We start from the raw sequence: 72,089 nt of genomic DNA, 5'->3' as shown, positions 1-72,089 counted from the left end.
CAGGAACTCACCACGATGGAGTGCAGGTCTGCACACATCTCCGTATTCTGCTGGGCCAGGAACCACATGGTGTCCACCATCCTCACCAATCAGCGCGATGGCATGCTCCTCAAAGTGAGTGAGGGGCCTAATATAGGCCCAGTCTGGGACCTCTCCCTGCTGTTGTGAGCCAGCTTCTCCTGCATGAAAACAGATGGAGAGAGTGTGAGCAGGAAACATGGCACTGTGTCGAATGTTTGTGTGGTGAGCGGAACCATGGACAGGATGAAAACGTGAGCTCGAGAGGGTATGAGCCTGATGGAGATGTGAAGGTCAGTGTGAGAGTTACTGGTGTTGTCTTTTGAGGTGTGAGATCCCTATGGATGTGTGATGGGTTTGTGAGTGTGTGAGTTGAGAGTGATGAGAGAGTGACTTACCCTGGTGGAACCGATGAGACCATTCATCCTGTTGCAGCACTGGGTGGCTGTCCTCTTTTACAGGTCATTGGCGCTGACCACTGCTGCCACCACCTCCCATGCTGGATTGGTGAACTTGCTTGCTTGTCTTCACCTGGAGTTGAGATAGAGGACATCACGGCGGCTCCACTGCATCCAAAAGGCACTTGAGGGACGCATCATTAAACTGAGGGGCTGCAGTCTTCTTGCTTTTTGGGGCCATGTCTTCCGTGCAGCAGTCCTGGGCTGGAAGCACTGAGAGGAGTGCACGGCTACACTTTAAATATGGCACCCAGCGTAATGAAGCAGTGAGGTGATTGCGTAGTGGGCAAATGAGAGATAAAGCATGGTGGGCATTACCATTCTGGCTTGGTAGGTGATGGCAGTGGTGATCAGTGCCAATGTGGCACAGAAGAGGTTGGCCATCCAATGCAGATAGAGGATGAATGATCTCATCCGTGCCAGGGTAAGGTAACCATCTCATCACTCTAAACTCTCACACTCAAGGCCATCACACATTCACTGGCATCTCACTCACTGCCAGCTCAAGGGTCACCATCACTCACTCTCTCACACACATCCTCACATCTCCAGCTGGCCTCATCTCCTCTGGAGACTGCCTCCTCAGCCCTCACCATCTTGAAGCCACTTGCACAGATCAACTTGAGCCCTCACACACATCCTGGGATACCCTCCTTCCCCAGCACAGCTCTCGTCCTGCAGCCTCTGCACCTGCTTGAGGCCACTTCTACCCACTTCCCTAAGCAAGCCCTAGCCCTGCAGCCATTGTGAAGCCACCCCCACCTTATGGCTGGTCTTGGAGTTAGCGACCATCCTCAGAGCCCCCCCTAAAAGCAATGTGGTGCTGTCTGCGAAGCCTGGCGCTGATGACTGCGAGTGCTGCTGGAAGCAAAGTAGGCAAACAAACCTCTAAGTCCCAAGCAAATTGCAGCCCGCCAGGTATACGTCACTTCTGTATAGTTGTGAAACACGTCGGCGTGTTTTCCCACCGACATGGGCGGACGATCAAGCGTGGGGGATGATTCCGGCGGGGGGCTGACCTTATAATGATATGCAGAAGTATAACAATGAGGTTCCTGACTTCCGACAGCATAAAACGCGGTCCGCCATTGATGGGTGGAGCGGACGATTGCAAACTGGTTTCACAACGGTGTAAATTTGCTTTTTGGCCTTCTCAAAATATTGTCCACTCACGTTGCCGAACACGCCTAACGCCAACAGGCACGGAAGATTCCGTCCACTGATCCTGGGTTCCTCACAGGGTCCATGAGCCATCTCCTCAGTGAATAGTCCTTCTCAGCCAGAATCCATCCATCGACTTGCACTGTCAGGGAGAACAGTCATGGTATCTAGGAGTGTGTGAGGATGTAGTTACCATGCATAGACCAGCAATATTCTTTGGTAGTAGTCACATAGAATTTGAACATTTAAGGAGTGGTACTCCTGGTTAATGATTGCACCTGGCTGGCCTGCAAGTGCCACATTTGTTCAGCCTATGAGCCTCTGGGCCCTGGCAAATTCTGCTAAGGCACCAAACCCTCTGGCTGTATCGGCCTGACTGACCTCATTGGTCACAAAATTAGTGAAGTCCCCCACTCTCCTAAGTAGTGCATCTGTTACCATCCTGTGCCAGTGGTATGCCATAGCCTGTGAGATACTGCACAGATCCCCAGCAGCTGCCTGGAAGGAGCTTGAGATGGGGCCATTGTCACCTTCAGAGCAACAAGCATCGATTGGCCTTCAATACAATTGGAAATTATCTCCACTGCTATCACCTCACACAACGATGGCACTGTCCAGCAGGGTAGATGCAGCCTGCGAAGGGACTGACACTCTGACTGCTACAGGTAGTTCAGCCACTGCTTCTATACTCTTCTCACAGGGTAAGGTCTTGGCTCACACTTGTTAACAGTTTGTTCTGCCATCTAGAACAGCTCTAGGTGCCTCACCACCTAGTCTGCAGATCACAACTGCCCTGGCCAGCCACACTCCTCTCCCTTCTTCCCCTGTTATCATCCTCACTGGAGGAAAACCTCCTCCAGAGTGGACAATACCCACAGGGACAGTTATGTTTTCTTTATGGAATGTGGGTGTCAGTGGCAAGACCAGCATTTGTTGCCCATCCCTAAATGCCCTGGAACTGAGCAGTTTGCTAGGCCATTTCAGAGGGCAGTTAAAAGTCAAACACATTGCTGTGGGCCTGGAGCCAAATGTAGGCCAGACCAGCAGATTCCCTTCCCTAAAGGGGTATTGGTGAACTAGATGGGTTTTACCCAACAATGGGCAATGGTTTCATGGTCACCATTACTGAGACTAGCTTTTACTTTGAGATTTATTAATTGAATTTAAATTCCACCAGCTACCATGGTGGGATTTGAACCCTTACCCCAGAGCATTAGCCTGGGCCTCGGGATTATGCAGCCAATGACAATACCATTACACCACCATCTCCCTCAGTGATCGCTACCTTAACAGTTGAACCCTTTCCTTACAAGGCTCGCCTGTGGCTGCAAGATCCCCCACTGCGACTCCACCACCCCATCACCAAAGAATCAAAGAAACCCTCCTTCCTATAATTTCACTTACAATGACAGGCAAATCTTCACACTCCACAACTTTTACTGCAGTCTCAGCTGCTGCTTCCATCTTCTCTCCATTGGCCAATCACCCTGGACCTTTTTAACCCTCATGTATCACCTTTACAATGCCAAGATTTACGCCATCCATTTGACACATGGAGAGAAGGTAAAATTGCATGAGCCAAATAAAATGTGGGTCTATTTCCTCAATTAATGCTCATTAATTGGTTATTTTTAGAATGCAGTTGGATTACCAACTTCGGGGCTCACTCGCCTTCCGTGTTATAGCTGACTGGCATCGTGACGTCGGGTTGCCAATTCAACATTATGACACTGTGTTTTATGGATGGGCAGGAGGAACAGCCACCAGATCTGGAAATGTTAAATCCAGCCGCATGACACTTTACACTCTGGCAAATCAAATTGGGCCTTGAGGATGAGTTCATGAAGCATATTCAGAACAGTACACTGTGGAAGTAACCAGGGAACAGGCTATTTAGAACCTGTGATGTGTAATGAGACAGGATTAATTAATGATCTCATAGTAAAAGGATCCTCTAGAGAAGAGTTATCAGAACATGATGGAATTTCACACTCAGTTTCAGGGTGAGAAACTTGGGTCTGAAACTAATATCTTACATAAAGGCAATTACAAAGGTATGAAGCCAGAGTTGGCAAATGAGGACTGGGAAAATAGATTAAAAAGTAAGATGCTAGATAAGCAGTAGCGGACATTGAAAATATATTTCATACTACTCAACAAGGATATATTCCATTGAGAAAGAAAGCCTCTAGGAGAAGGATGAACCATCAGTGGCAAACTCAGGAAGTTAAGGCTGGTATCAAATTGAAAAATATCTTACAATGTTGCACAGATAGGCCAGAATATTGGGGAAAAAGATTAGAAACCACCCAGAATTCAAAAAATTAACATAGAGAAAATTAGAGTAAACTAGCAAGAGATATAAAAACACTAAGAGCTTCTTCAAGTAGGTAAAAAGGAAGAGAGTAGCTAAAGTAAATGTATGCTCACTAAAGGATGAGACTAGGGAAATAATAATGGGAAAAAGGACTTTGAACAAATATTTTGCGGCTGGATTTTTGCCATAGAGAGGAGAAACTCGAGTTACATCTGCTGAGTCTGGAGATTTCCATGGAGATGACATCCGCACACACAATTTTTGCACTGGGAGCCGGGGGAGGCGTGATCATGTTGGGCATGCCACCATCAGAGACTGGACTGGTTAGAATGCCCACCTTAGTTCTCTGAGACTTTGGCCGATTTGTATCAAAGTCTGTGAGACCCTCTAGCCCTCACACCTCAGCCCCCACCCCACCCATCTCATATCCCCATGCCACCTCCATGCATCTTCATACCCCAATTCTACTTCCATGCCTCCCCATAACCCCTATGCCATTACCTTGCCACCTCATATCCTATGTCACCTCCATAGCCACTCACCTGGTATCCACAATGGGTAGACCTCACTGGACATATGGAGATGAAAAGAATGAACTTCTAACTCACACACACTTGATACAGAAAAAAAACTCTCATTCATGAAACCTATTCAAAAATTTGAAATCACCTCAATTGGCCAATGTGTTGCAAAAACAAACACACTTCTATTCACTAACCATATCAAAGACAGCTAATCCTTTAATAGATTCTTAAAACTCTCAATCAATATATGAACTCAGCCCCCACGCTGAGATAACTGGTTTTGGAGATTTTGAAACTCAGCTAAACATTCACAATGGGCTCAGGTGTCATAACAGTCATTGCAAAATGTCAGAAATGAAGGCTATTGAAACTGCAGGAAGAGATATGGTTTCCACTATGCTACATCAGATTGCCTGTTAATCAATGCACTCTAGCACCAGATGTCTGTGTTTATTTACTCTAACTGGCAACTGCAGCCTGGATTGTTTTCATTTGTAAAGGGCTGGGGATTTAAGTAACTTTTGATCATGACATTTATACAGATGTTATCTTCCCTTCAAGAACATTTACTCTATAAAGTCCAACTCCCATATTGCATGATAAGACTCTTGGAACAGAAAGATGGAGTCTGTTTGAACTCAGCACTAATTTCAAATGGTCCTGCTTGTGTTCATGTTTCCACCAGTGTGATTCTCTACCAACTCCCTTCCCTCTACTGGTAAAAGTGAGATCTGCTGGAAATGGTAAACCCCGCCATTTTTAAAGGCCTCCAGAGTCAGCCCAGTTTCACAAAAATCCAGCCCTCTGTGTCTGTCTTCACAGTAGAAAGCACTAAAAGCATCCCAATCACTAGCACTAGAGAAAAGGTGAGCAAACTTGTGGGAGTAAAGACTGACAAGTTCCCTGGACCTGATGGCCTTAGGGAAAGTGGCTGCAGCAATAGTGGAGGCATTGGTTGTAACCTTCCAAAATTCCCAAGATTCTGGAGAAGTCCCAGAGGATTAGAAAGCCATAAACATAACACCGCTATTCAAGAAAGTGAGGAGATAGAATGCAGGAAACTCTGGGCCAATTAGCCTCACATCTGTCTTTGGGAAATATTGGAATGCATTGTTAAGGAAATATTAGCAGGACATTTAGAAAATCATAACACAATCAAACAGAGTCAGCATGGTTTTATGAAGGGGAACAATTTCAACATTTCCAGTTGGCACAAAACTTAGGAGAATAGTGATAGGCTTCAAAAGGACGTTGACAAACTGGTGGGATTGAAATTTAACACAGAGATTTTTGTGGAAGGAACAAGGAGAGGAGATGGCGGGTATTTTATGGAGTCCACAAAAAATGGGAAACGTGGCATGCAGGGTGACTTAATTAGGCAGGATGTGAAATTTTGATTTCCCAATGGCGGGCTGAGATGCAAAGATAAAGCCAGCAGTGTGTTTGCAATGTATCGAGCATTACACTGGCCTGTGGCAGGTTCATACTTGTAATACATTTGCATGCCATGAATATTCAATAACAGGAAACCATTTTTAACTAGAGTCCTACCCTCAGGATAAAGTCAGCTAGCTGCACACGAGGATCTCATGGCACCCGCTTCATGATTGTTAAAGGTAGCGTGCAGTTGTATGAAAGGTCATAGTTTTCCTTGTTTAACTCTACTGCACAAGGGAGGGGAGCAGGAGAATGACAGCTTGCATTGAGGTTCAGGACTAGCAGGGGTGAGTCAGTGGTGAGGGGTTTGTGGAGTTGGATCAGGGACATAGAGGAGTGGAAGAGGGAACCGGGGAGGACAGAAGGTGTTGTCGGGAGTTGGAAGTGGGAAGGGCCTGGCGTCTTCTATGTGGTGAGGGAGGGGTGGTGGGAACTGTCAGTCAAGGTAAGAAAATGAGGGGCCTGAAGGGTGGTGTCAGTACTGTCCAAATGTATGTTCATATCAGTGTGCTGGCTTGCAGAATGATCTCAGACAATGTGCTATACAATGCAGAGAAAGGAGGGTAACTGAGCCTACAAGTTCGGCTATGTCCCACAGAGTGGCGAGTACAAAACTGGACATTAACATGAACATTCAATAAAAAGTGAAGCAAAAGACACAACATTGTTTCTTCCACAATAAAGGAAATGTCTCTAACTCCCCTGTGACCATTACTGCGTGCCAATCATGAGGCATGCCAGTACATTTAGCTCTATGACTGAGCTACTCTCAACAAATAACAATGATGCACACATGAATAAAGTGAAAGCAATGTAATGTGAAATAGTTACAAGTGAAATTCAAATTTGAAAAAAATCACCTTGCTCTCAAGTCTTATGTTAATGGTATTGGAGTTGTCAGCAAAGCTGTGACCCTGAGGCAGAATCTCCCTGTTTGACCTGGAGGCTCCTTTATAGTCCGCCCATACCTGCTGCACTGGCAGCTGATGGCAAGTTTCACCAGTGAAAAACCTCTCCTGCCATTAAATTGCATGTATTTTCCATGCGCACTACCGGCACTTAGAATTTTAATTGTAATTGCTTGGGAAGCAGCAAAAAGAGAGAGCACAGAAGCAATTACAATTACATACGGAATGGCATGCTGTTGACAAAATCTCACCCAATATGAACTAACTAGTAGAATCAAAAAGCAAAAAGACCTGGGGTTAAAGGGCACAAAGGATTGAAGATGGCAGAGCAGGTAGAGAAAATGCTTCAAAAATATGTATGGGATCCTGGGCTTCATAAGTAGTGTCATACAACAGTACAAAATCAAGGAAGTTAAGATGAACATCTATAAATCACTGGTTCAGCCTCAACTGGAGTATTGAGTCCAATTCTGGACACCATATTTTAGAAAGGATGTGAAGGCTTTAGCAAGGTTGCAGAAAAGATTTGCAAGAACAAGGGTTGAAGGACTTTTAGTTACATGGATAGATGGGAGGAGCTGGTGTTGTTTCCTTAGAGAAGAGAAGATTGAGAGAAGATTTGATAGAGGTGTTCAAAATTATGAGGGGTCTAGATGGAGCAGGTAAAGAAAAATTGTTTCTTTTGGTGGAAGCAGCAAGACCAGAGGACATAGATATAAAGTAATTAGCAAAAGAACCAAAGACGACATGAGGAAAAACATTTTTTTATGTAGCAAGTGGTTATGATCTGGAATGCACTGCCTGAAAGGGTGGTGAAATTCAAGTGTGGCTTTCAAAAGGGAAATAGGTGAGCAATTGAAAGGAGAAAAAAATGCAGGGCTATGCAGAAAGGACAGGGGAGTGGGACTAGGTGAATTGCTCTTAGAGATACCCTGGAATTGGCTTGATAAGCTAAATGACCTCCTTCTCTGATGTAACTGGTGTATGTTTCTACGATAAATTTCTGAACTGCAGAAATAGCTTTCCCAATGGAGATCCTTCTATGATATTCTGAAAAAGGTTATTAAAGATGAGGTTATTAAAGAGGTTAGTTTGGAGTGATGTATCAACAACAACAACAAGTATTTATATAGTGCTTTTAACAAAGTAAAATCTCCCAAGGTGCTCTACAGGAGCAAGAACAAAGAACAAAGAACAAAGAAAAGTATAGCACAGGAACAGGCCCTTCGGCCCTCCAAGCCTGCGCCAATCATATTGCCCGTCAACTAAAACATTTTGCACTTCCAGGGTCCGTATCCCTCTATTCCCATCCTATTCGTGTATTTGTCAAGCTGCCTCTTAAACACCACTATCATACCTGCTTCCACCACCTCCTCTGGCAGCGAATTCCAGACACTCACTACCCTCTGTGTAAAAAACTTGCCCTGCACACCTCTTCTATAGTTTTCTCCTCTCAACTTAAATCTATGTCCCCTAGTAATTAACTCTTACACCCTGGGAAAAAGATTCTGCCTATCTACTCTGTCCATACCACTCATAATTTTGTAAACTTCTATCAAGTCGCCTTTCAATCTCCGTCGCTCTAGTGAGAACAATCCGAGTTTCTCCAATTATAAATTTATTATATTATAAATTAAAAAGCATTATAAACAATAATGGCACCAAGCCGCATAAGGAGATATGAGGGCAGATGACCAAAGACATAAGTTTAGGGAGTGAATTCCAGATCTTAGGTTGCAGGCAGCTAAAGTCATGGCCACCAATGGTGGACCAATTAAAATTGGGGATGATTGTTATAGCCACATGAGGAAGGTTGTAAATGACACCCCTGTCCAACCACTCTAAGTCTGACTATAACAGAGCTTTTTATGAAATTAGTGAGGAATGAAGGTATTTCCTCACCGTCTGTGCTTAACTATTTATGTGCTGATTGCAAAGAAACTAGTCTGACAGGCTTCATTGAGTTAAAAACAAAAAAGAGGTTCATTTTATTGAGCATAAAACCCACCCAGAAAAAGATATAAAAATATTTAAAAAGGTAAACCCATGTCCAATCATCACAACACGCACACACATACACATACACACACAGGCATGCAGAATTACAAGATGCACAATAGGAAGTTGTTTTCTTAGCCAAATTAAAATTCAATGCTAAAAGTAAAAAAACGGAGAGTTCACTGTTTTTGAGTCCTATGTAGGTATCTATGGCTGAAGCAGAAATTTTTCACAGTGATCTTGAAAATTCAGTGGCGTTGAAGCTTGTGTAGACTGCAATTTCTGGGGACAGCCTCTTTTTAAAACATAATCCGCCTTTTTTAAAGAGTCGATGATTTTTGCACCTGAGATTCCTTTCGATGAAAAATTCTCTATCTCTCTGCTGGATTTGAAACTAGAATAGAGATAGGGTCTTAACTTGGGAGAGAAGAGAAGGGAGCTCATTACTGCTTCATTGGCAGATTTTCCAGACTCCTATTTTATCAGCATGCATGCTGTATTAAAAGAGATTTCAAAAATGGTTATTCCAGTCACATGACCTCTCTCCCTATAATGATTTCAGAAGGTATTTGCTTCTGATGTCTGATAGACAGTGGCTTTTGTTTCATGGCTGATGTGATCAGATTCTGTAATGCCCCAGCCATTAACTGCTGAATATCCATTATCCATCTTGATGAGACAGGGTGAATGCCTTTTCAAGTAGCTATTGTCCTAGTAGACATTGTCTCCACTTGAGAGGTAACCTTCTAGAAGTGTAATTGTGAAGTCCAGTACAATTTCAATAAATGTTTTGAAGTAGTTCTTAAGATTAGCTGATGAGGGTGTCTATACATATCTTAATTGTATTCCACATCTGAACCTTCCAGAAAACTGGTCAACTTATAATATCAGACATCAGATGATTTGTGGCAGCCATCTTAAGTCAGTGTCTGCTTATGTTTTAAAAAGTCCTTTTTAAACTGTTCAGTTGAGCTACTGATTAAATTACAGATTGATATCACTCATACACAAGTCACATCATCGTGACAATGATCTAGAGTCCAGAATTAGAGGAGCGCAGATATCTCAGAGTGTGTTAGGGCTGGAGAAGATTACAGAGATAGAGAGGGGTGAGACCTTTAAAAACAAGCATGAAAGCTTCAAAATTGAGGTGTTGATTAACTGGGAGCTAGTGTAGGTTAGTGAGTACAGGGCTGATGGGTGAACAGGACTTGTTGTGAGTTACCATAATGGAAGCAAAGTTTTGAATGACCTCAGTTAACAGAAAGTGGAAGATACAAGAAGAAGTGTGATGGAAAAGCCAGGAAGCATTTTTTGACATTGTTTTCCGTGCCTGAAGAATTTTGGTGGAGCTACATAAGAACATCATAAATAGGGGCAGGAATAACGATACAGCCCATTAAGCCTGCTCCACCATTCAATAGATCATGGCTGATCTTTGGCTTCAACTTCACATTCCCACCCACTTCCCATATACCTTGGTTTCCTGAGAGACCAAAAATCTATTTATCTCAGCATCCATAAGCCTCTGGGAGCCAGAATTCCAAAGATTCACAACCCTTTGGGTGAAAAGATTTCTCCTCACCTCAGTCCTAAATGATCATCCCCTTATCCTGAGGCTCTGCCCCCCGTGTCCTAGATTCCGCAGCCAGGGGTAACAACCTCTCCATGTCTACCTTATCAATCCCATTCAGATCCTCTAAACACCAGAGAACAGAGATCAAATTTACTCAGCCTTTCATTCCAGGAACCAATCTAGCAAATCTTTGCTGAACTGCCTCCAATGCAAATATATCCCTCCTTAAATATAGAGATCAAAATTGCACACAGTATTCCAGAATGGTCTCACTAAAGCCCTGTACAATTGTAGCAAAATGTTTTTATTCTTGCACTCCAATCCCCTTGCAATAAAGCCTAACATGCAATTTGTCTTCCTAATTGCCAACTGCTTGGCAACTTTATGTGTTCTTTTCATGAGTACACCCAAGTCTCTCTGAACATGCACAAATTTCACGCCTTTTAAAAAATACTGTGCTTTTTCATTCTTACAAACAAAATGAATAGTCTCCTGCTTCCCCACATTATACTCCATCTGCTACATGGGTGGAATCTTCTGCCCTCTCTCGTGGCATGTTTGGAGGTGGGGAGGGCTTTTAATTGGATGGGAGGGTAGCGGGTGAGCACCCTGCTGCCTTACCACCCCCACCCCAATTAAGCCTAGGCCCGGAAGGCCTATGGTCAGCCTTCCTGCCCCACCACCAATTGGAAAATTACTGACTGCTTAAGGGCCTCATCCCACTACCAGTAGTATTAACCCAGCTACGGATGGCGTGTCACCTCGCAGGGAGCATGACAAGTAAACTTGTTTGGGCTGCTTCTCAGCTCCTGCAGGGGGTGAGGTCCCTCCTCCAAAGACACTCAGTGCCTGATCGCGGGATCCTGCATCGGGAAGGGGGTAGGACTTGTCTTTGCTGCCGAGCCCCTCTACACCCGCCTATAACCCCCTACCCCATGACCCCAAACCCCGGTCTGGGGATTGTACAACTTGCCCAGTTGGCCAATTGCTCTGCTGCCCCCTAAAACATGCATTAATTTGCAGTCTACGCCCAAGGGGTGAAAAGTTCTGGAGCATTTGGTGGCACTTTCAGGCTTTTGTGTTGCTTGACTGGGCAGAAAAGCTTCAGAAGTCTGACTCCAAGCCTGTCTCAGCTGTGGAATAATGCTCACTATAGTTACCCCTTAGCCAGAGTGTCAGTTTGTTACGTCAGCAGAATTAGCATGCAATTTAGCATGATGAATACAGCACAGGCTGCCTATGTGTGCAAATGAACACTCAGGTACCTCTTGATGTATCCGGATAGTAATTTGAATAAAGAATTGTTCTCTAGTCCTGGAGAATTTTTAGGAATTTTTTTGAAACATTTGTAAAGTGCCACATGAGTTAAAGTTAATTATTTTGGTGTGGACAGCAGCCTGTGTCAAACAATTGAAATATTTTGGAGGTTGTAATTCAAATTTTAAAATATTAATAATGATCTATAATAAATAAAAAATATGACGTATGTAGCATCACAAATAATGTTTGACTACTCAAATGTATCTGAATAAATGATAATACTCTGTGAGACTGAAGATTGAACTACCCATAAAACTGAAACCACGTGATTATTGTTCAATATAATTACCAGGATTTCCTAATTGGCCAGTGAGAAAATATAGTAAGTGGGGTGCTATGAAGCTGTACAGACCACAAAGGTAACAGGGTGAACTCCTGAAATGATCTGAGTTAGCCGATCTCAGCCAATGATATGGGTTCTTCAGTCGCCCTCAAGACACCTACATTAGCTAAGTACAGGAGAAATAATTTTAGGCACAAGTCCTATTCCACTTCTGTACAAAGATAAATAGATCTAAATATTGGTAAACCATCTCAAGCAGCTTTCAGAAAAGGCCTGAGAGCAATAATTACAAATACCTCAGTAGTTATTTTATAGTGATACTCACGATGCTATATATTAGCCACATCTGTTTTTTCATAAAAATGATAATCATTAGAGCATCTCTAGAGGATAGCATTGCGATCAATCATGTCAAATTTCAGAAAGAAAGTTACAGCAGAAGCACTACAAAGTTAACACTGCTTTTGGAGTTTAAGATCAGAGTCAAAATGATGGTTCTTAATGACTCTAATTAGCAGTTATGATGGAGAACTGATTACAGATGTGCTCTAATTTGAGAAACCACAGTAAAATACTCTGTGGATGAGATCTCAGTTGAGACTCTTCCTGAACTATCTCAATATCTCAATGCATGTTACAAGAACCTGAAGCTAGTTGCGCCTACGTAATATTACACAGAAACTCGCCAGCATTTGAATCAAAGAGCCCAGCCAAGAAAATTCAGACAGGAAAAAATAAAGTTATTTTATTACTAATTATGCAGCAATTTACCATTAAAGATATCCCCTTGAGTCACACAGGAGCTAACAGTGAAAAGAAACATGCAGATGACAAAAGTAATGACTATTTTTTGCCACAGTGATAGGCAATTTGGCATTTTGAGTTTCGTATGCAAGTACACCAGCCCTGACAAATAAAGATGAAAATTGCTTTGTTAATCTTGTTTGAAATGTTAAAACAATCCAATGGGCGGAACAATCCCAGATTTGCACTAAGTACGGTAGTGGGCAGGAAAAATGACGTTTACCCACTGGCCACAATGGCGGCTTCCCACACCGTATTGTCTCAATCGCACCACATTAATTATGCATTCCCAGGAAACCACGCCGTCACCTCGCCGCTTCCTCACACCGTGCACAATATTTAAAGTGCAGCTGCGTGCACACCTCTCAGTGCTTCCAGCCCAGGACTGCTGCAAAGAAGACATGGCCCCTAAAGGCAAGAAGACTGCAGCCTCCCACTTTACTGATGTATCCCTCAAATGCCTTTTGGATGCCATGGAGGCCCGCTGTGATGTCCTCTACCCCTGCGCTGGCCGCAGGAGGGGCAGCTACATTACCACTCTGGCTTGGTAGGCGATGGCAGTGGTGATCAGTGCCAATGCTGCACAGAAGAGGTTGGCCATCCAGTGCAGATAGAGGATGAATGATCTCATCTGTGCTGCCAGAGTATGGCAACCATCTCATCACTCTAAACTCACACACTCAAGCCCATCACACAATCACTGGCATCTCACTCACTGCCAGCTCAAGGGACATCACCACCCATTCTCACACACATACCCTCACATGTCCATCTGGCCTCATCTCCTCTGGAGACTGTCTCCTCAGCCCTCACCATCATGAGGACACTTGGACAGATCAATTTGTGCCCCTACACAAACCCTGGGACACATCCCTTCCCCAGTACAGCCCTCGCCCTGCAGCCTCTTCCTTGCCTGAAGCCACTTCTCCCCCTTCCCCAGTACAGCCCTAACCCTGCAGCCGTACAAAGCTGTACGACGCTGTGAAAACAATTTTTTGCCTTCTCACCATATTGTTCGCTCATGCTGCCGAACATGCCCAACACCACCAGCAGGCACGGAAAATTCCACCCAATGTTTTATTAAAAATACCAGATTGATTGAAACCCATGAGATGAAAGGAGCTGTGGCAGTGTGGTTACAGAATTGGCTTAGAGAAAGGCAGCAGAAATTAGTGGTGAAGAGTTTTTTCTCAGACTGGAGGGAAGTAAAGAATGGTGTCGCTTGGAATCTGTACGACAACCATTGCTTTTTTGGCATATATAAATGACATGTCGTTGGGGTATATAACACATAAGGTGACACAAAACTCGGAAATATCAGGCTGGATTTTATGCGGGGGGTGGAGGGTGAAAATGGACTGCTCGCGCCCCCCTGCCCCACCAACCCACTCCAGCCCCCCAGAAAGGAAACTTGGCCGGCAGCCGGCACACCTGAGAGAAGCCCTCCACACAGCATGACGTGCTGCTGGTAGGCTAAACAAGGAGAGTGCGGGACTTCGGCCCCTCAGTGAGAGGAAGTCCCGCCCTCGAGAGTTGCCGGCCAATCTGATTGGCTGCTCCCAATACAGCACCACCATAACCCAGCAGTGGGCATTGTCCAGATTGCAACAGGCCCAGGAAGAAAAGATAGATGCTCAAGCCAGGTAAGTTGGGCCAATTTGCAGGGAAGGGATCGGGCAGCGGAGGGAGGGTGCAAGAACTATGGGGGGGGGCTGGTTTTAGAGGGTAGTTGAGATGGAACATAGTGGGGGGGGTGATATCTTGGGGGGTCCCCCAATGCACGCAGGGCACCCCACAGAATGATGTGGCCCCCCCTTCCTTTCTACCTTTCTTCAACTTGGGCTCGAAAAATGGACTGCTCATTCCTGCCCCCCCTGCCCACGCCAACCGTATTATGGCTTGGGCAGCGGAATATCCCAGTCAACTGGCTTGGTAACAAGCTCAATTGACAGTTCATTATTTATTTTAAAATGGTGGGTGGGCTGCCGATTTCGTATTACCGTATTATGAGGGGCAGCCCGGAGTGGGCATGAAGTTGGCGGGCTGGGCACCCCTTGTATTTTATGTGCCCCCCCCTCCAGCTGAAAACATTCCCAGCTGGAAGGTTGGCACCCCCTCCTGTGTCTCTATGGGCAGAATTTTACATCACGTTACATCCTGTGGGCACATGCCCGACCTGATCGGGCATAAAATACCATATGTTAACGTCAGGTGAGTGTCTCAACGTCATCACGCACTCGCACGATATTTCACAGGTGCCGGAGCCATGCCCACCATAAATTAAAAGGCCACTTAAGGCCATTAACAATCCAATTGAGTGGGATTTTTCATTGCCCGTGTGATTTTGCACTCATCACGTGGGCTGAATGGGCTGGCACCCAGCCGACATTCTCAAGAACCTCATCCACGGGTGGGATAAAAGGGCTGAGCAGCACTGCCTGTGTGAGTAGTGTTTGGTACATAGTTTGCTGTTGGTGACTTTCTGGTACTTGGCAGCTTCATCTCTGTCCGGGGCTTTATTCTTAGCATTTCCAGGCTCCATTTCAGGGCCCCATGCTGTCTCCAAGGCCTCCAGAGGATTCAGACCATGTGGACCCTCCCAGGTATCAGACAGCCTTCCGCCACTCTGGTAATGGGGATTGTGATCTGTGTTGATGGCACCTCCTCTGAGGTGGAAGGGGCGGCCAGAAGGGAGGGGAGGCCAGGTGTCCCAATGCAGCTTCCAGGGGAGCAACCGTTGAGAGGAGAAATGCAGGCACAAGGGGCGCAAGGTCAGAAGGAAGTCTAAGGCAGAAGGGGCTGCAGAAGATGCCTCTATCCTGCTGCCAGGGTTTACAGGCGGTGATGCAGCAACCTCAATATGTCTGAGGTGCAATGCCGAAGGAGGCTCTGTCTCTCCAGGGAGACCATGACCTCCTTTTGTCAGAAGATTGGGCCCGAGATCAGCTCCAACTGTGTGGGTGGACACCCCATGCCAGTGGCTCTGAAGGTCACAGTGGCCCTCAAAGTCTATGCCCCCGGCTCTTTCCAGGGGTCAGTGGGGGATCTGTGTGGAGTCTCCCTATCAGCTGTCCACAGTTGCATCAAGCTGGTGACAGATGCTCTGTTCAGGCAGGTACTGACCTTTATTTTTTACTGTATGGACGAGGCCAACCAGGTTGAGCAAGCCAGAGGCTTCGAGGCGATTGCTGGCTTCCTCCGCGTCCAGGATGCAATCGACTGCACACATGTAGCCATCAAGGCACCAGCGGGTCAGCCGGGCACCTTCGTCAACAGGAAGGCCTTCCACTCCATGAACATGCAGATAGTGTGTGATCACAAGATGCTGATTTTACAAGTCTGTGCCAGGTACCCAGGCAGCTCCCGTGATGCCTACATCCTCAGACACTCCCAGGTGCCGGGGCTCTTCAGTGCTCCAGCCCGGCTGGATGGATGGCTGCTGGGTGACAAGGGCTATCCATTGAAAAGGTGGCTTACGATGCCTCTCCGCCATTCAAGAAAAGAGGCAGAGGAGCATTACAGAGATGCCTGGACCACTCAGCACTACAATACCCCCCAGAGTGGGTGTCACTGATAGTGGTTACATGCTGCGCTCTCCACAATCTGGCACTGGCAAAGGGGACCCATTAGAGGAAGAGGATCTTGAGGCAGCTCCACAGGCCACAGATGATGAATCCAGCAGTGAGTCAGAAGAGGATCCTGGTGAGGAGAACACTGAAGGCATGGGGGCAGACCTCTGTATCCTTCAGGGAGGCAGGGACACCAGGGACACCTTGATCCAACGCTCCTTCAGCTAGGCTGCCAAAGATCAGCTTCAACCACATGCCAGGGCTGCTGCCTCCATTCCAGATGTCTGAAATGACCCTTTCATTTGAACACAAAGAACACTCAGTGTCTGTGAACAAAGAACAAAGAAAAGTATAGCACAGGAACAGGCCCTTTGGCCCTCCAAGCCTGCGCCGATCATATTGCCCGTCAACTAAAACATTTTGCACTTCCGGGGTTCGTATCCCTCTATTCCCATCCTATTCATGTATTTGTCAAGCTGCCTCTTAAACACCACTATAGTACCTGCTTCCACCACGTCCTCTGGCAGCGAATTCCAGACACTCACTACCCTCTGCATAAAAAAACTTGCCCCGCACATCTCCTCTATAGTTTTCTCCTCTCACCTTAAATCTATGTCCCCTAGTAATTGACTCTTACACCCTGGGAAAAAGCTTCTGACTATCTACTCTGTCTATGCCACTCATAATTTTGTAAACTTCTATCAAGTCGCCCCTCAATCTCCGTCGCTCTAGTGAGAACAATCCGAGTTTCTCCAACCTTTCCTCATAGCTAATAACCTCCAGACCAGGCAGCATCCTGGTAAACCTCCTCTGCACCCTCTCCAACGCCTCCATATCCTTCTGGTAATGTGGCGACCAGAATTGCACGCAATATTCCAAGTGTGGCCTAACCAAGGTTCTATACAGCTGCAGCATGACTTCCCAACTTTTATACTCAATACCCCTGCCAATGAAGGCAAGCATGCCATATGCCTTCCTGACTACCTTATCCACCTGCGTTGCCACTTTCAGTGACCTGTGGACCTGTACACCCAGATCCCTCTGCCCTTCAATGCAATAAAATTCAGAGCCACTTATGTCCAGCATTACATACTGGTGTACCCAGCACCAATAAAATAAATAGGTGAAGCATACTCAGGCCATGATGCCAAAAACAAAATTTACCTCATTTCGACAATTATAAACTATTTACATAAACTTCTCTGGTCTTTATTCCCAGTATAGATAAAGTAAACACAAATGAACATAAAATCACCCGTGACCTGTCCCTCTTGTGCTCATGGTGACTTTAACTTACGTTTGCAAGTGCTACATCTTGGTGCTCCCCTCTCGCTGGTACCAGCACTGGAGACAGCCTACTGACTCTGCTGTTTTGTTGGCCTTGATGACCTTGGCAGTCGTCCTCTGGCCAATGGAGCCTGTTCTGGCCACACATGGGAGGGAGCGGCCAGTGCCACGGCTGGCATCTCCCATGTGCCGCAGCTTCATCAGATGTGACGGTCACTGGCGGAGGTGTGGAGTAGCTGCTGCCATCATCCAGAGCGTACTGAGAGGAGCCCGCAATGATGACAAGCAGCGCATGCGCCAACGTGAGGTCTCTCTGGACCTCCCTGCTCACCATTGGTGGATAGTCACCTAACTGGAATATCACCTGAGGTCATTGCCTGTGTGAGGGGTTGCAGATCCGAGCGCAACCCCAGGAACCAATGATTCTTGACTCGAGGAGCCTCTCCATGAGAGTCGCCACTCTCTCAATGGAGGAGGCAGTGCGCTCGGCCATGAGAGTCAACGCAGTGCTCATGCTCCACATGGACACCTCCATAACGGAGACCAGGGCATGCAGACCCTCATGGATTTTTGCCAGGTCCTCCCGCACATCTCACTGGAAATCCAGCATCTGCCGCCTAATGGACAACTCCAGAGGCTCATCTTCAGCCTTCATCCTGGTCCCCAGCAGTCCTCCAACTGCCAGCGCCCTGGGCATTCTCTGCCTCCACCTCACCTCAAGCAAGTGTGAAGCGCCTTCACCAATGTGCACTGAGATACTAGCTGCTGATCTAATGCCCACCGAGATGCTGATATCTGTGATGGTGCTTGCTTCAGAGAGTGGGTGTGGCACAGGTGCAACAGAAGCTCGGTGCTCCTCAGGCATCAGGGATGACCCTTCACTGTCATCACACTGTCACTGTATAGGCCAGGCACCCTGGGGAGACATTGGAGATCTGCATCATCGTGCCATCGTCTTTTAATGATCAATGGGAGTTTTCCTTCTTGCCATCTTTCCAGGGGCCGCCTGGACCATTTTTAAACCAGCTGCCAGGTTGCCATTGGACCCAGCAGCCGACAGTCTCCCGCCCCTGTTCACCCCTTCCCAGCCATTGCGGAGCCGCATTTCATGATGGTCGGGCCTTAATTGGCCTGCCAGCATGAAATCACAGTCAGGGGGCCAATCGCGGGCAGTGGGCCGTTTCCTGGCCACTACCAGGCCTGCCCATCGCGCCCGCCCGCCAACCTCAAAATCTTGCCCTGTATTAATTTTATAACGTGGCAACCAGAACTGCACACAGTAGTCTAAGTGTGAAACAAAAACAAAAATAGCTGGAAAAACTCAGCAGGTCTGACAGCATCTGTGGAGGGGAATACAGTTGACGTTTCGAGTCCGTATGACCCTTCATCAGAACTAAGGAAATATAGAAATGAGCTGAAATATAAGCTGGATGAGGGGGGTGGGGCAGGTAGAGCTGGATAGAGGGCCAGTGATAGGTGGAGGCAAAGAAGAGATTGGCAAAGATGTCATAGACAAAAGGACAAAGGGGAGTTGATGGTGGTGATATTAGCTAAGGAATGTGCTAATGGTGACATTAAGGGTAGAAAGCAGGACGAGCAAGTGACAGATGGCCCTAGTGGGGATGCAGAAGGGGGAAGGGATCAAAATACGTTAAAAGGTGGAGATAAAACAATGGATGGAAATAAATTTAAAAATAATGGAAATAGGTGGGAAAAGAAAAATATATTTAACAAATGATAAATTATTGGAAAAAGGGGGATTGGAAAGAGGATGAGGTTGGAGGAGAGAGTTCATGATCTGAAGTTGCTGAACTCAATGTTAAGTCCAGAAGGCTGTAAAGTGCCTAGTCGGAAGATGAGGTGCTGTTCCTCCAGTTTGCATTGAGCTTCACTGGAACATTGCAGCAGGCCAAGAACGGACATGTGGGCATGAGAGCAGGGTGGAGTGTTGAAATGGCAAGCGACAGGGAGGTCTGGGTCATGCTTGCGGACAGACCGAAGGTGTTCCTCAAAACGGTCACCCAGTCTGCGTTTGGTCTCTCCATGTAGAGGAAACCGCACTGGGAGCAGCGAATGCAATAGGCTAAATTGAGGGAAGTGCAAGTGAAATGCTGCTTCACTTGAAAGGAGTGTTTGGGCCCTTGGACGGTGAGGAGGGAGAAAGTAAAGGGGCTGGTGTTGCACCTTCTGCGGTTGCATGGGAAGGTGTCGTGGGATGGGATTGAGGTGTAAGGGGTGATGGAGGAGTGGACCAGGATATCCGGAGGGAACAATCCCTGCGGAATGCCGCTGGGGAGGGTGAAGGGAAGAGGTGTTTGGCTGTGGCATCATACTGGAGTTGGCGGAAATGACGGAGAATGGTCCTTTGAATGAGGAGGCTGGTGGGGTGATAAGTGAGGACAAGGGGGACCCTATCATGGTTCTGGGAGGGAGAGGAAGGCGTGAAGGCGGATGCACGGGAGATGGGCCGGACACGGTTGAGGGCCCTGTCAACCACCGTGGGTGGAAAACCTCGGTTAAGGTAGAAGGAAGACATGTCAGAGGAACTGTTTTGGAAAGTGGCAGCATCAGAACAGATGCAACGGAGGCAAAGGAACTGAGAGAATGGGATGGAGTCCTTACAGGAAGCGGGATGTGAGGAGCTGTAGTCGAGGTAGCTGTGGGAGTCGGTAGGCTTGTAATGAATATTGGTGGACAGTCTATCACCAGAAATTGAGATAGAGTGGTCAAGGAAGGGAAGGGAGGTGTCAGTGATGGACCATGTGAAAATGATGGAGGGGTGGAGATTGGAAGCAAAATTGATAAATTTTTCCAGGTCCAGACGAGAGCATGAAGCGGCACCGAAGCAATCATCGATGTACCGGAGAAAGAGTTGTGGGAGGGGGCTGGAGTAGGACTGGAACAAGGAATGTTCCACATACCCCATAAAGAGACAGGCATAACTGGGGCCCATGCGGGTACCCATAGCCACACCTTTTATTTCGAGGAAGTGAGAGGAGTTTAAGGAGAAATTGTTCAGTGAGAGAACAAGTTCAGCCAGACGGAGGAGAGTAGTGGTGGATGGGGATTGTTTGGGCCTCTGTTCGAGGAAGAAGTGGAGAGCCCTCAGTCTAAGTGTGATCTAACCAAGGTTCGATACAGGCTTAGGATAATTTACATACTTTTCAATTCTCTCCCTCTAGGAGTAAAACCAGTGCTAGGTTTGCTAGGTATTATTTACTAAGAAAGATAGCAGGCATGATGTGTTTCAGTTACAAATTCAGATCTGTTGTAAATATATTCTTACATGCAATGATTTCCAGTTACTCACATAAGCAGCTTGAATATTCTACTTTCATGTTGACTCATTCAGCCTTATAGCCATTTGCATGATAGCATAGCATGAGGGCGTAACAATGATTCACCTCCTAACTTGGATCAGCTCGTATATAGTGGCTGGGATCTGGAATGCAGTGCCTGAAGGCAGGTTCAATCAAGGCATGGAAGGAGGAATTGGATTATTGCCTGAAAAGGAAGAATGTGCAGGGCTAGGGGGAGAAGACTGGGAAGTGACCAATGGTAAATTGCTCCTTCATAAAGCCAGCACAGACACAAAGGGCCGAATGGCCGCCTTCTCTGCTGTAACCATTCTGTGATTCTGTATCTAGGGGCTGAATCTTCTGCTCTGTCTGGTGGTGAGCTTGGAGGCTGGAAGTGTATGTAATTAGGTGGGATGGTGGCATACCAGAACTTTCTCACCTCTGCCAGAATGGCCCATGGCCAACCTTTCCACCCCACCACCTATTGAGGCCCTTAAGTGGCTGATTAGCGACCACTTAAGGGCCTCATCCCGCTACCCTGGTATTAACCCAGATGCAAACAGCCCTGTTGCCATGCGGAGTGCACAACAGGTGAAACTGTGTAGCCAGCTTGTCACCGTCGGGTGGGGAGTTGGGGGAGTCCCTCGATCAAAGACACTCAGCGCCTGATCAAGAGACCTGACATTGGCAAGGGGGCCCATTGAGAGCCACCCCTATGAGCTTGCTGCTGGCCCCTTTGCACCACTCTCCCCGTGATCCCCACCCTGCAAACTCACCCCCATCACATTACTTACCTGTGTCCTGTGTTGTTCCATGATCCTGGGGCTCTGGTTCCTCTCCTCCTGGCAGCAGCCCATGGCCTCCCCACTGGCACTGCAGAGCACAACAACTGCCAGTCTCTGATTGGTTGGCAGCTCTCGGTAAGAGACTTCCGCCCCCGGAGCCTTGATTCCAGGGGAAGGCCCCCCGGTGTGAGTTATTTCACAGTAAGGCAAACATACAGAATGGCATTTGTGATAGGACTCACTTCATTCAAACAATAAAACTTATCTTCACATAACAATAGAAAATGAAGAAGCGGCCACATTTCCCAACATAAGTGGACTATCTTACTTGACTAATCCATATAGTTTCTGACTTTTTCGCTCCTGCACGCCAACATTCTTGTAGGCTTTACAGCCTGCTTACCTCACAGCATTCTGTTTCAAAGCCCCTTCTGCTTGCCTGTGTCTTCTCTGTTTTTAGTTCTATTTCCTGTTACGATCCCTGTGGAGACCCATAACTTGTAAAGAGAATTTGAATTCCCAGTGACCAACTTAAAGGAATCGTATGACAAGATTTCAAGTTCTAAGGGCGCAATTTTCCACGCGTGTTGGCGACGGGCACGAGCAGACAATAGGGCAGGAAGGCAAAAAGTCGGTTTCACACTGTGTGAAACCGGGTTTGCGATCGTCCACTCCACCCGTCAATGGCGGGCCGTCTTTCCTGCCGCCGGACATCGGGAACCTCATTTCAATACATCTGCATATCATTATGAGCCCTGCTTGCTGGAATCATCCCGCTGTGTCAAATTTACTGCCCATGTCGGTGGCAAAACACGCAGGTGCAGAGTACAGCTTCACAAGTGTAACAGGCAGAAGTCGGGACTTATTGTCAGGGCCTTGCTTGTAGCATGGACATCCGAGAAGCAGAAGAGGCTGGAGCCTGACAGCTACCGGATCCTGGAGGAACACGAGCATCGCACGCTGGGTGGTTTCTGATGGATGTGGCTCCACCGTGAAGCAGCTCACGGAAGGTGGATGGTCACCATTGAGGGTCTGCTTCGGGGCATCAGTGTCTGGTCATGGTCTGCTACGGATGATTGTCGAGGGGGCGGGAGAGGAAGGTCCAGCTGTGAGGGGGAGAGAAAGGTGTATCAGGGGAGTGGGAGAGCAAAGTCTAGGTTTGACTGGGAGAGGAAGGTGTACCGGGGGGTGAGGTTGGGAGTGGGGGAGCAATGGTGTCAGTCGGGGGCTGAGGTTCGGGTAAAGGGGGAGAATGCTGGTGTCAGGGGGTGGTGAGGTTGGGAGGGGGGAGGGAGTATGGAGGAGGAGGGTGTAACAGGAGAGAATGTGGCAACTGAGAAGGAAGGTGTACAGGGGAGAAAAGTGTAAGGGAAGGAGTTTGGGGGGGGGAAACGAAGGAGTAAGAGGGGGAAGGAAGGAGTAAGGGTGGGAGGAAGGAATAAGGGGGGAGGAAGGAGTAAGGGGAAAGGAAGGAGTAAGGGTGGGAGGATGAAGTAAGGGGGAGGAAGGGATAAGGGGGGGAATGTCCAGGTGAACGTGCAAGGGAGGGGTCTGTGGAGTCAATGACTGCACCCTGGGAAGTGAAATGAGGGTGGGCGTGATAGGAGGGAATGATAAGAATGAGAGAGGGCAGATTGAGCCGGTAGGGTGGGAGGGTGAAGGTGCGATGGTAATGGTAGAAGGGACGGCGAGGGTGGTTGGTGGAGACACAGAGGCAGACATGGACCCTGAGGGTTTGAAAGAGGAGTTTGGGGAGGTCAATGTGGACAGGGCTCGGATTCTAGGGAAGATAGGGAATGTGCACATTCGCCTGGACATCCTGGAAAGGAAAGGGTTCTGGCTGGTAGGTGGGGAGGTGGACACTGATGTCAGGGGGATCGGGGGAAAGGACATGGGTGACTGGGGGAGTGGAAAGGACAGGAGAGCTGAAGACATACTTCACTACAGCCACCTTGCAAAATCGAAAGTGAGCGGAGCCTCATGTTGGGCAGGAACAGGTGCTGCATGGGAGTGAGATCAGTGGGTGGGAGATGCAGGTCAGCTCAGATGGACAACTGAAAGAGAACCCCAGCAGGCAGCATTGAAAATTCTCAGGACATAGAAACATAGAAACATAGGAAATAGGAGCAGGAGTAGGCCATTCGGCCCTTCGAGCCTGCTTTGCCATTCATTATGATCATGGCTGATCATCCAATTCAATAGCCTGCTCCCGCTTTCTCCCCATATCCTTTGATCCCTTTCGCCCCCAAGAACTATATCTAACTCCTTCTTGAAAATATACAATGTTTTGGCCTCAACTACTTTCTGTGGTAGCGAATTCCACAGGCTCACCACTCTCTGGGTGAAGAAATTTCTCCTCATCTCAGTCCTAAATGGTCTACCCCATATCCTCAGGATGTGACCCCTGGTTCTGGACTCCCCCACCATCGGGAACATCCTTCCTGCATCTATCCTGTCTAGTCCTGTTAGAATTTTGTAGGTTTCTATGAGATCCCCTCTCATTTTTCTGAACTCCAGCGAATATAATTCTAACCGACTCAATCTCTCCTCATTTGTCAGCCCCGACATCCCAGGAATCAGTCTGGTAAACCTTCGCTGCACTCGCTCGATGGCAAGAACATCCTTCCTCAGATAAGGAGACTAAAACTGCACACAATATTCCAGGTGTGGTCTAACCAAGGCCCTGTACAATTACAGCAAGGCATCCCTGCTCCTGTACTCGAATCCTCTCGCTATGAAGGCCAACATACCATTTGCCTTCTTTACCACCTGTTGCACCTGCATGCTTACCTTCAGCGACTGGTGTACGAGGACACCCAGGTCTCGTTGTACATTCCCCTCTCTCAATTTATAGCCATTCAGATAATAATCTGCCTTCCTGTTTTTGCTACCAAAGTGTATAACCTCACATTTATCCACATTATACTGCATCTGCCATGCATTTGCCCACTCATTCAGCTTGTCCAAATCACACTGAAGCATCTCTGCATCCTCCTCACAGCTCGTCCTCCCACCCAGCTTTGTCTCATCTGCAAATTTGGAGATATTACATTTAGTTCCCTCATCTAAATCATTAATATATATTGTGAACAGCTGGAGTCCCAGCACCAATCCCTGCGGTACCCCATTATCACTGCCTGCCATTCGGAAAAAGACCCATTTATTCCTACTCTTTGTTTCCTGTCTGCCAACCAGTTTTCTATCCATCTCAATATACTACCCCCAATCCCATGCACTTTAATTTTACACCTCAATCTCTTATGTGGGACTTTGTCATTGAGGTGGGTGTGATGGAGGAAGGATCCGTGCATGGGAGAGTGCTTGCACAAGTCTCCGAAGGGCCCTGCCACACACACACTTCTCCCTCCAGAATCACTCGTGGGCCAGCTGCATGCAGCTGAACTGCTAATGTGGGGGATGCAGGAGGAGGACTTGTGAAGCCTGTAAATCAAGCTGAAAGGCAACATTACACATTATTCAGTGAAAGTGAATATATTTTCAGATTATAAAGTGACAAAATGTGTTCACAAATGCAGCCACTTGTAATCAGAAATTCTCAGCTTTTCTCGGCCTACCACTTCCAGGTGCTGCCTTGACATCCGCAACAGGGGTGGAGACAGCCTGTGCAATAGTTGGCCCTGTTGCATCTGGGTCCTCTGGAGAGCCAAGGCCTTGGGGGCCCCGGCTTGCTTTGGCTGTCCTCCTGTGGGCCAGCTGCTCCCTCTATGGTGGCAGAGGACGAGGTTGAGGAAGTCACAGGCAAAGAGGACTCGGAGGGAGAGGACAGTCTATGAGATTCCTTAGTGGGTGACCCAGAGGTGTCCAGCTGCTTCTCCGCCTCCCTTCGGGTGCCCGACGGCCCCGGCCTGACTCCTTGAGGGGAAGGATACCCGGAGGGACGTCAATGTGTCCCATTTCCCTCTTGCGTTGCCACTGCAGGAACTCACCCATGGCTACTGCGATGAAGTGCAGGTCAGCACACACCTCTGCGTTCTGCTGGACCAGGGTCTCCATGGTGTTTGTCATCCTTCCCATGGAGACCTCCATACATACACATATGGGCACCACTGCATCAGAGAGCAGGTGGATGCACTCCTCCAACTCACGCGCTGCTCTTTTGAGGGCTCCCAACAGCTCCGCGTGATGTTCCCCCACCTTCTGCTGACTCTCCACGATGAGTTGGGAGGCCAAACCCAGAGGCTTGTTATCTGACTCGGGCCTCACAGATGCCTCTGCCCCAGCAGTCCTCTGAGTGCCAGGGAGCTCGGATGAACATACCTCCTCCTGCTGCTGTCATGTGTCCGTGTGGTTACCACCAGATTGTGAACCTGAGCCTGCTGTAGATCTAAGTCCCACCGAGGTGTGTGTCTCTGCGCTGGTGCAGGGTGTGGGTAAGCGCTGTGACATGTCTTCCAGGCTGCTCATTTCCAGCTCTTCATTGGTGGAGGAGTCCTCTTGACTGGAGATGAGAATGTGGATGGAGCTGAGGGACTGGCTGGCTGAGGGTGTTGGTCACTTGGCAGAGCTCCCTGTGAACCAAAGTAGAGATACTTAATGCATGGCAGCAGAGTCAAAAGCAGGATAGAGACTGCTCACATTTGCATTGAGAGAGGGATGATGTGGTGCAGGATCCTCACATGGGTGTTCGCCGCCGACCTCCCTGTTGTCACAGGCATGGTCCATGTCCTCACCAGTCAGCACGATGAGGGATCTAATGTGGGCCCCTACACCCCCAGTCTGGGACCTCTCCCTGTTACTGTTAGCCAGCCTGTCCTGCATAAAAACAGATGGAGAGTGTGTGAGCAAGACACCAGGCACTGTGTGGGATGCTTGTGTGCTGAGTGGAGCCATGGACGCGAGCTCCAGAGGGTATGAGCCTGATGGAGATGTGAGGGTGTGTGTGAGAGTTAGTGGTGTTGTCCCTTGAGGTGTCAGATCCCTGTGGATGTGTGATGGGTTTGTGAGTGTGTGAGTTGAGAGTGATGAGAAGAGTGACTTTCCTTGGCAGAATGGAGGAGACCATTCACCCTGTTTCTGCACTGTGTGGTTGTCCTCTTTTGCAGGGTGTTGGCGCTGACCCACCGCTGCCACCACCTCCCATGCTGGATTGGTGACCTTGCTTGCTGGTCTTTGCCCAGAGTAGGGGTAGAGAACATCGCGGAAGGCATCCACTGCGTCCAGGAGGCGCTTGAGGGAGGCATCGCTAAATCTGGGGGCAGCATGTTTCCTCCCTTTGGCAGCCATCAGTTTGCAGCAAATTCCAATCCCTTGAAGAGCACTAGCTCTGTGCAGGGGTGGCCTTTAAATAGGGCACCCGGTTTACTGAAGGTTGAGGTGACGGTGGGGCGGAAAAATGACCTGGTGTGTTTCCCAGGAATGCATGATTAATGAGGCGGGATTGGGACATACGGTGTAAAAAGTCGCCATTGTAGCCAGTGGGTAAAATGTTCTATATCCCACCTGCTACCGTACTTAGTGACAATTTGGGATGATTCCACCCAAAGACTTTTCCTGTAACAAACAAACTTAAAGCAAATTAAAACAGAAAATCCTGGAAAAACTTGGCAGTTCTGGCAGCATCTGTGGAGAGAGAAACAGTGTTAATATTTCAATCCTTATGACTTAGACTCATAGACTCATAGATGTTTACAGAACAGAAGGAGGCCATTCGGCCCATTGTGTCTGTGCCGGTCAACAAAGGTCTGACTACACTAATCCCATTTTCCAGCATTTGGCCCATAGCCCTGGAGGCTATGGCAATACAAGTGAATACCTAAATACTTCTTAAATGTTACCAAAGTTTCTGACCCAACCATCCTTTCAGGCAGTGAGTTCCAGACTCCCACCACACTCAGGGTGAAAATATTTCTCCTCAGTTCCCCTCTTAGCCTTCTACCTTTTACCTTAAATCAATGCCCCCTGGTTATTGACCCCTCTACTAATAGAAAAAGTACCTTCCTATCCACCCTGTCTATGCCCTCATAATCTTATACACCTCTATCAGGTCCCCTTTCAACCTTCATTGCTCCAAGGAAAACAGCCCCAGCCTATCCATTCTTTCCTCGTAGCTCAGGGCCTCCAGCCCAGGCGGCATCCTGTTAAGTCTCCTCTGCACCCTTTCCCGTGCAATCACATCCTTCTTATAATGTGGTGACCAGAACTACATGCAGTACCCCAGTTGTGGCCTAACCAGTGTTTTATACAGTTTCAGCGTAACCTCCCTGCTTTTGTATCCTATGCCTCTGACTTCTTCAGAAGAGTCATAACAATAACACACCTTCCTAACTTGGATCAGGTAGTGTATAGTGGTTGGGATCTGGAAAGCAGAGCCTGAGAGTCAGATTCAATCGAGACATTTGGATTATTACCTGAAAATGAAAAAAAAAAGCAAAATTGACTAAACAATACTTATTGCATAACTAATATACTAAACTACAGAAAAGATTCCCCCATTTAACTTTTTAACATGACAGAAAACTCCATGTCACAGTTATACTGCACTGCCCATTCTCTGCAGAACTGCAGTTTTTACAGGAACCAGTCCAATATCACTCTCAGCTTCCATCAGTTCACTTCTCCCCGTTTTGCTGTGTTGTAATAATGAGTGATCATCAAAAGGCACTTCTCTCAGTTTCTGGAAAATTCCCGAACCAATTACCAGCAGTAAAATCTGGTTATTCTTTCCTCCCATGACCATGCTATTACAAATCTTCTGGATTCCTTAGATTGTCACGGGATGCTCCTCTTTGACCAGAGAACGCCTTCCCTCCTGCATTCTACCCGGTAGTCCACAGAAAGGACATACCGTACTCTCTACTAACAACACTAGCTGCAGTCTTATGTCTCCCTCTGAGACCGCCCTCTCTGTCTCCCTCTGTCCAAAATCTCAGATATAGGAAGTCTGCCCACAGTCAGCTCCAGCTGTTCTGATCTATGTTATTTTGCACCTTGCTCTTAGTAACGCTTGACTTGGGGCCCCCCTTGTCCCCATGCTAACCAAGATATCTGGCCTGTTGCTGGGCAGAACTCACAACATATCACATGACTCTTTTCATTACCCCATTTTACTTAAAATTAAGGAGACAGTTTAAAACATAACAATCTTATAAACTTTGCATTCACCCCAGCCAGAAAAGGGGGCTTTTCAGCACAATGGTTATGGTGTATTTTAATTGCCAAGACAGCCTTTCAGAAGTTTATTATTTACAGGCTATAGGAGAACATCATCAATGCTGGCTCATTAACATTTTAATATTTTTGACATTTTAACATTTCACATTGTCTCTGAGCCCTATTCTAAATCAAAATATCTAATAGTGAAAGTAGCATTTTTCTCAAAGTTGCTCCGTGGTCAAATGGTCAATAGGTCCTGAAACATGAAAGGCTTCAGCAGTAAACTTGTGGTAACTTTGATTAACAGCATGGTGGGCCAACTGTCACATTGTTCAAGCATTGACTCTCCCTCTCAATCTCTCTCTCCCTCGCTCTCTATCCTTTTCTCTCTCTTTCTTACTCAGACACTAAAATGGTAGGGTGATTGTATGTAGTCCAGAACAGAAAAAAGCACAGTGCTAGGTAACTTCAGGATTACTCAGAGAATTTAATGGAGTGAGTAGTGCAAAGTTAACAGTTCTCACTATGAAAAATGTCAATCAACCAGATCTTTAAAGTATCAATAGCAGAAACTGCAAGCAGCCAATCAAATATATATTTTGACTCCTCTTTATCTTGTGTAAATAAATATTAAGAAATTAAGAAATAGATCTAAGAGAAAAAAATGTCAATCAAGCAATGTCTTCCCTGGGGTGCAACTGTTTCAACAGACTAATGGATGTCCGTGCTCTTACCCAAGCCTCATTATACGTTCTTGGCTAAGAACCCAGACATCCATTAGTTCGTTGAAATAGCTGTGCCCAAGGGAAAACATTGCTTGATTGACAGCTTTCTCTCTTAGATTCATTCCTTAATTACTCATTGTTCACTTATACAAGATAAAAAAGGTGTCAAGTGCTTTTAGTTTTTGCTATCAATACCTTAAAGCTCTGGTTGGTGGACACTTTTATAAGGCTGTAGTAAAAGGAGCATTTTTTAAGAAAGTTATGAATGAATTACTTTTTTAAAGTGTTTCATACATTACATTGTTACTATACAGTTCATTGGCTCTGTACAGAGTGTATACTCAGTAAATGGGCATCGAAGTGCCATTGTTTGGCATGAAGGATATGAGGCACCATTGGGGTGGGTGAAAGGGCATCAGTTAGCATGGAGGATATGAGGTACTACTGGGGTGGATAGAATGATGGAGGTTGGCATGAAGGGTATGGGGGCATTGGGGTGGGTGGGGGGGCATGAGGTGGCATGAAAAAGCATGTTGTGTGTGTGGGGGGGTAGTGAAGGAGTGTGAGGGGGAAAGGCAAGAGGGCTGTGTTCTGTTTTATTGTTTTTATTACAACTGGCACAAAGTCCTGGAAGCACCTAGGCAGGACTTTTAAACAGCCCGCCTCCGCACCCAACAGCTCCTGTGGCTGCCTCCGAACTGTTTTCGGGGCAGCAGATCAGGCTCCAGTTAGCATCTGCCACATCTACCGCCCCCCGCACCCCCACTCCCCAACCTAACAACCACCCTCCCAGATTGAAAATCCTACCTTTCTTCTGAGGCAGACGTGCCAAGCTGGGAGATTTCCTGACTCCCACTACCTGCCTCTCAGGCAAAAATCCTAGGCTATAGTGATTCACGATTGCATGATAAAAAGAGTTAAGAAGCACGTAGTACTTAGTACATGTAATCTGAAGGAAGTTGAAGAATTTTTTTAAAAGACTTGCATTTATATAACTTGCCAAATCTCTCAGAACCACCTCAAAAACTTCACAACAAATCACTTTGAAATGCAGTAACTGTTCTTATGCAGCCAAGTGATGCACGGAGTAGAATCATAAGCCAAAAAGGTAGATATGATGCAATGATGAATGCAGGAAATTTCTGAGAATGAATGGGGGGGACTGGATGTATGAGAGATCCAAGAGGTGATGTAGAAGATGGGTATAATCAAGATAATGCCCTGGATTGTCATCGAGTCGACATGACTCTGGAGCTCTTTAAAAATGGCGGGTGGATTCCAATGCTGGGATTCCTGACCCCCACTCCCGGGTTGTCTGATTTTCAGAAGTGCCTTTAAAGGGTGCCCGCTGGTTCCTGTCAAAAGATTACATCTGGCACACCTGACCTGGCCAGGTCCATTGCAAATATAGACATGTCCTACTCCTCCACAATTTTTAATGAGTCGGGCCTGGTTTTAAAGCATCGCATTCACAGCCCCTCGGAGCAGTCATGAACCCAAATCTGCGTGACAGCACCTTTTAAAAGGTAAGTTCAAAAAATCCTCCTCATGCTCCCTTGCCAAGTTCTGACCTCCCACACACCCCCTATAGCCCCTCATGCCTCCCATGCCAAGCTATGGCACTTCCATGCCCATTGACCCACTATATATTGTCTCGAACCAATGAACCTTGTAGCGACAGTGGAATGTGCAAAGAAAATGTAATTCATTCATAACTTTCTCCTATGTTGAAAAAAATATCATTTCACTACAAGCTAATAAAAGTGTCAATCATCCAGACCCTTTAAAGTATGAATTACATAACCACAAATCCTTGAAACAACTTAATGTTGTGTAAAAAAAATCGACAACAGAGATCAGAGAGTCTGCGCTGTCAATCAAGCAGTCTTTCCTCTGGAGTGCAGCTGCTTCAACAATAGTTGTCTGGGCTCTCAACCAAGCATACATGATGAGGCTTGGCTGAGAGTCCAGACATACATTGAGCTTGTTGAAACAGCTGTGCCTCAAAGAAAACATTGTTTGATTGACAGCTCAGACTCTCTGGTTTCCACTGTCAAATTCACTGGATAATTGACACTTTTATTAACTTGCCTTATAATTTTTTTCCCAACATAGGAGAAAGTTATGAATGAATTATTTTTTTCACACATCCTACTGTCACTACAGAGTTCATTGGTTCTAGCCAATGCACAGTGAGTCAATGAGCATGGAAGTGCCATAGCTTTGCATGGGGGGGCAGGGGGGGAGGCATGAGGGCCATACGGGTTGGTGGAAGGGTAGAGATTGGCATGGGGCCATGATGGGCCACAGAGGATGGCTAAGGGGCATGAGGTAGCATGGGTGGGGCATTGGGAGTGTTTGGAGGGTGAGGGGGTGTGAGGGGTGTTGGCTGGAGGGCCTGTTTTTATTTTAATTGGGACAAAGTCTCACAGCACCGAGGCGGGCCTTTTAAACAGTCGGCCTCCATCCCCAGCAGCCCCTGTGGCTGCCTCCAAACTTCTTCCCCAGTCAACTGGCCCAACTCCAGCCACACCCACCTCCTGGCAATGAAGGTTCCACCTTTGTGGGCACTTTCTTCCAAGGCGGGAGGGCCTAGCCAGGAATTTTCCCGATTCTCACTACCCCCTCGAAGATAAAAAGCTCAGCCAATAGGAGGACAAACATCAGGAACAGAGGTCTTAATATACACTAAGGGTTAGCTCATAAAATCCACCCAACATTTTTAATGAGCTTACTATACAGGGAATGGTTAATAAAATTAAAAAGCTGAATTGGGGGGAATTTTCCCCCTCCACTCTAATCTCAACGATCATCATAAAGAACCTTTCTCCATGGAAGGACAGTTTGAAGTCTTTTGCTGTATAGGTAGATATGACAACCATTCCTCACACAGCAAGGCCCCACAAAGATTAAAATTGAGTTTCCTTCACTCATTTTTCTCTTCTCATTCTAATCTTAATGATCTTGTTAAGCAGTTGCCTTAACTGAAGGGCATTTGCTGTTATGCAGGAAAATGTAGCACCCATTTTGGATCTGATAGATCTGATGCGATAAAATTTGATAGTTCCACGCATTCACATTATTGCAGCTTATGGGGCCTTGCAATACAAAATTAGCGGCACATTCACCAACATTGCATCAGTGACATTTTAAAGTAATACATGGGAATCACTTTGGGACAAAAGTGAGGTATGTAATGAGGTGCTATACAAATGCACATGCAGCTCTGCTCTTTGTTTCCATCTCTTCAGTTTGAAACCTTTAATTAATCTCCATTCCTGCATGTCTAGGCCAATCTCATTGACTGTGGCAGTGATGAGTTTGATAGACATTTTGAGCAGCAAATCGAGGGCACTTGTCTCTCGAAATGGCAATTCCCTACAATGTGGAGAATTTTTAAAGCCACAATGAATGTGTGGGTGACACTGTGGCTGCTTTTCATGTGGTGAAAAAGGAAAACCATTATCAGCAGCAGCAAGATCATGCTGTGAAGGGAGCTGCTGGTGGACCATATAAAGGGGAGCAACAGATGGGCCAAGTTCACAAGAGGCACTACCTACTGCACAGGGTGAATAGACAGAGGCTCAGCTTCTGTGGCCTCTTGGAAGAGCAGTGTTTCCCCGAAGGCTGAGATTGTTACATCAGATATCTGGAGCCTCCTTTTGCCTGCTGGATATGGAAACCATGCGTTACTACCATCCTCAGTGTTTTGCCCCTGGTTCATTCCAGGATCCTACTGAAGACATATTGAGGGTCTCACAGTCAGCTGCACATAAAACATAAAGGGAGTGGTAGGTGGATGTTTGCTAGGGTTGGTAGTTATGTAAACTTTCTCTGTGATGAGGATGGCCAGAATGAGCGGGCACTCGGATTCACATTGTTGGCTGGCTGCCCACAGGTACACACAGTGCGATCAATTAAATACCCATGGAAATACAAGCACCCCAGACTAACCAGGAGCATTCATCAATGACAAGGGATTTCATTCTAGCAACATATAGCTGATGTGCAACTACAAGAAAAGGTTCATACAGATCTAAGTCAGATTCTCTAGGAGCTGCCATAATGCCTTCATACTGTAAAAATCCAACGTCACAGACTTGGTCATTCTGGAGCCAGCTTCAAGAGCTGGCTGGTGGACAACAATGTGTACCTCCTTCAAACTTGGCTGATGGTGTCTCTGAGGAGCCTCACCATGCAACCAGCCATTCTACAATGCGAGACATATGACAGCTAGATATGTTATAGAGCAAACCCTTGGCATGCTCAAGATGCACTTCCAGTGCCTGGACAGGCCTGGAGGTTCCCTTCATTACTGCAACATCTCTAGGATGTGTTCAGCACAACACAACACAGCAATGAGAATAGAGATACAGGAGGAATAGGTTGCCCAGCCACCCTCATCTGATGAGGATTCCAGTGAAGAGGGGGAGGAGAATGCGAAGGAAGGTGAAAATGGGGCTCCAACTCCAGGCCAGCTGATCACATTGCTGTTTGTGATGCCAGGGCTTCCCTAATACCTCAAAGGTTTAGTTAGGCACTCACATTGGACCAAAATAACAATCGCAGCTCCCAGCTCCTCCTCAGCCACCCTGACACAATGCAGTCCTGTAGCCAATATACACTAGTTGGCCTCAGTTAGTTCATGTCTTCACATTCATCATCAAGTTAGTGAAAACCTAAGTTGGCACTCAGTGTATAATAACCCTGGGAAAGTGGTGCAAATTAATACATTTTACGTGAATAAAGAAATTAAATATACTAACACAATGTTATCATAAACACCCATGTGCCCCTGTAATCTGCCGCAGGCCACTACATCCTGCAGTAGTGCCAGATCCCAATCCACCAATGCAGAAGCTCCTAATCACAGGCATTTTCAATACTGGAAGCTTGCCTACAATATGTCAATGAAATAGATCCTGGAAATACACAATGGGATAAACACAGTAAAGGCTGAGTGAGGGATTTTCCTGCATTGCCTGACCCTGCCATCTACCAGAAAACCAAGACAATTGTGTGCTTTGAAGTATTTCTATCCTTTTATAAACAAAAACAGGAGTGTTGGTCATATGTTAGCTATGCAGATCCGGCCATAGATCAACAGTAAGGAATAACCAGCTGTGTCATTGCATATTCTTGGATTTAGAAATTGCTTCCTATAATACTAGTACAATATGTTTGGCTTCACACAGAACAAAGTCCTAACAGGAGCACCTTCTGGTTTCTGTAGATCCCATGGATAGCAGCATGAGGAGGATTGGAAATTCTACCTGCTACTCAGTTACTAGAGTTTTCCAAGTGGGCATATCGGCAGAATTTTGGGCCCTCCCCCGTGGTGTGTTTGGTGGTGGTGGGGCATCCGCCACCTTCCTGCCTTCATCCCAATTAAGTTCATGGGGGGAAGGCCTGTGGACGGCCTTCCTGCCCTGCCGCCAATTGAGGCCTTTAAGTGGGCAATTAATACCTACTTAAAGGTCTCATCCCGTTACCACTGGAACCAACCCAGCAATGGGCGGGGAGGGGTGTTTGCTTTGGGTGGGGAACATGACAACTAAATTCGTGAGGGGTTGCTTGAGGGTTCCCAGGGATGGCCTTTGCTCAGAGTCACTCAATGCCTAATCAAGGAACCTGGCATTGGGAAGGAAGGGGGCCCACTGGAAGCCAGCCCATTGCCCTGTGACCCCCACTCCATGAACCTCCTCCTGCCATCACTCCCCCTGGCCTGGAATCCAGTGACAATCCTAGGCCTTGGGTGGGTGTAATACAGGCAGTAGCCACTGCCTCCCTGGTGGCTTTGCCCTTCAATAGTGCTGCCAGCCCATGATTGGCCACCAGCTTTCGGCGGGTGGGACTTCTGCCCCCGAGGCCCTTAATCCTGGGAGAAGGCCTGCCGCTGGCCTAAGTAGAACAAGATGTGGCATGCCTTCCCTAAAATAGGCGACGTAGGTTCTTGCCGTCTCTCCTGCTGGCAACCGAGAACCCCGACACCTCCACAAGATTCCAGCCATCCAGTTGATTGTAGGATACCCAAGCACATGCTTGGGTATGCTGTGTGAGGTGAGAGTGACTACCATTGACATCAAGGCAGCATTTGACTGAGTGTGGTATCAAGGCACCGTTGCAAAATTGACATCAATAAGAATTAGGTGGAAAACTCTCCACTGGAACCGAAGCTAAGAAAGCTCACTGTGAATATCACTGTCCAGGGTATTGTGTGCTCTGCCTAGGTCTGTTGAAATTCATTTGTTTTTACTGTTGCCTTAATGGAGGTGTAACTGGGAGTCAAGTTAATTGGGGGATTTTGGCGTTATTATAGTAGTAATTTGTAGACCTATGTATGTGCCTAAAATCTTTTCTTTTATTAATAAATATTTAATTTAGTTTTGTTAAAAAACAACCTCTAAGACTCAGTGGACATTTATTACTGAATTCAAGGCATGCATCTTGAAATAAAATACAAATTGCCAAACGGCTGTAGCAGCTGTTTCAAGTTTCCCTCTGGGATTTGAGCAGCTCGGCATTTACCATCCACTGTGCCATAACAACAGTTAATACTTGAAGAAAAGGTAACACTTTTGTTTTATTAGCTATTACTTTGCTTGACACAAATTGACTTCTGCTTTGTTTCTTTAACACTCCAAAGTACCAGAGATGTAGTGGTTTGGAGACAAACCATTGTAGAGTTCATGAGCATTTATAGGTTATGTCTACGCCCAAATCCGCTCAACAGCTTTTTTTTGTATACTTTACCTCTCATAAAGTTGTTCGCAATCCAAGAAACATGGTTTTCAAGGTGTCTCAATCGTAAACAAATTATTTCACACAGTGGAGTGAATTTTAACATATGTGAGAGCTTGAGTTTGGGTGAGGGTGGGGTTCAAATTGGGCAAAATTCCAAGCAACTCGGGTAACCTGTTCCAAACAACTGACTTCCAGGTTTGACAGAGGCTGTCAAGGGATGAGCAGTCAGCCTGTTCTCAAGAGGTAGGTTGACATTTTAAGTATGTTACTAAGGCAGACAGCCTCTGATTTAATCTGTTTTGCAGATTTTATAGAGACTGATAGGGTTTCCCAAACATCAGGAAACCCAACAGCTGAACAAGACAAGGGCAGCTTTGAGGAGATATTAGGTGCCTTTACAGCACTGCTTGTGGGCCAGGAGGAGGAGGTGTCTTTACCCCTGCCCCCAAGTTCCCCAATCAGACCCTCCACCCATATGCAATCTCCAGGATTGTAGATCAGTTCCTCCCTTCCATATCGCTTCCCTGCGGCATCGGGGATTGAACCATCCTGGGATCAGACCTACCCAGATCCAGGTACGTGTATCGAACCTCTACCCCAAGGACTGAAAAATCAAACTCATTATGATTGGAACCCTACTCCATCCCCAACCGTGGATCAAACCCAACGCTCCTGGAGCCAGGGATCAGACCTACCCAGGATCAGAACTCCAATGATTGGACTCTCCCTGAGGTCAGTAATCACCCCTACCCAGGCCCGGGATTCAAGAGCTCTGCCAGGGTTAAACACCTCCTATCCCCTGAGGTTGTAGATGGGACCTACCTGGCCAGAGTGCTCCTTGCATGACTGAATGTCAAAGCTGATTTTGGGACAGGGAAGTTGACAGGGCCAAAATATGCATGTCTTCCAAGTTTCCCTCTGAAGGCTTGTCGTCGTCGTCCACCCTCCCCCCAGCCCCCCCACCCCCCCCCCCCCCACCCCCGCCACCACCCACCCCCTCCCCGCACATAAGTAACCCACCTAGTAAATAGCCAAGCCTCTGTAGCTGATATATCTAAGTCTGCAACAATAAGAATTTGAGGGACTGTTAATAAATTGACTGAAATGCAGCATCACAGGAGTAGCAAAGGTGGCCCCGTTATTTCTCTCCACGGTTCCTGGGGAATGCTCTGCTCCCTAGCAATGCAGGTGAAAATGGGATGAAGACCCATTATGTTGGGTCCACAACCCTTAATGCTGTTCCAGGTTTCTGGGACTTCCCCCAAAAAGGTGTACCAGCTGGGCCTGTGCCAACAAACCGCGAGGCAACCATGGAACTGAGACAAGGTGGAGGGATTGGGGCCCTCCCATTCCAGATTACAACCAGAACAACAGAAGGGGATCCATTTCCAGAAACAACAAAAGTTGTTGGCATTGGAGCTTCATCTGAGGTCACCTCAGATGGTACGACTTTAAGGAGCCTGAGTAAGGGAAGCCTGGGAGTATAAATCCTGCTTTCTTTAGTAGCCTCCCTACTTATCTTGATACCTCGAGACCCTATGGCTCCTATTATCCAGCAGTGCCCCAAAACCTGTGTTCTTGCCCCCAGTTCCCTATGTCAAGTCTTGTCAGTTAATAGTCCTGTGCTATAAGGGTTACGGGGTCATGCAAGTGATTCAACACAGCATACATTGGGCGTGCTGCAACTGTCCAACGGCTGAACAAAGTAAGGTGTGTGGAAGAATGTGAAGGCTAATACCACTGGCAAAGTTCGATATCTAGGCCATTGCCTCATCTGATGTTTTACAATGGACTGACTTCAAGATCAAGATTTCTGGCTTTGAAACATAACATTACAGCAGGGAAGTATACAAACCATTGGCCTGTGCTATCCATTTAAAACTGTGCAGGTATGCAGATTACATGCTCCAAAAAAAAAGTAACAGAATTTTCCTTAAAGAGTGCAACAAACCAAGAGACCTAATTATAAACAGAAGTAATCACAGAATGGAATCCTCAAAACACTGGTAAAATTCTGGAAACCTCTTGAAATAAAATGTAATTTAACATATTTAGTCACCATAAACCAGTGGCTCTGCAGACATGCCTTCAGGAGAGTCTCCAATTTTTAAAGAAGGTTCAGGCACAATTTGAAAATGCATTAGTCTACATGGAGCCCATTTCCTTGCTGTTAACTGTCACTGATTCTCCTCCCACTCACTGTTCTGTTGCCTCCAGATTTTTTTACTCTGTTCCAGCTCAAGCTCCTGAAATTTCCACCCCATTGTATTTCGTTGCATTTGTCCTATTCTATATTTCCAAATGCGTTTGAAAATGATAAAACTACTAAAAACAGCAATCCTTTATGTGTAAGTACCCTGTTTTTTGGTGTTGTATCATTTGCCCATATAGACTGAAATAGTAATGCCGAAGCTTCACAGTTGGGAACGGTTTATAATGAAAAGAACAACTGCGCAAATTGTGACAGCCAATGTACCAGAAAATTATTCTGATCCCTGTTTGTGTTTTGCATATTTACAGATGGAGATAGAAAGAGGATGAAGAGGGATAGAGATAATGAATGTGATAGGGATAGGGAATGAAATAGGGATAGGGAATGGGATAGAAATAGAGGCAATGATAGAGATGGAGATGTGTAAAAGAAAAGGGTCAGATACAGGGACAGGAGTGGACAGTGACAAGGACAGGATTCAGGATAAACATTTTTTTTAATTCTTTGCAGCTTAGTGTTGGTCTTCCTATAGGCAGTCAGCACTGGTGCAGGCTGCCTCAAGCACAAGTCAAAGTCGCACGAGGGAGAAGTAGTAGGTGCTGTGCCCTTTATTTACATACGTGTAGTACCTGTAATTTTAAGGAACATAGTGATTGTAGCTTTAAGACTCATTGTACTGTGTAGTATCACATGACAATGTGAATGAATCAGCCCAAAGTGCGGGGAACCTTAGGGGGGAGATTGTGTCCAGCTGTGGATCTTGATGCAAGCATGTAACTGCTGCTAAAGCTCTGTGAATGAAGTTCACTGTTTCTTATGAGAAACCTGTCTGGAAAATCAAGTCCATAAGAACTGGCGACGAGGATAAATTGTTCCGGCACTTCCCTCACCCAGTGAATGTGAGTATCTTGTTTTAAACAAAAGAAAGGGAAAATATACTCACCAGGTAAGCCACTTTTTGGCAGGATAGGCCATTTCAACTTATCCACAGAGGATTGGAGTCAATGTATAGAACAACTTGGTTTCTTTTTCCAAGTAAATGAAATAATGGTAGACGAGAAAAGGAAAGTAATTCTCCTAAGCGTCTGAGGGAGTAAAACTTATAACTTAATCCATAGTTTGACGGCCCTGAATGTTCGCGATTCGAAGGCCTTCAGCGAATTGGTAGACCTCCTAAAGGGTCATTTTCAACCCAAACCCTTTGTAGTCATGCAGAGGTTCAAATTTAATTTGAGAGTAAGACCCCCAGGGGAGACCATAGCAACGTATATAGTGAAGTTGAAACAGCTAACTGAACATTGTGACATCGGGGAGACCCTAAACGATGTGTTAAGGGATCATTTGGTCTGCAGTGTGCACGATGATGCCATTCGACTATGGTTATTAACTGAAGTAAACATCGGTTTTAAAAGAGCATTGGAAATAGCGCTTGCGATGGAAAGTGCCAAGTGGGATTTGAAGGCCTTACAGGGTGTACAAAATGGTGGCATCTTCCATTTGGGGCGGGAACAGACTGCTGGATGTGCAAAAACCAGGGAGTCATCCGTAAAGCAGGAGACAGTCCCTGCTACTCAAAAATTTACAAAATATACAGGAGACAGCTCAGCAGCAAATCTGAAAATGAATTGTTACTGATGTGAAAGTAACTGTATCCCTGAAACTTGCCATTTTAAAGTGGTGGAATACCATTTTGTTATGAAAGAGGTCACATGCTGAAGCAATGTAAAGCAAGATTGAGACAGACTCCCAGGCAGCAAACTAAACTGATCAAAGTACATAATGTGGAATAACCAGAAACCACTAATTTCGATGTTTATTCTCTATTTAATGTGAAAGTAGGGAAAACAGAGCAATCACTGTTACTCTGCAGGTCAATGGAAAACCTTTGATTATGGAAGTGAATACCAGTGCATCAACCACTTTAGTGGGGGAGCACACATTCCAATAGTTAAACAAGGATACTCAACAATTGAATAAGGAGCAGACTTCAGCCAAATTGAAAACATATACCGGTGAAGCCATACAAGTGAAAGGTATTACCACCGTACCTGTTTATTACAAGCACCAGACAGCACAGCTCCCTGTGATTGTAGTGGAAGGTGAAGGACCAAGCCATCTAGGCTGTAATTGGTTGAGGGAAATTAACCTGGTTTGGCCAGTGAGATTTCAGAAGGAAGCTGGAAGAGTTCCTGAGTTGGAAAAGGAACAAGGCAAGGTACTTCAGAAAGAGCTTGGAGAGTCCAAGGACCTTTACAGGATGCAAAAGGAGTGTGTAGCTATTCAGCAACCTGAGGAAATGAAGACTGTCTTAAACAGCAGCATGGAAGAACAGCAGAAAAAACTCAAGGAGGTTCTGCTGAATGACAGAATTCAAGATGAAATGAGTGAGCTGCGTAAAGAAAAGGAAAACCTGTGGAAAGACCTTCACACGTTACAAGGATCCCTCAGGTCAAACTTTGTACCTCCGGAAAATTACGAAGAGAAGCAGAATGAATTTAATGTCACTCTGAACAAACTAAAGAACCAGTTGTCTGAGAAGACACAGCAATGTTCAAGGTTCCAGGAGGAAGCCAACAGATATCAAAAGGAGGAAGAAGAGCTAATGAATCAGCTAAGTGAAACAAAAGAGGCATCAGAAGGAAAAGCCATGGAACTTTCCAAAATGCAAGTGGGTGATGAAGTCATAGGTAGCTCAACCACTGAACTGAGTCAAGTTGAGATTTCATCTGAAAGAAGTCTGGCCGACTTTGAAGTCAAAATGAAGGACGAGACTAAACCCTGTGGTAGACAGAAGAAGACAATATGGAAGATGAATCAGAAAAGACAAGGAACAACCTCCCACACCACTAGAGGTTCAACACCTTTGGAATTATTTATGAAGCACCGCCTTCATATGGGATTAAGCCTGGTGCTTCCCAATTTGGAGGGGAAGGTAGAGAGCAGTCAAGGGAATCAAAAAGTTACTCATGATTTGCATGGTCGAGAGTGAGAATTTACTGTCAGTGAAACAGCATTTGTATGAAACTTTGGTGGTGGTTCGAGTTGGTTACCTGGTGTAATAATTTCTGTGACCGGACTATTGTTCTACCATGTAGGAGTGGAGGGCCAGATCACCCGAAAACATGTGGATCATTTGAGAAGAAGGGAGATATCCCAACAAACCGATGTTCCACCTGTAACCATTGTAGAACCTGTGGTCCCCGTTGTGGTTGATCAGCCAAGGGTAGACATACCAGATGTCTCTGTTGGAGTGGGTAACACTGAACTGCCTGTGCCTAAGGAGGTATCTGATGTTGCTGCAGTTCCAGATAATGAAGATTCAGTAAGAAATTCTAAAGTTGTGGAGCTATACAATGTTCTGCCCGGATCAGGAAATCACCTGAGAGACGGAACTTATAATTTCGTAACCCATATATATATTTGTAATGTCATGAATGTAGTTGTTCTTGTAAATACAAATTGTAAAAAAATAATAAAGGGGGAGGAATGTAGTGACTGTAGCTTTAAGGTATATAGTGACTGTAGCTTTAAGAATTATTGTACTGTGTAGTATCACGTGACAGTGTGAGTGAATCAGCCAAAGTGCAGGGAACCTTAGGGGGGATTTTGTGTCTGGTTGAGGATCTTGATGGAAGCATGCAACTGCTGCTGAAGCCCTGTAAATAAAGTTCACTGTTTCTTATGAGAAACCTGTCTGGAAAATCAAGTCCCTAACAATATGTTATTGGGCTAACCTCTGCTTCTGACTTGGGTAAATGACACTTCTTGTTTGGCCCTTACCAAAATGGAGCCTGGTGTGGCCTGCATCAGAATTGTGCATGCATAGCATGGATGCCATTTTGAACACAGAAAGGCTTCCATTGCACCAAAAGCCCAGGCAACATGGGACCAAATTTCAAGCAAATTTAAATCTCTGCCTATTTGAGACAGTGAAGGTTGGCAGTGGCATCAGGGGCCATAATGTTCCCAAGTTATTGTCATTGGCCATGAAGCATCGTAGGAATGATCCACATATGTTATGCAAAGCTCATCTTTAATTAACTGCATTCCAGATACTGTTTAGTACCAGAAACATTGGATAATATGAAAAGTGATTGATGGGGCTTCCTCGTGCATGCTGATTCTTTTGGGATCAGCTGACTTTTTTCCAGCTCTTTTTACTGTTTTATGTCAAAACATTTTAGTGCAGTCACTAGCTGAACCTGCCTCTTGAATGCATATGCTTACACGTTGAAATAGATTTAATCTAGCATGAAGAAAAAAAAATCAATGCTTGGACTGTAGTAGTATAAAATGTATCATCAAATTCAACAGCTAAATTTCAAGCAAAATGGTAATGTTTGCACAGAAGAGCAGGGAAAGAGTGATGTTTGCAAAGGCATTATTCAGATGTTGTACTTCCTGCTTCTGCCCATATTTGAAAGAAATCTAAAACTGTGTCGCATTTGAGCCTTCACAAAGAAAATTAGTCCCCAGATAGCCCCAGGGAAGTCAAATCTTTTTCAGGGAAATTAATAACAGCTCACAAAAGGTCTAAGTGATTGTGATCTGGTGAGGCAGTAGAGAAGTGCAAATGATATCAGATGCCAGTGGTAAAAATGAACAGTAAAGCGGGGTAGAATGGTACCAAATGCTAATGGCAGAGGTCAGCTAATGTAAATGAGTGTAACCCTTTGAGTACAATAGAATTGTCAATTGATATTGCAGGCAAATGTCACACAGCTAGCATCTGTCTATCTATTGATCTTTCTTTTTAGTTCTGCTATGTTGTGAACAGATTAAAAAGATTATTAAAGCACAACACGGATAGTTTGTGGGTTGTGCAGAGCTGCTTTATGAATGTTTTGTTGTAAATTCACTGTTCTCTACCTATTCCTCTTGTCATCCTTCACCCTTCACTGGCCTTTTGCACATATTAGATCTGCTCTGGAGTGAGCAAAGAAAATATGGAATTTGTGGAGCGAAGTGAGCACTAAGCAGCACTTGCCTCCACATGATACAATACCTCACTTTTATGTTGCACTATGTCTGGCAGAACTGCCAAGATCTCACAAAATACACCCAGTGAAACTAAGCATATTTGTCTGCTACATCATGCCCCTACCACCAACCCCCATAACTTCATACTTCACCGCATTGTATTCCATCTACCATGATTTTGCCCACTTACCCAACCTGTCTCTATCCCTCTTTCTGTTCGCCACTTATTCTTCTGCATAACTTTGTATCTTCAGAAAAAATGGATACATTACACTCAGTCCCCTCATCTAAGTCATTAATATGTCCAGTGGCCATAAAAGCCAATATATAAATGCAAGTCTTTCTTTTTTTCTGCAATACCTCACTGGTTACATCCTGCCAACCTGAAAATGTTCCATTTATTCCTCCTCTGTTTTCTCCGCATAAACCAATCCTCAGTCTATGCTAATATATTATCCCCAATCCCGTGAGTTCTAATTTTGTGTAATAACTTCTCATGGGGCACCTTATTGAGATCAGGCATTTAACAATATGAGTAACTGGGCCACCCTGCACTTTGAATCATTTCAATCTTAGTGTAGCGTGAGAAAAAAGATGTAAAATTTAACAGTGTATCGAGGTGGGTGTGGGTGGGCGCGTGCATTTGAATTATTTCAAAATAGTGCACAGTGAATTTAGAAAAGTTAGAGAATTGCAGCACATTGTGATAACAATATAGAAATAGAATTGTAATTAGGGTTGGCAACCCTCGAGGACTGGCCTGGGGTCTCTAGGAATTGAAACTCAAGCTCCAGGAAACTGGTGTGTACAGTCCTGGAGAAAAAAACATCAGTACATTTAAAAAATATATATTTTTTAGTTGTCATTGTCCTTGAACATTTCTCTAAAGCAGATATAAAAATATTGAAAATGAGAGGGAAAAGCTTGTTTGGTTAACAACCAAGCATCGTCCAATTGGGGACTGAGCCTTTTTGTTTTCCAATTGGCATAATGAGGCAGTGTTTCACAAGGATGGCTATTGGCCAACGAATGGCTGGAGCATGTGGGCAAGTTATGTGATGAAACCTCCTTAATCACAGTTGGCAATTCTAATTGTAAAGCCTCTTAATTACTGATTCTTGTTCTTGTAGGTATGACTAGCACATAGAAAACCCAGAAAATGTTGCTTTGCAGCAGAGTGCAGAAGGTGGTGGGATAGAAATTGGACCTCATTACACTCTATATTGGGTCAGTCCATTTTCAGGCATGTCTGGTCCCTGCCTAAAACTAGCCTTAGGGTCCTTACATATGTAAAGGGAGATATTTCGGAAAAAAGCAAGGGCCAGGCCTGCTTTGCCTGGGATTCACAAGCGATCACTGTAGCCTGGGGTACATTCATTTTAAAATGATAAAGTACCCATGGAGCCAGGAGGGGCAGAAGTACTTCCTGACCATACAGTATTCCAGTCGGCACACCTCCCCCGAATTGCCCACTCTGGGACATACCTTCTGGCCACTGCCAACAAAGCAACTGGGCCAATATTAATTTCCTCAAATGGATGAATTTCCTGTGGAGGCTCAACAGCTGCCAGGAGCTTGCCCAATTATTCATAAGCCCTGAAGCCCAATTTCTGGCTATACCCTCCCAGCATGCATTGTGGTCACATCCCCACTTTCACGGCCACAACCAAGCACCAAAGAATATCTAGCCCAGTACGTTGTAACAATTCTAATAAAGGAAAGCATTCCATATTGTTTCTTTTCCACCTTATCCACCTGTCCTGCCTTCAAGGACCTGTGAACATGCACTCCAAGGTCTCCCACTTCCTCAGTCCCTCTCAATATTCTCCTATTTATTGAGTATTCCCTTGCTTTGTTTGCCCTCCCCAAATACATGACCTCACACTTCTCTGGATTGAGTTCCATTTGTGACTTTTCCGCCCACTCAACCAAATCATTGATATCATTTGGAGACAACAGCTAATCTCATCATATCAACTACATGGCCAATTTTTGTGGTATCTGAAAATTTCCCAATCATGCCTCCCACATTTAAGTCCAAAACATTGATATATACGACAAACAGCAAGGGCCCCAATACTGAGCCCTGTGGAACACCACTGGAAACCACTTTCCACTTGCAAAAACATCCATCAACTGTCACTCTTTATTTTCTGTCACTAAGCCAATTTTGGATACAACTCACCACCTTCCCCTGTATCCCATGGGAACTCACTTTTCTGACCAGTCTGCCAAGTGGGTGATCCATCACGGCCTCCCCCGGAGGTCCCCAGCATTACAATTCAGACAATTCGATTCACTCCATGTGATATCAAGAAACGGCTGAAGGCTGGATACTGCAAAGGCTAGGGGCTCTGACAATATTCCATTAATAGTACTGAAGATTTGTGCTCCAGGACTTGCCGCACCCTTAGCCAAACTGTTCCAGTACAGCTTCAACACTGGTGCCTACGCGGCTATGTGGAAAATTGCCCAGGTATGTCCTGTACAGAAGAAGCAAGACAAATCCAACCTGGCCAGTTACTGCCCCATCAGTCTACTCTCGATCATCAGTAAAGTGTTGGAAAGGGGCATCAACAGTGCTATCAAGTGGCACTTGCTTAGCAATCATTTGCTCACTAACGCCCAGTTTGGGTTCCGCCAGGGCCACTCAGCTACTGACCTCTTTACAGCCTTGGTTTAAACATGGACAAAAGAGCTGAACTTCCGAGCTGAGGTGAGAGTGACTGCCCTTGACATCAAGGCAGCATTTGACTGACTGTGGCATCAAGGAGCCCTAGCAAAACTGGAGTCAATGGGAACCAGGGGAAAAAATCTTGGTTGGTTGGAGTCATAACTAGCACAAAGGAAGATGATTTTGGTTTTTCGAGGTCAATCATCTCAGTTCCAAGACATCACTGCAGGAGTTCCTCAGGGTAGTGTCCTAGGCCCAACCATCTTCAGCTGCTTCATCAATGACCTTCCTTTCATCATAAGTGGGGATGTTTGCCGATGATTGCACAATGTTCAGCACCATTCACAATTCCTCAGATACTGAAGCAATCCATGTACAAATGCATCTTGGCTTGGGCTAGCAAGTGGCAAGCAACATTCACGCCACACAAATGCCAGGCAATGACCTTCTCCAACAAGAGAGAATCCAACCATTGCCCCTTGACATTCAATGCATTGCCATTGCTACCCCACATTACCCCACTATCAACGGCCTGGGGGTTTCCATTAACCAGAAACTGAACTAGACTAGCCATATAAATACTGTGGCTATAAGAGCAGGTAAGAGGCTAGGAATCCTACGGTGAGTAACTCACCTCCTGACTCCCCAAGCCATGTCCACCATCATCAAGGCACAAGTCAGGAGTGTGATTCTTGCCTGGATGAGTGCAGCTCTAACAACACTCAAGAAGCTTGATGCCATGCAGGACAAAGCAACCCGCTTGATTGGCACCCCATCCACAAACATTCACTCCCTCCACCACGGACGGTCAGTGGCAGTAGTGTGCACCATTTACAAGATGGACTGTAGAAACTCACCAAGGCTCCTTAGACAGCACTTTACAAATCCACAACCACTACCATCTAGAAGGACAAGGGCAGCAGACACATGGGAACACCACCACTTGGAAGTTCTCTTCCAAGCCACTCATCATCCTGACTTAGAAATATATCGCTGTTCCATCACTGTCGCTAGGTCAGAATCCTGGAACTGCCTCCCTAACAGCACTGTGGGTGTACCTATATCACTGAGACTGCAGCACTTCAAGGAGGCAGCTCACTACCACCTTCTCAAGGACAATTAGGGATTGACAATAAATGCTGGCCTCACCAGTGGAGCCCACATCCCGTAAATGAATTTTAAAAAATCCTCCTTGCTACTTCCTCAAAAAATTCTATTAAGTTAGTAAGACACAATCTTACCCTAACAAAACCTTGCTGACTATCCTTGATCAGTCCGTGCCTTTCTAAGTGACAGTTTATCCTGTCTCAGAATTGATTCCAATTATTTGGCCACCACTGGAGTCAGACTGACTGGTCTATAGTTTTCTGACTTATCCCTCGTACCCTATTTAAATATTGGTTCAACCTCTGATACCTCGCCTGTATCGAGTGAGGATTGGAAAATGATCCTCAGAGCATCCATTATTTCCTCCCTGGCTTCCTTTAATAACCTGGGTTATAATCCATCCAGCCCTGGTGATTTATCCACCTTCAAGATGCCAGTCCCTCCAGTACTTCCTCTCTCACTATGCTTATTGTATCTAATATTTCACATTCTTCCTCTTTAACTAGAATGTCTGCATAAACCGTCTCCTCACTGAGAACCTGCCCACATCTTCAGCATCAGAGCACAAGTTACCATGTATATCTCTGGTAGGCCCTACCCTTTCCTTAGTTATTCTCTTGCACTTAATGTACTGCTAAAACATCTTTGGGGTTTCTTTAATTTTACTTGCCATTTTTTTCCAAATCCTTTTTGCTTTCCTAATTTCCTTTCTGTACTCCTCTAGGTTTTCTACAGCATTAAGTTTTTTCTGCTTTATCTTACCTTGTATGCTTCTAGATAACCAGGGGGCTATAGATTTGGCAGTACCACCTTTTTACTTTGTGCGGGCATGTCTACACAGTGCCTGAAGATTCTCGCTATTGAATACCTCCCACTGATTTGACACTGTTTTCCATTCCAGTAGTTGTATCCATTCCACTTTCACCAGTTTACCTCTCAGCTTTGTAAAATTTGTCTTCCCCCAATTTAGAACTGTTCTACCTTTGCCTTTTTCCATAATGATGTTAAATGTAACTCTATTATGGTCACTATCTCCAAAATGGTCCCCCGCTGTTACTTCATCCGCTTGCCCAGCTTCATTTCCTAAGACTAAATCTAGAATTGTGCCCCCTCTCATTGGTCTTGTTACGTGCTGGCTGAAAAGGTTCTTGAGTGCAGTTTAAGAATGTTGTGCCCTCTGTGCCCTTTCACACTGTTCATATCCCAATTGATATTAGGGTAGTTGAAGTCTCTAACTATTATTGTCCTATTATATTTGCACTCAAATATGCCTACATATTTGCTCTTCTAACTCCCTTCCACTATTTGGGAGTCTATAGTATGCTCCTAGCAATGTGGCCGCCCCTTTTTTATTTCTGAGTTCAATCCATATGGCCTCATTTGATGCTTCATTTAGTATATCATCCCTACTCACAGCTGTAAATGTTTCTTTAACAAATAATGCAACACCCCCATCTTTTTTATCCCCCTCTATCCTTCCATTTTTGCCCCTCTTTAAGCCAAGTTTCCATTATAACGATGACATCACGTGTGTTTATCTGTGCCCTCAGCTCATCCGCCTCATTTGCATTTACATTTGCACCTTTTAACACTGCCAAATTCCTGTGACTTTTTAACTGTGCTTCTTCTGTCTTTCAGAGTCACTCGCTAATTCTCCACCTCCCACTCCCTGCTCTGACTTTGCCTTCAGGCTCCCATCCCCCTGCCAATCTGGTTTAACCCCCCCCAATCTCCCCACCCCGCAAGAGCACTTGCAAATCTCCCTGCAAGGACATTCATCCCAGTCCTGTTCAGGTGTAGACCATCCAGCTTGTACAGGTCCCACCTTCCCCAGAGCCAACCCCAATGCCTCAGAAATCTGATGCCCTCCCTCCTGCACCAGCTTTCCAGCCACATGTTCTATCATTCTATTTTCCTATTTCCATACTCACTAGCACGTGAGACTGGGGGTAATCCTTTAGCGGTCCTGCTTTTCAATCTCCTTCCTAGCTCCCTGAAATCTGCTTTCAGGGCCTCATCCCCTTTCCTACCTAAGTCATTGGTACCAATGTGGATCAAGACCTCTGGCTGATCACCCTCCCCAAAAGAATGTACTGCAGCCGCTCTGTGACATCCTTGACCCTGGCACCAGGGAGGCAACATACCATCTTGGAGTCACATCTATGGCCACAGAAACACCCGTCTGTTCCCCTAACTAATGAATCCCTGATCACTACTGCACTTCTCCTCTTCTTCCTCCCTTCCTGTACAGCAGAGCCACCTATGGTACCACAAACCTGGCTCTGGCTGCACTCCTCCAAGGAACCAACGCCCTCACCAGTATCCAAAATGGAAAACTGATTGGAGAGTGGAACCATAGGGGGCTCCTGCACCACCTGCCTGGTTCTCTTGGACTGCTTGGCGGTCACCCATTCCCTTTCTGCCTTCAGGCTCCCAAGCTGCAGTGTGACCGCTTCTCTAAACGTGCTATCCACATAGCTCTCAGCCTAGTGGATGCACCACAGTGACTCCAGACATCACTCAAGCTCTAAAACTGGAGCTCAAGGATCTGCAGCTGGTGTCACATCCTGCACATGTGGTCATCTAGGACACCAGTAGCGTCCACAGCTTCTCACATATTATAGGACATGCATTCCACATGACCGAGCTGCCCTGCCATTGCTTCAATTTACTTCCGTTATATTAACTTTATTTTACTTTGGTTTACTTATACTACTTTATTTTACCTATCCTTAACTTTACTTCCCTCTTGCTTGTGTTTCTTATAGAAACTGTACATAAGCATTGTGCACCTGAAGAGCTGCACTTCACTCGGGATTTCAAAGTTTGTTTGCCTACCTTGCTTCAGGCAGCACTCATGGTCATCAGCGCCAGGCTTCACTGACAGCACCACATCACTTTTAGGGGGGCTCACAGGTAAGTCTCTACCTACCAGACCAGCCATAATGCGGGAATGGCTTTTTAACGGCTGCAGGGCTAGGACTTGCTTGGGGAAGGGGGAGAAGTGACCTCAGGCAAGGGAAGAGGCTGCAGGACGAGGGCTATTCTGGGGAAGGAGGTGTCCCAGTGTGTGTTGGGGAGTACATGTTGATATGTGCAAGTAGCCTCAAGATGATGAGGGCTGAGGTGGCAGCCTCCAGAGGAGATGAGGCCAGATGGACATGTGAGGGTGTGTGTGAGAGAGTGAATGGTAATGTCCCTTGAGCTGGCAGTGAGTGAGATGCAAGTGAATGTGTGATGGGCTTGTGAGTGTGTGAGTTGAGATTGATGAAATGGTTGACTTATCCTGGTGGCAAGAATGAGATCATTCATCCGTTTTCTGCACTGGATAACTGACCTCTTCTGTGCAGCATTGGCACTGACCACCTCTGCCACCGCCTCCCAAGTAGGAGTGGTGAGATTGATGGGCCTCCTGCATCCAGAGCAGAGGTAGAGGACATCGCGGTGGGCCTCAACGGTAGCCAAAAGGTGGCCCAGGGATGCATCGCTGAATCAGGGGGCTGCACTCTCCTTGTCTTTTGGGGCCATGTCTTCACTGGAGTAGTCCTGGGCTGTTAGCATTGAGAAGTATGCGCACAGCTGTGGTTTAAATATTGCACCCAGCATGAGGAAGCAGCGAGGTAACAGCATGGCTGGCAATTTAGAGGCTGCCCACCAGCGAGACGGTGTGTTTGCTCTGGCTGCATAATTAATAAGGCGGGAATGGGATGATACGGCGCGAAAACCTGCCATTGCGGCTAGAAAGTAAAACGTCTTTTCTTCATGCCCGCCACCACACGTAATGAAAATCTGGGACAATTCCACCCATAGTTATTTAAAAGAAAATAGCACTTTCTGATCTATTGACAGTGGGATTCCTGTAGGACTAAATCCAGTTTTTAGGGTTCCATTTCTTAAAAGCCTGTATTCTCTGGTGGTGTAGACCTTATTTGGCATGGCCATTGTGTTTCCTGTTGGGCTACGGAGGTTCCTGCACCAGCCTATAGGAATCATGGTTGGAAGCTAGTTTTGTGAGAACAGACATTTTTTAGGAATTCTGAAGTCTTCTTTCACTCCACAGTGCTCCATTTAGAGGAGTTGAGATTCATTTCAATAAGAAGGGCTAAGAGCTCTGTTCTTCATAGGGAAATCAGTTAAAACTAACCTAAAACTCAAATAGTTGGAAGCATTCAGAGTGACCTGTCTTAAAGTTATGCAATGCAGACAGCTTTCTTTGATACATTCTATACATGTGTAATGCCAAGAGTTCCTCTCCAGCTCTCTTTGTTGGAGGGGGTGGGGCAATGGTGTGAGTGGGGGGAATAGGTGAGCGGTCAGCTAGTTGGAAGAAGGAGAAGGGGTTTGAACATAATCAATGTCATTCATGACATTGTAAATTTGTCCACCTTCCCCACATTCACACAATGATCTGTCTTGATTTTAAAGTTGAAATTTTGATTGTATCATCTAGATTTTCAGTGGTCTGGAACCTGCAAATTCCAGCTTGATCTGAATGCCAAAGCATAGTTATTTACCCATTGGATGTTGCAACAAGAGATGCACTGTTCAGGTGCCAAAACCATTCAGGTCTTTGAAGCCTTATGTCATAGGTTTCTAAAGCACGTTGCTTCTAATTATTTGTAGGCAGTGAAGTCATTTGAGAAAAAACTGTGAGATGGTTAATTGTAGTGCAAGAGCAGAAACTGAGTCTGCGAGAGCAGACCAGGAAGTAGAAGGGAGGCAGGCCAATAGAGCATATGATCTTAGTAGTATTAGCAGCATTGAGACTGGAAGTCTGCATAAAGACCAAAGGCCAGCAGAGAATTGGACATCACTTCAGAATTTATTTTTTTTTTTGCTAAGACCCAACACAGCAGCAAAACTGAGAAACCAACAGTGCACTGAAGTTGAGTCCAGAAGCCCATAAGATACCAGCAGGTGGATGAAGAGCGCAGTAGGCTGTGACAAATTGCCTTAAACTTGCAGAAGTTCAATGGCAGAGTCATAGCAGCCGAGGCACACAGTGTAACCTAGCAGAGCAGCTCAGTCCCGATGGTAGAGGAATTCAGGAATCCAGGGAATCAAGCATGATAGAATTCCAGCCATCAAAAAGAGCTCATAGAAAAGCACAGAGCAAATAGTCGGGTCAGACAAATGGTTCTTTCTACAAGCTACTTTAATTGTGGCTTGAATTTGTAACTTGAGCTAGGAACATTAGGAACAGGAGCTATTAAGCACTTGTAAAGAGAGGGTAAAGCTAAGCTAGGATGAAAGGATAAAAGTTGGTTGCAGCTGACATATTTGGCTCATTTGGTCGCACTCTCATCTGAGTCAGGAGGTTGTAGTTTTACGCCTCCCCTCCAGGATTTGAGCACACAAATTAAGGCTGACACACCAGTGCAACACTGAGGGAATGGTCTTTCAGATGTCACGACTCAGTCCCTGGACGAGTTCCCAATTTGTTAAATTCTCAGACGAGATCCCCAGTTTTTTTACAACTGGGACAGGACTCCAATTTTGTTATGATCCCAGGTGAGGAGGGATGAGCTGGCTCCCCTTAGTTATTCAACTCCTTCGGTTGGTCACAACAAGGTTAATTTAAAAATCCTTTCCTAGGGGATACCTTTTCCCAGTCCAAATGTGTTTATTTTTATGAAGGAGCCAATTTAACTAGGTTTTTTTGAGTCAAAGGGCAGAATTTTACGCCTCATGGGTGGGCACGCACCGGACCTGATCGGGGGTAAAATCGCACGAGTTGACGTGGGGCAAGCGTCCTGACATCATCCCGCACGCATGCAATCTTCAGGTCAACGGGTGCGTGTGGATGTCGGAGCCGCGCCCACCAATAATTAACGGGCCACGTAAGGCCATTATAAAGCCAATTGATCCTGATTTTATGTTGTGTTTTTGCGTCTGTCGCACAGGCAAAACAGGCAGGCGGGCTGCCCACATTTTGCAAAACCTCATCCAAGAGCGAGATAAAAAGGGTCAGCAGCATTGCCAGTGTGAGTTGTGAGGAGTTTAGGAGTTTAGGAGATGGTTTGCTGCTGGTTGCTTATTTGAACTTGACAACTTCATCCCTGTTCTAAGCTTCATTCTTAGCATTTCCAAGCTTCATTTCAGGACTCATTGTTGTCTCCAAGGCCCCAGGAGAATTTTGACCGTGTGGACCCTTCCAGGTATCATACAGCCTTCTGTAACCCTGGTAATGGGGATTGTGGTCTCCGCTGGAGGCACCTCCTCTGAGGAGGAAGAGAGGGCCACGAGGGGGAGGAGGCCAGGTTTCCCAATGCAGCTTCCAGGAGAGGCACCTGTGGGAGGAGAGGCGCAGGCACAAGGGGCTCAGAGTGCAGGTAGTCCAAGGTGAAAGGGGCCACAGAAGACGCCACTATCCTGCTGCCAGGGTCTACAGGCAGCGATGCAGCTACCTCAATAGGTCCGAGGCGCAATGCCAAAGGAGGCTCCGCCTCTCCAGGGTGACTGTGACCTCCATTTGTCATACGATTGGGCCTGAGATCAGCTCTGACTGTGTGGAAACCCCATGCAAGTGGCTCTGAAGGTCACAGAGGCCATCAACTTTTATGCATCCGGCTCTTTCCAGGGGTCAGGGGGGGATCTGTGTGGAGTGTCCCAATCAGCTGTCCACAGTTGTGTCAAACTGGTGACAGAAGATTTGTTCAGGCAGGTAATGACATTTATTCATTTCCATACGGACGAGGCCAGCCAGGCTGAGCGAGCCAGAGGCTTTACAGCAATTGCTGGGTTCCCCTGCATCCAGGGTGCAATCGACTGCACACATGTGGCCATCAAGGCACCAACGCGTCAGCCGGGTGCCTTCATCAACAGGAAGGGATTCCACTCGATGAACGTCCAGATAGTGTGTGACCACAAGACACAGATTCTGTAAGTCTGTGCAAGGTACCCTGGCAGCTCCCATGACGTTTATACCCTGAGACACTCCAAAGTGCCAAGGCTATTCAGTGCTCCAGCCCAACTGGATGGATGGCTTCTGGGTGACTAGGGCTATCTGTTAAAAAGGTGGCTTATGATGCCTTTCCACCCAAGAACAGAGGCAGAGCAGCGTTATATTAGGAGTCACCTCCACAAGGGCAGTGATAGAGAGGACCATAGGTCTTCTCAAGATGCACTTCTGATGCCTGGACCATTCAGGGGCAGCACTACAATACCCCACCAGAGTGGGTGTCACTGATAGTGGTTGCACGCTAAGCTCTCCACAATTTGGCACTGGCAAGGGGCGACCCACTGGAGGCAGCTCCACAGGCCATAGAGGATGGATCTAGTGGTGAGTCAGAAGAAGAGTATGTTGAGGAGAACGTTGATGACATTGCAGGCCTCTATCACTCAGGGAGGCAGGGACACCAGGGACTCCTTGATCCAACTCTCCTTCAGCTAGGCTGCCAAAGATCAGCTTTCACCTCATGCCAGGGCTGCTGCCTCCATCCCGAGTGTCTGAAATGACCCTTTCATTTGAACCCAAAGTCCACTCAATGTCTGTGTAATAAAGTTTAGAGCCACTCACGTCCAGCATTACATACTGGCGTACCCTGCACCAAAAAAAAGGGGAAGGTCATTAAGACAAAAGTAAAATTTATATAATTTCCACACTCAGAGCAAATGAACATTACTATTTTTGATGTTAATGCCCACACCAGTAAACATTTAAACAAAACATTACAGAATAGAAGATCACCCGTGACCAGTCCCTCGCGTGCTCATTGTGCCTTAAACCTACATTTACGGGTGCTGCGTCTTGTTGCCCCCCCTCCCCCCAGCCTTGTTGGCAGCAGCATTGGCGACAGCCTGCTGACTCTGCTGTCCTGTTGGCCTCGATTACCTTGGTGGTCGTCCTCTGGCCAGTGGAGTCTTTGCTTGCCCCGCATAGGGGGGACAGGCCAATGCCAAGGCTGGCACCTCCCCAGTCATTGCAGCCTCATCAGATGCCATGGCCACTGGCGGAGGGTCGGAGGAGCTGATGTCGTCATCCAGAGCGCCCTGAGAGGAGCCCGCAGAGACGACAAGCAGGTCGTGTGCCATCGTGAGGTCGCTCTGGACCTCCCTGCTCACCACTGATGATCTAGCTGGGATACTGGGTGCCTCATCCATCTCCCACACTGGCACTGACCACCTGAGGTCATTGCCTGTGTGAGGGCTTGCAGGTCCAAGCGCAAACCCAAGAACCGCTGATTCTGTCCCTGAGGCTGCCTCTCCATGAGAGTCACCACTCTCTCAATGGAAGAGGCAGTGCGCTCGGCCATGAGAGTCAACGCAGTGCTCATGCTCCACATGGACTCCTCCACCATAGAGACCATGGCACGTATACCCTCATGGATCTCCGCCAGATCCTCCCGCACATCCCACTGGGCATCTAGCATCTGCTGCCTAAAGGAAGACTCCAGAGGCTCATCATCAGCCTTCAACTCAGCATCATCCTGGTCTCCAGCAGTCCTTCAACTGCCGGTGCCCTGGGCGCTCTCTGCCTCCGCCTGCAACTCAAACAAGTGTGAAGTACCCTCACCGCTGTGCACCGACATTCTAGCCGATGATCTAATGCCCACCGAGGTGCTGGTATCTGCACTGGTGCCTTGTTCAGAGAGCGGGTGTGACGCAGGTGCAGCTGAAGCCCAGCGGTCCTCTGGCGTCAGGGGTGGCTCTTCGGGGTCCTGCGGTTGAGTGCCTGCTGGCGAATTTAAGGGAGAACAACAACATGTCATTAGTTTAAGTCATCACACTGTCACTGTGCATGCCAGGCACCCTGGTGAGACAATGGAGATCTTTATCATGGTGCAATCATCTTTCAATGATCAATGGGGACTCCAGTTTCGAGGCTCCCATTACTGATGAGACTACAGAAGAATGTTTGCACCATCCAAAACTCTCACCTCTGTGCACTGCACTCTTACCTTCATTAGAGACTCTTGACTCTCCACGACCGGATGACCGAGGTGGGTGACGGCTCTCCAGCTCCAAAGCATCCAGTTCAAATCTCGTCATGATTCGGAGGTTTGGGGGGCCTCTGCCTGTTGTTGATCTCTCTATGTTGTTATGGCTCCTCTTCTCCTGAAAGAACAGAGCATTGATTAGTCCACTCTCTACCTGCAGCCCCATTGTAGCCTGGCCAACCCCATCTGAGGAACATCTTGCAGGGCACATCCAAGTTGTGGCCCTCGAGCCACAAGGCACTCAGTCCACCCTCACCCTCTTGACCAGCTCTGGCATCATTGACAGTTGGCACTCAGACTCTAACACTCCTGAGCTCCACAGGGGGATGGCCAGCCCTAAACACTTCTCCACACAGATCCATGCCAACATGGTGCTCACCCTTGCCAAGCGCAGCAGGTTGTTAAACCTTTAGTGGCACTGCACCCATGTGCGCCTCACAACATCGTGGCTGCTGACCTCAGATGCCTCCTCCTCCCAAGCTTTTTTTGTCTGATGCGGTGGCCTCCTCCTCCCATCCCTGGGAATGAGGATGTCCAGCCTGACACTCACCTCTTCCAAGCGGACCACAAGGCACTTGTCCGAAAAATGGGGCACCGAGTGCTCACTCGACCTGCCCTCCTGCCTTATGTCTCCAGCCGCTGTTGAGGTCATAGCTCCAGTCTCCAGACCGCTGAATATGATTTTCCCATGGTGGCCTTCAGGGAGCTGCCTCTGTTGTTTTTAAACCATCTGTTGGGCCGCCATTGGACCTGGTGCCCGACAGGCCCCCCTGGCCCCGCCCCCGTTTGGTCCTTCCCGACCATTGGGAAGACACGTTGGCCAGCCAGCGTAAAATCGCGGTCGTGGGCCAATCGTGGTCAGGGGCCTGTTTCCTGACTGCTCCCGGGCCCGCCGATCGCGTGCACCCGCCTGCCAAGGGTAAAATTCAGGGCAAAGAATGAGTAAGTTTATTAGTTGCTAAAACGCAAGAAAAGTAATAAAAGTGCAACACAAATAGACACAGATCAAAAATGGGAATTTAAGAGCCCAAATAAAAGTTTAAAAATATATACAAATCAATCCTTTGCTTGTCCGTGAGGCATAGATGGCGGTATGTTGCGGCCATTAAGTTGAGTGACTCCGGCAGGGCTGACCTTGGCAGATTCGCAGTTAGTTGGAGACTCTTAGTTCTTCAGGGTAGCTGAAGACGCTGACCTATTTCCTTTTTGATTATAGCTTCTGCTGAGCCTTGCCTCCGGCAAACGAGAGAGAGAGAGAGAGAGACAGTACCTGCAACTGCAGGGTTGACTGATCGGTCTTCTTGTTGCTGTAACTCCCACAGCACACCAGGACACACTGCATTTCTCTGCAGATAGCTTTTTAACCCATTTTTCCCTGCATATTCCCAGGAGGAGAGGGGTTGGGGGATGGCATATCTGTGCCCAGAGTCCATTTCTCCTTTCATCTCAAACCATTTCACACATTCTGAGATATAAATCAATAGGAGATGGATTTTTGGGTGACTGCTGAGAGATGCAAAACAGTCTTTTTTCTCTGTAACCACAGGAAATTAAAGTTCAGTTTTTCACATCTTTCCTATCTCCCTTCCAAGTGTCTCTACTTGAAAAAGGCCATGGCACCTTTTCAGGTGCGACATTCCATGTTCTCTCAGGACTAGTTAGTCAACTATAATACACACAGGTATTTTCCAGAAAATGGTCACTTTACATCATCTGCCATCTTTTGCTCAGTGTCTTTTCTTGTATTTCTTTTAAAAAAACACAGACCTTCCTTAAAAAGTTCAATGTATCCATAAGTAATTTGTGACTGTAATCTGCTTTTCATGACACAGGTGAAATGTTAACCAAGATCCTGTCTGCTCACCCAGGTGGATGTAAAAGATCCCATGGAACTATTTTGAAGGGGAGTTATCCCTGGTGTCTGACCAATATTTATTCCTCAATCAATGGGCGAAATTTTACATCCCAGGGGCGGGCGTGCTTCTGATCTGATCATGCGTAAAATAGCACGCGATGACATCAGACGAGCGTCCCAACATCATCGCGCACTTGCACAATATCTCAGTCAGCGGGCACACATGAGAGTCGGCAGCACGCCCGCCGACAATTAAGAGGCCTATTAAAGCCATTCATTTATTAATTAAGTGCCATTTTTCGCTGCCCAACGTTACGGTTGGCGGGCGGGCGAATCGGCCAGGCGACCTTTGCATTTTTGAGGAAACCTCATCCATGGGTGGGATGAGGTTTCCAATATTAATTTTAAAAAGTAAAAATATTTTGACAGAATTTTTATTATCTATATGTTCACGTGAGGATGTGTGGACATTTTCCCCAGCATTTTCAAATCTTTATTTCATGATTCAAAATTCTTCAGCTCCCTGAGGCAGCTCTCTATCTTCAGGGAGCTTTCAATCTGTGCTCCCCCACGCCTGCACTGACTTCAGTGCTCACCCTCCTCCCCACCCCACTCCAGCAGCGCTGAGCCTTTCAACGCACATTTCACACTGGCTGCCCATTAATTGGCCAGCAAGCGTGAAATCGCGATTGGGGGCCGATCGTGGGTAGTGGCCCGTTTCCTGACCGTTCCTGGGCCCATCCACCATGCCTGCCTGACGACCCGAAAATCCTGCCCAATATCACTAAAAATAGATTATCTGGTCATTATCATCTTGCTGTCTTGTTTCCTACATTACAACAGTGACTACACTTAAAGTGCTTAATTGTCTGTAAAGTGCTTTGGGATGTCCAGTGGTCACGTAACGGGTTATATAAACCCAAGTCTATCTTTTATTTCCTTCATAGTCATGGATTGGAATTGCAAACGAGAGGAAGTCAGTAGGAGACTGCCAATCTTGAAGCCATCACATGCACCACTTGAATAAAAAACACACATAAATGAAGAAGCAATATTGTACAGACTCTCATAGTTGTGAAATTATCCAAGCAAAGAATTAGCCAACACGCCCCAAAATCTCTTTCATTTTTCCGTCCTTGGTGAAGGATGGAGGTGGTGATTTACATTGGAATATAATTCTCCAAACATCTTCTGTACAAATACTTGGCTCTTCCATCAAGTGTAAGCCGGAACAGTGAGTATGGATCCTTGACTGTGGAAATCATTATAAGTGATTCCAAAATAGATCATAAATAAGAAACAGGATAGGTTCCCGATGAGGGCCAATTTGTCGCATGCCTCCTCCACAGACATTCTGGTTGAAATCTGTTAAGTAATCACAAGCTAGGGTTGAGCCTGAGCTCTTCCTGGTCAGCAGTGCTCAGTGTTACATCATGACCTGGAGCCATTTTAACCAAGACATGTCAATTACATTCTGGATAGCTGACAAAAGCATGTTGGAAACTCATTCTAAGATCCTCATTAATGTTTGCCTGCACTTTAAAAGTAATTAATTGGTTGTGAAATGATCTTGAAAATGTGATATGAAAGCAACCCCTTTCTTTCTTGTACAGCCACTCAAAGAAACACATCACAACATTGAAAAGAATGGCTATTACAGGGCTGTACAGTAACACAATAAATAGTGCATCACTGTGGGTACCAAACTCCCCAAAATAGAATTTGGATAATAATTTTTTAATCGGTGACTAACCACATCAGTGTACTGCTAGAGGCAACCTCTGATGATGGAGCAAAACATTATACAAAGTTAAAAAGAAATAATCTTCAAGGACTCCTCACCAGCAATATTTAAAGGATGGTAAGCTGCCTGATTTGAACATACCTTTCTACTTAAGACTTAGGCATTGTCTCCCTGATGAGTATCTATTGTTAACTACTGTTAAATATTTATTTGATCGGCACTAGTATATTTCTGCTTTCTGCACTATGGTTTATCAAAAGCTCATGCTTGCAAAATGTTAACTCTGTTCCTGTGTTTTTGATGTGTATCTTTTCCATTATTCCCTTGTGGGAAACTAATGGTTAACTGGTCAATTCTAACTGCATTCTTAATAATTTCTAGGCTTTTTTGGAGGAAGAGAGGGGGAAATTATTTAGCTTTTTGCTACAAACGTTTTATTAGCTTTTTTTAAAAAAATGTTGAACTTTGGGGGAATTTTTTGCCTCCATTTTGGCAGGATGATCTCTTGGTTCCTTCCCACCGTCCAGAAAAACAATGTAGGAGAGAGGCAGAACACACTGTCAGGATGAAAGTAAGAAACTCTGCCAGTCTCTTTTTTTTCCTGTCCATCAAAGTAATGGGTGGCAGTGTTGAAGCTTCCGTTTGAAGAGGGTAGCTGTTTAACCTCTTCAAATTTAATATTGGTATCACGACTGCTGTGGACTGCTGCCAGCACTAAATGCAGAAGTTACCCTGTTGTCCATGCACTCTGTAATCTGCATTTTCTATCAGAGAAACACCAATGGCATTCAAGCTCTACTATCAGTTTTTTTTCTCGAAGGGAGCAACAGTAATGGAATGCAGTTTCTCTTGCTATGATAAAGTGGAAGAATTTTTAAAATTTGCTGCAGGACACACTTTCACCACTAGGTGTGGCTAGTTTGCTTAATAAATAACATACCATCAAGATATAAGAAAGACCTGCATTATATATGACACTATTCACAAACTCAGAACACCTCAAAGTAATTTACAGCCAATGAAGGGCTTTAATTGTAGTCACTATTGCAATGAAGAAATGCAGCAGCCAGTTAGCACACAGCAGCCTCCCACAGGCATCAACATGAGAATATCCAGATAATCTGCTCGTGACTGAGGGGTAAATATTAACCAGGATACCATGGAGAACATCCCTGCTCTTCTTTGAAAGTGCCAAGAAATTGTTTACATCCACCCATGAGGGCACTCAACCAAGAGACAGGACCTCCAGCAATGCAGCCCTCCCTCAGTACTGCACTAGAGTGTCAGTGTATATTTTGTGCCGTTGTAGGACTTGGCCCACAACTTTCTAATTCAGAGGTGAAAGTGTTACCACTGAAACATGGCTGACACCTCTATTGGTTGGTAAAGGTCACTATTACTTTTATTGAATCAAACAGTTGTGTGAATAGAGTATTGATGGCTGGACACTAAATCTGTTTATCTAATGCAGATTGTTGGAATAATCACAGACTTAATTTATAACCACAATGACACAATGACTGCTTAACAAGATATTATGCTGCAATTACTGACCACAGAGTGTAATTACAATCTAAAAACATGCCATGAACAGGCTTGACCTGGTATTTAGTTTACAATAAATAGAAGATTTTTGACTTAAGCAGGATTTCATCTGAAGTATATGTCGAATGATGTGTCCTGGATTATCAGTCATCAATAACATCACTTAGAATCTTTTATTGTTTTCGTTTACAATGTTTGGAAAAGTCAATGTCATCAGCTCTTCAGGATGTGCTTGTAGTGCAGTAACAGCTGCTACAGACTCCATTGTGTGTACAACACTGTGTGGCAGGTCTACAGTTCAGGTGACAAACTGAAGAAAAGAAGCACTCTGAGCCATTCTCTTTGGATTATCTTGGTATTCTCATATGCTACATTCAGTTTGCATAAACCAGTAATAAAACATTGCTGTCAGTAATGACTAGAAGCATCTTAACCTATGCAGTTTTGACAACAGACCAGTTTCCAATCTTCCATATTGAAAAATATACAAAGCCTTTTTTTCTAAATAAATTCTATAAATGAGGTATTTCAAGGTAAAAGAAATGAATACTGATGAAAAGAGAGACATGTTGCCACAGTTTTTTTCCCTTGCATTCATAAGGACAAATGCAAGAATGCCAAATTTCAAAAGATCACAACAATTTATACAACAGCAGAAAAGGGTGCTGATTGGCTGGCAAGTCGACTCTGATTGGGCGAGGCATTGTCATTGAGAAATCGATGAGGAACTATAGAATAGAATAGAATCATAGAATTCTGATTCTCTCTTTCTGATTCTATAGACTCACCAGGTAATTCAAAAAAGGTGTAAGGCTTGATCATATTCCTTTTGTTTGCAGAGAAGGGGTCCTTGCATATGAATACCTGTTGCTTCTAGCAATTGTAAATTAGTCACATTACAAGCTCATCTGATTATCTGAAATTGGTTGTTCATGGAGCTATAAGCACATTCAGAATTGTTCAGCAATTGCTGCCCAATTGCAGAATCACATCTAACAGTAGACATTTTGTTTTGGGTTTTGCAAGCATGGGCTGGTTGAGTACAGTTTTTACTCTGCCTATTACAAACAACTGAAGGAACAGGTTGTTTGATTCAATCAGCCAATCATTGGGACGTGCAGCCCACATACCTGGCATCGTGCCACCATTGAAATTCATACACAATGTTGCTAACTGTATGGTAAGCAGAATGTCTTTTTGGACTGAGGCCCTGTTACCAGTAAACTAGAATGGAAGAAACATTATTCACATTCACCTCCAATTGTTAACCACCTTAATGCCTACTGAAACAGTTCCATGACATAAGTAGGCACAGTTTAAGTCCTATGAAAGCTGCAAAATGAGTAACCTATTTTCTACAATAACGAAGACTGATGATGTCTGTAACTCAGGCTACTTGTTCACTTTATTCACAACAAAATAACAGGAAGTTTGAATGTGTCTTATGGGTCAAAGGTAAAGGAATGTTCCAGGTACCATGGAGCAGAATCCCTGCCTCTCTTCATGACACAATTAATCTTCCTTACCTTTGACCCACAAGAGGCCACTGCAACTTGCTGTTGTGAAAAGAGAAATATTAATTTATGCCATCTACCGGATTAGACTATGAGTAAGTCCATAACAATATTGTAAGAAAACATATAAACAAAACATAATATTATACAATATAACAGTGATCTTCATCTGTCATATTTCCTTCCTCTAACTAGCACCTAACCTCAATCAAGGCACTGATCTCAACGTACAAAAAAACCAGCACACTCAAATATTTTATAGGCACCATATTCCCAATTTAAATCTGGACCTTGGATGTGCAAATATAGTTTGCGGATTGTGCAATAAGCAATAAAACTTTAAAAGCATTGTTTCATTCAGTCAGTGACTTTGCCTAGCCAAAAGGTGACCAGTCACATACTTTCACCAAGCCATGCAGTTTACTGATTAATTGCACTCTGCAAACAGTCCAAGAAAACTCTCACTACATCTGTCTGGCCAATGGCCACATGTGTACCTAGATCCTTCCCTAAGTGGTCTATGGGCAACAGCAGGACTACAGAAGTCAGAAAGGTTTTCAGAACAATTTAAAAATTGAAACATGCTTCCCTGGCCAGATGCAAAGCTAATGCATCGCTAACTCACAGCTATTATACAGGAGGAGCCCTAGAATGAACACGAATGGATTCATTTATGGGTGATTCAATTATGTTTAGGCTGTGGAACTTAACCCCATAGTAACTGAAATTCAATAGGTTAACAGAGATCAAGCATTAACTCTTTCTGTGCCAACTTTGTGACAGTACAAAAGGATAGATCATACATTATATTGTTTAATACTGAGAAACAATAATGCAGTAATTAAGCCAGCCTTATAATGCTCTTGCCCTCTTCTCCCCCCCCTTCTCCCACCCCCCGTTCTCCACTCTCATCCCCTCCTCTTTCCTCCCCTTCCTGCCCCCCTTCTACCCCCTCTACCCCTCTGCTCCCGCCCCACCTTCTACCCTCCCCCTCCCCCTCTTCACTCCCCTTCTCCCTCCCCCATTCTCCTCTCTCGCCCCCCTCTTCCTTCCCCTTCCTGCCCCCCTTCCCCCTTCATCCCCCCTTCCTATCCCCCCTTCTACCTCCTTCCCGTCTTTCCCCCTCCTTCTCCACTGCTTCACCCCTCCTCCTCCCCCTCTTCCACCCCTCCCCCTCCCCCCTCTTTCCCCCTCTCCCTCTTCCCCCCCTTTCCCCTTCCCACTGCTGGGATGCTGATGTTGGACCTCTCCTTTGAAAAAGCGGGCCCAGCAGCCATGGTGCCTACCGCAACAGACAGCATAAAATCCAGCTGCAGAGACTCTATTGCCTTGTTAACTCTGATTGTGATGATGATGTTGAGAAGGAAAATGATGATGTTAAGGGAACCAAAAGGGATAAAACTAAACTCAAGCCAACCCATGAGTTTCTGCATAGATCTGGTCCATGTTCATCTGTCCCATCCCCCTTGAACTTAGCCCCTCTGTTGCCTGATTCTTCACTGTTAGGTGTTGGCTCAGATACTTCCACCTGAAAGGAATCAGACAGTGTTAGTGAGGAAGTGATTCACAGAGGATGGAGCTGGATGTGATTCACAGAGGATGGAGCTGGATGTGATTCACAGAGGATGGAGCTGGATGTGCAGGGAAGTGAATGAGAACATGCTACACTTCCACTGAAGGCTGAGGGGAAAGCTACATAGGAACTGTTGTGTTTTTATAATAATATATAGGCACTAATCACTCATAAGGTATTGTGTAAACATGTTGTGGGTTCATTTATTTAAAATAGACACACATGTATACACAGATAGAAAGCTGGAGGACATCAGAGCTGTGCTTTGTTTTGTTTACAGGCAAAAGTGAAACTGAAACTGAATCACATGACACATTTCCCTTCTACCACTGGCATGCTACTATCCCTTAAAGGCATATGAAAAATCACCCTTTCTTTTTAAAAATACTTTCCCCCCCTTCTAAAGAAGTATAACTATTTACAATACATGTTCATGTTTAGTTACCATTATACAAGTGTATACGACTGATGAATCTATGAGTCTCTAAAGCGCAAAGATAATCTGCTGGTATGCCCAGATCTTGTAATGGTAACCCTGTCTGGAGGTTTTTTAAATTTCCCACAGTGATCTGTGGGATTGCCATTCTTGGATGTTGTTCCTGGTGGCATTTGGGATCTAGTCCTCGATGCAATAGATCTGTATGGTGGCTGAGGAGCTGGAATGGACCTGATTTGTCCTCAGTTACATCTCAACCTTGTGCCTTGTATATAATGACTTCAGAGGACCTTGGTTCCAAACAAATCCTTGTCACCTCGCCAAGTACCTTCTGTGGAATCCTGAATGCGAACTTGTTGTCCCAACTGTAAATTTGGCAATTCTGTACCGGCATTTTTATCGTGAATGTTGGTCATCTTCTCTTGCGGTTTTAAATGTTGCTGTCTAGTTTCTGAGAGAGTAGAATGGGTAAGAGCAGGTTTGATTGGCGTGCACTGGTCTGCCAAATATGAATTCTGCCGGTGATGGAATAGTTGCACTTAAAGGTATCACTCCCAGACACAACACTGCAACAAATTGTCAGCACCTTCCAAGCCCATGACCTCTACCATCTAGAACGACAAGGGCAACAGATAGATGGGAAAACCATCACATGGAAGTTCCCCTCCAAGCCACTCACCATCCTGAAATGGAAATATATTGCCGTTCCTTCACTGTCACTGAGTCAAAATCCTAGAACTCCATCCCTACCAGCACTGTGGATGTACCTGCACCACATGGACTGCAGTGGTTCAAAAAGGCAGCTCATCACTCCCTTCTCAAGGGCAATTAAGGATGGGCAATAAATGCTGACCTAGCCAGCAATACCCATATCCCATTAAAGGATAAAAAAAAGATCTTGTTTGATCTGTCTACTTTTGAGAATTAGGGATTTTACTGTGTGAATCATTCATTCAACTAGGCTGTTAGATCTAGGGTAATAAGGAGAAGTCATAGTGTGATCAATATTCTACTTCTCACATATGTCCTAAAATGATTTATTAATAAATTGTGGACCATTATCTGTAATGGTCTCTCTAGAAACACCAAATAAACTGAAAACAGTACCTAGACCGTGTGTGACAGTTGTGCTCGACATATTATGCAATTGTTTAATAATGGGGCACTCGGTAAAGTAGTCAACGATGATGATGATGTCAGTGCCATGGACATGAAAGAGGTCGGATGTGATTTTGAACCAAGGATGGGTAGGAACTTCATGTGGAATCAGTGGTTGTTTGTGCTGACTTGGCATATGCTCTTGACATGCCTTTGCACTTCTCGATGATGGCTTCAATGTCATTGTTCATACCCGGCCAATAGATTGTCTCTCTTGTGAGTCTTCTCATCCAATCTATGTTCATGTGCGAGTGATGAAGTTGCTGAAGAATATCAGATTGAAAAGATTCCAGTAGGATGACCTGCCTGCCTTTAAAAATGACTCCCTGGGTGATACCTAGCTTGTCCAGGTAAGGCTAAAGTGGTCTCACGTGTTTGATGACATGCTAAATTGAATTAGGTCATCCTTCAATTATGGTTTTCTACAGTTTCTATAGTATGGAATCTTTCATTGTTTCTTCTTACAGCTGCTGACATTTGCATTGTGCAAAATGTACCAGATCAATTGATGGACTTGCATTCTCCTTCAAGCGTAATGTTGCAGCTCCCTTGAAGCTGCCAATTTTGTTGAAACATTCTGCATATTTTGATGTTAGGTTGTGAACAAAGGCAGTAGAAGTAGTTTCTGAGGTTGACCTGCCCTATGATGTCCGACTAATTCCATAGATTATCACTAGTGCAAGGTCATGGCAGACCTACAATCACTAGGCCTTTAATCTACACGATGTAGTACATCTGTGACACCCAGCAGGATTGATTGTACTTGCACTCCAAGACTATGGAAAATGTACATGGAATCAGTGAACTGTTGTACGCTGAAAGTTGCACAGTAGTAGGTTTTGCTATGGCCTTCCTTCCATGTCTGTGGATACATAACTTTTAGAATTTGCAGGGATAGTATGCTGGCACTTGCCCGTGTGTCAATCTTGGCCAATGATGAGTAGTTACCAACTTGCTTAGGACAGATAATTTGAATCTTGGCAAACTCTTTGGATGGTCTGACGGTATTCATGTTTTCTATGAGACTGTCAGTGTGAAATCTGCATTCACCGCTCTTCATCTCATTGTGCACATCATCATAATTTTCTGATTTGTCAGTCACCTCATGTATACGTTTCTGACAGGATTCTGGATGGTCATTCTTATAGCTTGAAGGTAGACATTGTCTATGGTCTGTTTGGATCAGTGCACGGCTCTTTGTAGCTACATCAGCCTTTGTTCTAGTGCACTGCCACTGCCAGTGGCCATTTCTGCCACATGCCTTGCAGAATTGCTGAAAAGCTGGGCCTATCCTTGGTGCAGGCAGAAGTCCACCAGGTTTGCTAGGTTTGGGTGTTTTCGTGAGTGCATCAACAATTGGGGTTGTACTTAGGACCTGTAAGCTTTGTTGACCTGCGAGGATCACTTCATACTTATGTCCATCCTTGAGCAGTTCTTCAATGCTACATATTTTGGGCTTGTCATTCTGGAATGCTTCCATGGGAGTCAATGCGATCACCAACTGAACAATTCTGTCTGCTAGCTCTGTGTTTGAAAAATCACAGTACTTAGCCTTTTCTCTGCATCTGCCGACAAAGTGGTTTATGGATTCTATAGGCTGTTGTCAAAATGACGTGAACTCTAGTCGATGAATACAGAGGTTTAACCTGATTCTGAACCAGTCTTCCAATGCAGTCCATATTTTTTGGAAATCCTTTAGCTCTTCTGCTGTTAATCCTGACGTCTTCAGCCAGTGTAGACCTTCATTCCCAATTGCTGGGCAATTTTTTTATGGCTTGCTTGTCTGGTTCAGAAACACCTGAATCAGGAAACCCTAGCTCAGTACGCTGTTTAAACATTTTGAATTTGGATAGTAGTTATATCCCAATTCAAACTGGGGAATTTTGTGGACATTTCAACAATATCCATTTGACTTCCTCCTTGTTTTGTTCAATTCATTGTTCGACAACTCTCAAAGCCACCTGTTATAAATGCACCCATCTCTGGTTCAATTTTATGACAGTTTGGCTTTTTTTTTGTATGACTCTCTCTCATTCACCATCAACCAAGCCCACACCCTGGTCACTCACCTTTACTAACTGAGCTAACCTGGTGCTGGTCCTCTCAACGCACTGTCCATTCACAGAATTGACAGACTATGCGCTGCAATCTTACCACGAGGGATCCATCAGCTTACAAGCTCTTTATTTGTGTCTTCAAAGCTTTTCTGTGCAGTCAGCACACTACGGATTTAACACTCGCCAATGCTCCGGCTTCATTGCGGCCTGACCAAAACGTTAAGGGTCATCTCATGCCTGGTAGCACAACTTAAGGCTGCTCACCATGTTGTACCTGTACTTAATCTTGCTGCCATGCTGTTTGACCACCACTGAACATCATGTTGTGTTTTTATGATGATATAAAGGCACCAAAGTCTCATAAGGGATTGTGTAAACACGTTGTGGGTATATTTATTTACGTTAGGCACATGAGAACATATATACATAGAGAGAAAGCTTAAAGACATCAGAACCAAGCTGTGTTCTGCTCACAGGCCAAAGTGAAACTGAAACTGGATCACATGATACACTTCCCTTCTAGTGATGGCATGCCCCTATCCCTTAAAGGCATATTACAACATGAACCAGAAAACATGCACACCGCACTGTAAAGAACAAAGTCTGAGGAACATCATACCCACATACAAGTTCAAGGATAAATCTCCAAGGACGTGTGGCAACTGGCAAGTATGGCTTGAGTGTATAGTGCTCGATTGCAACAACTTGTGAAGAAGGATTTTTTTGTTGCACAATTCAATAGAGCATGTTGTCATTTCATTGGAATTTGCAGCAAAGCCGCAGCTAAGGAGCAACCAGGGCCCTGTGGGTGGCTTCACCTCCATGTCAAAACAGCCTGCAGCTCTGGTGCCAGTAGGAGAAATGTTACACAATATCCTGCAATACCAACTTCCGAAGCATGTAGCCAGGATATATGTTCTTGTCATTCGGGACTTTCAGGATCTGATAACTAACTTTGAACTGGTCATCCTGCCAATCAGTGGGCTAATGGAATGGTGACAGCTGAAGTCCACTTGCCTGAGACAATATTAGCCTGCTCACTCTCCGTCAGGTGCAAGGTGCCATAATAGGAGGGTCACATGACCCTCTTCCATATCACAAATTGCCAACCACCTCTCACAATACTGACTCTTAGGTGGCACCTGGGAAAAACATTAGAGGAAAGGCATGTTTAGCTATCAGGGAAAAGTGTGGGCTGACATGTGTTTACTTTGAACTTTACTATTGAAGTAGAATGCACATTTATATTCTGCTTTGTTATTCATGGAAGTTGGTGTCATACAATAAAACCTGCAATTGTTTAGTAGAGTCTTTTTCATGTCGGATGATGATTATTGGCAAGGTCACATAGGGGCAGAAAGGACTTTTGTTCTAGTGTAGGTTCTGGGTTGAAAGAATGGTCATTTATTTGCAAGGTAAGACACAATGGGTGGAATCATCCCAGATTTGCACTAAGTGTGGTAGCAGGCGGAAAAAGAATGTTTTACCCGCTGGTCACAATAGCAGCTATTCATGCCATATCGTCCCGATCCCACCTCATTAGTCATGCATTCACGGGAAACACACTGTTTCGCTGGCAAGCAGCCTCCGATTCGCCCGCCATGCCATCACCTCACTGCTTCCTCACGCCGGGCACCATATTTAAAGTGCAGCCGCACATACACCTCTCAGTGCTTCCAGCCCAGGACTGTTGCACAGAAGACATGGCCCCAAAAGACAAGAAGACTGCAACCCCCCAATTCAGAAATACATCCCTGGCACATCTTCTGGACATTGTTGGAGCCTGCTGCGAAGTCCTCTAACCCCGCTCTGACTGCAAGAGGCCCATCAGTGTGACCATTCCAGCTTGGGAGGTGGTACCAACGCGGCACAGAACAGGTTCACCATCCAGTGCAGAAAGGGGATGATGGATCTCATCCATGCCACCGGGGTAAGGCAGCCATCTCATCACTCCAAACTCATACTCTTACAAGGTCATCATACATTCACTGGCATCTCACTCATTGCCAACTCAAGAAAAATCACCACTCACTATTTCATGCACACGCTCAGATCTCCATCTGGCCTCATCTCCTCTGGAGATTGCCTCATCAGCCCTCACCCTGTTGAGGCCACTTGCACAGATCAACATGTGACCCACACACACCCTGGGATACCCCCTTCCCCAGTACAGCCCTTGCCCTGCAGCCTCTTCCCTTGCCTGAAACCACTCCTCCCCCTTCACCAAGCAAGCCCTAGTCCTGCAGCCATTGAAAAGCCACCCCCGCCTTACAACCGGTCTCATAATTAGAGATCTGCCCGTGAGCCCCCCTAAAAGTGATGTGGTGATGACCACGAGTGCTGCCCAAAGCAAAGTAGGAAAACCAACCTCGAAGTCTCGAATAAAGTGCTGCTCACCAAGTGCACATCACTTATGACGTGCCCGGGTGATCCAGTGTAGGGGGAAGATTCTGGCGAGCAGGGTTTATAATGATATGCAGATGCATTCAAATGAAGTTCCCAACGTGCAGCGGCAGGAAACACAGCCCGCCATTGTTGGGCGCAGCGGACAATTGCAAACTGGTTTCATGACATCGAGAAACCTATTTCTGGCCTTCTCGCCACATTGTCCGCTCACTCCCGCCATGATACCCTACACCAACGGGCACAGAAAGTTCCGCCCGATGAAAGGTAGGTGTTACATAAAAGAGAAGATTTCAGTGATGGGATGCGTTGTGATACCCTTTGCATACCCCTACCCCTTTTGGCCATCTACCTTATTATCTCCTTATGCGGTTCAGTGTCAATTTTTGACTGATAGCACTCCTGGGAAATGCATTGGGACATTTTCTATATAAAAAGTGCTACATAAAAGGAACTTTTTGAAGCAATATACATATTATCGCACTCCAGATCAGGGATGGGCAAATTTCAAAGTAGGAATTTAATGTGACAATTTCCAGCAGGTTGCATGTTGACCGTGCGTTCTTTTTGTGTAAGTACGGGCCGCATCAGCTTTTCTTTTCTCCTTGCTTCATGGAATCAAGACTCATACGCTTGGAGTTAAACTAGTTTTTTATTAGAAAAGGGGGAAAGAGTATGAAACTTTCATAGTTCAAACTTGACCAAAGTTGGGTAATCAAAGGAAACCACTTTGACTGCAAATTCAGCTCTGTAACACCTGTAGTTTCTGTGCAATGAGTATTGCATTATGTCTTTAAGGGATAGCAGCATGACTATAAGGGGTGTCTCATGCGATCCAGTTTTAGTTTCACTTTTGCTTTTAAGCAGAGCACAGCACAGACAGCTTTGCTGATGATGCCGTCAAACTTTCTGTTCATGTAGATCTGTTCTGATGAGCCTCATCTTAACAAATGAACCCACAACATGTTTACACAATCCCTTATGAGTGATTGGTGCCTTTATGTCATTATAAAAACATGACATGGTGTGCATCAGTGGCTCCTTCTAAGCGATATAGTGCTCAGCCTGGCAACAAGATTAATTACAGGTATGATGTGGTGAACAGTCTTACATCATGCTACATGGCATGAGGCAAGCCTTGACCCTTTGGACAGAATGCGTTGAAGTCACAGCATCAGAGAGCGTTAAATAAACAGCGTGGTGACTGCACAGAAAAGCTTTGATGACACAGTGCCAGGATAGTGCTCAAATAAAGGGCTTATATGCAGGTGGAATGCTTGTGGTAAGTCGGACAGCGTATTGAGAGGACCAGCACCAGGTTAGGTTGGCCATGAAAGGCCAGTGACCAGGGTGTGGGCCGGATCAATAGCAAGACTAAAAAAAAGAGCAAAAACCTCATAAAAATCAGGGTAGATAGGTTGCAATTATTACGGGGAGATCTTTGTAAAAGCACGTGAAAGCAGCTACAGCGGCACTCATCTCAGGTTCTACAGGAGATGGAAGGTCAAAGAGATATTGTCAAAATGTCCACAAAATTCCCCACTTTGAATTGGGATGCGGTTGACC

The sequence above is a fragment of the Cetorhinus maximus genome, chromosome 14 (assembly GCF_964194155.1).
Source record: "Cetorhinus maximus chromosome 14, sCetMax3.hap1.1, whole genome shotgun sequence".
NCBI lineage: Eukaryota > Metazoa > Chordata > Chondrichthyes > Lamniformes > Cetorhinidae > Cetorhinus > Cetorhinus maximus.
This window is presented reverse-complemented; position numbering follows the sequence as displayed.